This window comes from Rhamphochromis longiceps, linkage group LG2 (assembly GCF_057381845.1).
Source record: "Rhamphochromis longiceps isolate RC_006_pf linkage group LG2, R_longiceps_female_GT1.1, whole genome shotgun sequence".
Lineage (NCBI taxonomy): Eukaryota > Metazoa > Chordata > Actinopteri > Cichliformes > Cichlidae > Rhamphochromis > Rhamphochromis longiceps.
In genome coordinates this window covers 9278192-9335713 of record NC_140558.1, presented here as the reverse complement: position 1 = coordinate 9335713, position 57522 = coordinate 9278192, and the positions used below count along the sequence as shown (strand labels likewise).

Below are 57522 nucleotides of genomic sequence, written 5' to 3'. Positions count from 1 at the left end.
TGTACACACGGGTGTTCACTATTAGACACAAACCACACCTTTCTTGGCTGCTACCTCAAATCACATTGTGCGCTGTCGGTCCTGCGTGCTGCACAACAACATTCAGTATTTACTTTTATTTACACTTAGCTAGATTAATGCAATGGTGTTGTGTTTATTATGCGGCTCTCTCTCTCTCTTTTTTTTTTTGCTTGTTCTCTCTCTTTTTTTTTCTCAACAGGTGATCCGGGAGATTTTCTTTCTGTTTAAGTGCCCTTTCTCACTGTCCCCCTTCCCCTTTATTTTTCTGTTCTTTCATCTTTTTCCCCTCCCTTTTCTATCCCCCAGCCATGTCTCTCTTGTCTGTAACAGCTGAAAAAAATAATTAATTAATTAATTAATAATAACAACAAAGGTCGATCGAACGGACCAATACGGCAAAGCCGTGATGATCCACTTGGCAAAGTAAATCCGTTAGGTGTCTTTGTTGGTGTAGCAGCACGAGGTGAGAATAAAGTAAATACTCTTCACAGTTTAAAAGACAACGCCACCCTGGGAATTTCACCCAGATAATACTGGAAGTAACACTAATCACCAAGAAGGCAGTTAGGTTTGTTATACTCAGTATAGAGACGAGGTTCAATGATAAAACACACACTCACACTAATAAACTAAGAAAGGCAGGTGTGTACACTCAAAGGATCCCACCACCAAGGCACCCATAGTCTCCTCCACGTCGACACTCCGCATCTGAATAAAAGAAACAAAGAAAATTTTAATATATTACAACAAAACTAATATTCACACGCTGGGGATAGCCCAACTGCAGGAACACACTGGTGATCCGCATCTAGAAAAAGGGCCTCCCACCAGTGGCGTAACAAAAACCCAAACTACAAATCAAACAACGGAAAAAAGAACAAACATACAGCCTAAATAAAACTTTAAAATATGGGGCAGACGGAATTGGTATTGCTCCAACTTGCCGTCTGCCCGACTATAAGTTAATCTTCTAATCAATATGCACGCCAGCCGACTCGCGTAGCATATGGCCGTTGTCCACGCCGAAGTCCACTTTAAAGGCTGGCAGCAGTAGGAAAAGAAACCTCGCAACAGGAACAGACAGTAAAAGCAAAGCAGCAGCACTTCACTTAGCGTAGCTTTGCATAAAACTAAGGCCCACACTTCCTGCAAAGCATAATATGTATAAAAGAACAATAAAAGACAACAACAAAATTGAATTACCGAGTAAACCGAGTAAACCGCGTCATGAAACATGAGCAGAGTGGCTCATAGGAGGCTTCTACAGCTACGACCTAAAAACAACATCTGTTTACCACCAAGTAAGGTAAATTACACACTACAATGAGTAAACACCTACCAGCCGCGATGGAGGCTTCAGAAGGGTAACCCGCAAATGATCTCTGCAACCTGTCATGAAATCAATATCCTTAGTATCCTTATTTTCCTATTATATTGTTTTATGTACTTTAATAATGAAGGCTTGTAGAGCAAGGCCACTTTTGACTCACAAACTAAGTGCTCAGCCAGACTGAAAAACAGGGAGTTTTAGTGCACAGGCATATTAATAGATAAGACACAGAAAAGAGGAACTTTGCCATATAAGCAATGTTTGAGAAATAACACCATATAAGACATATATGGAGCTAAAAATGTTAGAGCTCTTGCAACTGGCGTTTGGGCTGTGCAGGGGTCTCTCTCTTCCGGAAGATGATTGAATAAAAAGAAATATAAATGTTTTAACACACTATGAGTCGGTTTTCTCTGTTCTATCACGGGGACAAAAGAATCGGGGTTAATAAACCCCAAGGGAAGTCAGCCAGGTGACCAAAAAGGAGATCACAGGTAAGCGATCCAGGACTGCTCAAATGGCCACTATTTACTAGCGCCCCCCTAATGCGCCAGGCCGAAAGTGGGTTGAACTGAGGAATAACATTCATCCTGCCACAATGGCATCAGACAACAGTTATGATGGCTGAAGAACCAAGTGGGACAGGCGCAACCCCCCCCCCAACAAAAACAAAAAACAAAGGGGAGGAGAAAGTACACTAGCAGAGAATAGGGAGATACTGCAGCAGCAAGACATTTTTTTTTTTACAGATATACAGGGGTAGTGTTGACAGACGTTAAGGAAGAGAAAAACACAGAATATAGAGATGAGACCAGTCTGGTTGCAGGTGTTAACATGTTTCAGGTATTTATTTGTAAATAACTGTTGAAGGTGTATGTGAGATTACTAACATGTGTGGAGGTATCCATCAAAAAGAGAAGGAACAGCAGTCGGAAAATAGCTGTTTATACAGAAATTAAAGCATGTGTACTTTATTTGCCAAGATACTTGTAGAACAAAAGTGCACATTATAGAAAACGAAACATGCAAAATGCAACTCCACCAGAGGGAGCGAGAGGACAACATCCTGGAGGCTGCTAAGCTCCTCAACATCCCGACTGGAGGCTTCAGCTTTCAGCCGAACGGACCTGGCCAGGCTGCCCGGGTCTCTTCTGAGCAGTAGCAGCCTCTGAATCGCTTCTCTCGGGGAAGGCTGGGTCCGAGAAAGTGACGCTCATGTATATTCGGTCAGCTGTGTGTTCGCGGGCATAAGGACGGGAAGACCCAGCGATGTCTGCGCCCGGTTTCACTAACCTGAACAGCTCCGTCAGCTACAGCCAGAACTCTGCAGCGAACGGCGGAGCAGCGCCACCCTATCAGAATGGTTCGTTAGCATGCTAACACCCCATTGGCGGGCTATTTGTCGGTCCTTCGCTTTGCTTTTTGCATTTTATACACTGGAACTGTCATTTACTGTCAGTCGCGATGCTGGCATTAGCTGTAAATTATGGGCATGAATTATTAAAAGACTGACGATTTTAGCTGAAGCTAAGCACTTGCTAAAGGTAGCTAACTTAAAAGCTAACGTGGGTATTGAAAACGGATGGTAACGGTAGCTAACTGTTAGCATGAAAATAGCTGTTTGACAGATTGCGCACCACCTCTCCATAGCCTCTTGTTTTTATTAAATCTCCAATAGCTAACGACTTAATAGAAGTTGCGTTAAAACAATTTACTTTCTATTAATAGAAGGCTGCTTATTTCAACTGAGAGCTAGCCTTTCAAGGAAGGCTGCTCAAGCGTGTTTACAGTAAATGATAACCTGTGATCAGATTTTCATATTTAACATATATTCGTGCACGTGTATTAAGCTTCACAAGAATATCTAAACACATGTGAACAAACTAATTTGTGGAGGGTAAAGTAGGAAAGACAATCGTCTCTAATAAATGGTTCAGTTTTCAGGACAGAGCTTCGCAAAAATATTTATCTCAAAAGAGAAGGAATACAACCAACTAATTTCCTTCTTAAGTAAACAAATAAGAGGGGATAAAATCTTAAAATCAGGCTGCAGTTTGGCTCAAAATAAAGCGTGTTTTGTACTTTGTGGTCCATTATTTCTAATTTGTCGTATGTATGAAGTAGACATTAGCCAATATTCATTTTGCATATTGGAAAAGTGTGTGTGTATGTCGTAGGCTTTATACTGCATTTTTAAATAGAGATAATAGAGCTTAATTCTATTTTTGCATGTGTATTTATGTATTAAAGATGGTGGGGACAATGGGCGTGTTCTTAGAGATCATTTCTATTTTTTTTAATTAATTAATTTATTTTTTTACATTTTAGTCGTCTTTAAAGTTGAATGTTCAAAAATGTGTGATAATGCATTCATTCTGTAGCTAAATATGAATGTGAGGTGCGGTTCTGGAAGCTGTCTTTCTTTCTAGAGCCCACACTTTAATTTGTTAAATTACTACAGAGGGAGATAATTCAGTAGTTTTGTGTTTCTGAGATATTCCCTATATTCGTTCAAACTGTGATTGTGGAAGTTCAGGGGTTTGGTGCCCCAAACCTTTTTAGCCATTGAAAACAAATGTCAGAGAGAAGTTAGAATCCTCGTGGTCTTGTAGTTGACTCTTCTGCCTTGTCTTTGAAATGCCAACTTTCTGGGAGGCTTAGATCTAAAATGGTGTTTTGTGACATTAAAACCACACAATCCTGTTCTAGTTGGCCCTTCAAAATAAAAGTATGATTCTGAGTCAGATGTCAATATTTTAAAAAGCGCTGCCTGGTGAGCAAATTGGAAATGTTTCACTCGGCAAGAAGAACTCTAAAACTTAAAAACTTAAATAGAGTTGTTCTTGTTTCTGTTTATTTTTACTCTGTAATTGGAGTGTAATAGTGAGAGTCGACATTTATGCTTATTAACCATGTGCTTTGCTATCCTGCCCCGCCTCCTTCCAGGTCCGGTACAGAGCTACCCTTCCATGTATCCAATTACAGGCTACTATGGAGCTCCAGCTCAACAGCAACAGAGCTACTCCACCATCCCGTCCCAAGCTACCCCAGTTTCCAGCAAAGCACCCATCACGAACAGTGCCCACAGTGCTAACTACTACCAGAACAACCATCCACAGCAGCTGCAACAGCACCACCTCCCTCAGCATCATGTAGCACCTTACAGTGCTCCACTGAGCTCTGCCCCTCCTTCTCAGCCATATGCCACACATCCTTCTTCAGCACCTCCACCGTCAAATGCCCAGTACAACCTACAGCCATTCCAGCAGCAGCAGCATCCACCCTACACCACTCCGGCATCCTACTATGGACCACAGTCATACCATGCTTCTCCAGCACAGCAGTCTCAGCAGCAGCAACAACAACCCAGTTTGGTCCCAATGGCGGCGAGTGGGCCTGGAGGTCCTCTCTACCCCATTGTTTCATACCCGTCTGCTCCAGGAAGCAGCCAGTATGGCACTCTGAGTTCCTCCCAGAGCACCACCCAGATGGGCGCACCTTTACATCAGTACGGTGCTGAGCCTCCAGCCTCCTCAGCATCAGGGCATTCTGGGTATGGCATGGCTCCTCCCAGCCAAGTGGCACCAACAGTGAATGGTCAAGGAAGCACAGGTACCCAGTGAAGTCACATTTTAATGCTGCTAGACTCTGCAATTGTGAATTCTCTGAAAATGCAGGTGGAGTTTTATAGGCTAAGAAAATCTGGTGGATGTTGGCGGAAAATGCTTTGTTTTGTTTTTTTTGTCAGTGTTTGGTGGGCAAATTAAATTTTTTCTGCAAAATTTTTTCTGCTTAGTTTTTTTTGTTGCTGTAAGTTTCCAAAATAAAGCATATTTTGACTGTTTGTGCATTGTATGCATTTTTATGTTTAAAGAAGGAAATAAATTAACATGTTTGCATTTTTGAACCCAAAGCTATCCCTCAGTATCCTTAGAAAGCACTGTCCTTGTGCTGTTTCAGTGGCTGTTTGTGTTTTTTTTTTTTTTCACTGCAGCCCAAAACGCAGTCCATTCCCACTACAGCCAAACCAATCAGGCTTCTCTGAGCTACAACTCCTATGGTGGGGTCACTCAAAGCAGTGGTGGTGCTGAGGCAGACAGACCACCCTCAGGAACCCCTTCCGCTTCAGTCCATTCCTCACCGGGCCACCGTCAAGGTAAGAATGAGAGTAAATCTTCATTATGTATTGTAAACATGAAGATTTTTATGTTTGTGTACCATATTTTTCGCACTATAAGGCGCACTTAAAATCCTTTAATTTTCTCAAAAATCGACAGTGTGCCTTATAATCTGGTGTGCCTTATGTATGAAAACAGACCAGCTCATCGACAGTGCGCCTTATGTTCCGAAAAATATGTTATGTGTGGAAGCTGAAAACTGAAAATCTGTGCCTGTGCAGATAACCTGCCAAAAAATAAGATGAAAGCGTTTTGTAGTTTGAAAGTCTGCATGAAATCAGTTTCCTGTTTATTTTTTCGCTGCTCGGAGAAGTACCACACTGTGTACCTTACATTAAAACTGTGTTCTTTAAAATGTTTTGGGGTTTTTTTTATGATTGGAGACCTATTTTCTCCACCTGCTGCATTCGACGTTTGAACAACATTCTTATCTTGGTTTTTTCTGTACTATAGTGACTGTTTTTGTGTCTTCTGATGCAGCTTGTTTAGACGCACACTGCACGTGAATGGGTTACAGCTGCACTTTGGGAATATAGCACACATAATTAGCTGCAAACACACACACGCTTTCCGATGTGCAGGTGTGGGTCTGTATACAAATTTGGGGGTTTCAGGTTTGCTTTTAGCAACGTGCTGCTGGTTTATTTTTCCTGTGAATGTTTTTCACTCTTAACTTTAGTGGCTGGTCAGGATAATTAGACTCTTTCCTGTAATGTTGATTTGGGTTGCAAAAATTTGACTCTTACTTCGACAGAATAAATTGATATAATTTTGATCCAAACACTTTTTCAACTGAGCCATGTTTAAAGATTTACAATGCATTTAGACCAAATACACAGCATTTCAAAGAGTTGCTTTCTAGAGTGAATATAGTCAATGGAGACATGTTTTATTTTTGGTTTTCAATCAGTTAACTGGTATTAAAACAAGTACATATTTTTGATTGCACGCTTTTGTGGTCAGTTACAACCTCTGGCAAAATTACGGCATCATCTTACCTGCTTGAGATTTTAAAATGAAAGCACACAGTTAGACCATGGAATACATTAAGGCAAAGGAAATGCTCTCCAGTTGTCGATGGATTCTATGAGAACATTGTAGCGGAAAGGCTTTAGCAATACAGCAAGCATCAAGCTAACTTTTGACGAAGGTTCAGTTGTTTTTAATTGGCTTGAATGTGCCTTTACCCCTGCAAGTTTACTTTCTGCCCTGAACTGTGACGCCTAGTTGCGTTTTTTTTTAGTTTTAAATTTCTAGGGACTCGTTAATTTCAAAGTAGACATTCTTCCACTGAAGGAACTTTGGGCAAGCACAATGTGGTGTGAACCTTTACTGGAAGTTTCCCCTAATCATCAGCCCTTTCTCTCTGCTTCCAGTGCAGTGTAGGTGAACTCAAGATCCACAGAGAGACTTGAGCTGTTGTCACACATGAACCAAGGACAGTGTCAGGTGAAACAATTGAAGATGAAGGATGGGGGTGACCAGTCGACTAGACGTTTAAAAGACCTTTCCTTGATCATATCAGAAATATTATTCTGTTAAACAAATTATTCCTATTTTATTAAAGTACAGCATCAGACGGTAACCTGATAGTTCAAAAGGTTAATATGAGTAAATGAACGAGGTGAAAGGTAAACACTTGGTCTAAAACAGATGGTACTTAATGGAAAAATGAGCGTTTCTGCTAACTAATCAAACATTGCATTTGTGCGGTATTATACACCTCACAACCAGTCACACATTTTAACAACATTAAGTTTGATCATCAGTGAATGAATTTAACAGTTTCATATTGCTTTTAATTACACACACACACACACACACACACACACACACACACACACACACACACACACACACACACACACACACACACACACACACACACAGAGTGTTTTGATGGCTTAGTGTTTCGTTTCAGAAAATAGTCAAAAACTGCACTCAGTTTTGACTATTTTCTGCCTTTTAGACTATTCAGACTTCTGTAATTTGGACATTGTCCAAGGTTGACCTTTCTTTCCTGCTGCTGCATGCAGCAACAGATGCATTTCTCACTATTGGGAACTGTGAATTCACCAGACAGTTCCCTGCTCTATTCCTGGATGGTCAGTCAAATATGTCCAACTGCGTAGTAGTTTCACTTATGTCTGTCTCTAATGCATCAAAACTGTTTACATTATCTAACCAAAACCCTAAAAAACTCCCCTGAAAACAGTTCGATGAGGCCATAATATTGGATGCTGGTTCCTCCGGTGGAGAAAGGCTAAATGTATATGTTAAATTCCATCTAAACAAAATTCCTTCTTTGACTTTCACCTTTGTAATCATTGGCTTTAAATTTTTATCATCCTGACCTATTTTCCTGTGTGTAGTATTAATTGTTTTTCCTGACAAAATATGCGGCCAGCCATCAGCAACTCTGTTCTTTGCTTAAACCCGTATCACATGACTGGAAGCCAGCCGCCTGATTACCACAGCCCTGTCTGATGACATGCATCTCATCCTGACAGTTCTCTTATGTACCTTTCCCACTCCACCCCCTTCCAACAGGCATGCAGTATGGATATGTTGCTAATAGTGGCGCTAGCTCTTCCTCTGCCAACACCTCAGGCCCAGCAGCAGCAGCCCCCTCATCATCCAGCTCTGATGATGACGATGAGGAGGAGGAGGAGGATGAGGAAGCAGGTCTGCTCTAGCTTTTACCTCCCCCATAACCTTTTTGCTACTACCTTATCCACTCCTTATTTTTTTAGTAATCTTAAACCTAAAGTGTACACGTCTCTTTAGACACCTCTACTGTCCCGCCTATCCGGTGTCACTTCTGATAACCGCCATTTTCCTCTTCCCTGTCTGGCTACCATCTGTCACGTCTACTCTACCTGCCAACGCTTGTAATCAGTTCACTGCTCATCATCAGCACCATCTCCTTTCTAATAGGCTAATCATATTTCTCCCTGTTGGTCCTTGTCACCAGCCTTGCAGAGTTCACCCGCTGCGCGCAACATTTCCCCCCCTCGCATTCATCAGTCCTCTTTCAAAATATTGATTTCATCTCCTCAGTGTGTGTGCACACTGTTCTGTTCTTCCATCACTGAAAGCTAACATGAAATTTTTTTCCCTCAGAAAGGTGGCAGGTAAGTAGTGCTCGTTGTCATATACAGGACGACGTCCTCTTTGCCTGCTGTCTAGCTCTGAGCAGCGCTCTTGCTGTCTCTCAGTAATGTTCAGGGTGTGATCGTCCAGCTGTAGTGGACCCTCCACTTATCAGCAGTTATCCATGCTGATGGAAAAAAAAATCAATATTTTGTGTTTTTCTTTCCACTCTGTTCACGGCTCTTGATAGTAAACTGGATAGCCTCGGGAATGAGTTTGAATTAGATGTGGTCATGAGTCCTAGATGTAAGATGAGCACTTATGACATAAAAATGTATTGAGAGGAAATATTAATATAATCGAATATCTTTGGGTTTAAAAATTGGAAAAAGGTATGAAGGTTTTAAATAATCTAAGTGAATTTAAATATATTTTCTAACATAAATGTCAAGAGTTTTCTTTCATTCTCTAGTAAAGGGAAAGCATTAAGATGTAGGGGGGATTGGTTTATGTACTGCATGTTTTAGATTTGTTTTTGTATTTAATTCAGGTGAGTTTTGGGACTTTTAAATCATTTAGAAGCAAATAAGTAAAAAAAATGATTCCAGTGTACTTTGTTCATGCAAGGGGGTCTGTTACGAAGTAACTTTTCAGTATTGCTGATGAACAGAAATGTGTTTCATGCGTGAGTAGATTAAACGTCATTATAGGTTTATTTAAAAAAAAATTTTTTTTATCACATGCCTGGTAATTTTGTTTTGTTTTGCAGGGGGAAGTTTTTACAAGGAGAAAAAAGATTGGTTTATTACGGAGAAGTTAGCTGTTTGTACACTGTTTGATTTTTTTGACAAGTTTATTTGTCCATGGGGCTACTGATTGACCCTCACGCTTGAATCTTGAATCTCACTGTACTAAAAAACCTTGCATCGTATTAAAAAGGCTAAAATGCTTGGTGTAACTTTTTTTTGAAATAAATTATTTTACATTTAATAATTTAAATGTCAGGTCAGCATGATACTGATTGTTGTCATGCACCTGTGTGATGTCTCTCTCAGATGTTCTGCTTTAAAGATCCTCTGAGACGTGTGTCATCAGCCAGAGGTTAACAGATGTTTAAATATAACCACTCCCCTGCCGATAGGTCCCGCTGTCTATGCATGCGTTTGCTGACTCTCCTGCTTCTCACAAGAGAGCATTGTTAGCACTGCTACAACTCATTAGCGCACTGCCTAATAAAATGAGGAGCTTGGTTTAGCTTTCTGTTTATCCCTCGTGCTCTCATCAATTCCCCACAGTGTTGCTGTCTTACAGGTTGTCTGTTGCAGCAAAATAGCACTTGTTGATTCAAGGAAGCCACGCTTACCAGAATCATGATATTGAAAATAACAAAATGGGTTCAGAGTCACAAGTAAAGCAGAAAACAACCAGTGCATTTTAGACTTTTGTAGGACAAAGCTTGCAAGTTATTAGTTGAAAAATAGTTTAAATACATTTTAAAATGAACATTATAAGCAAACCTGATTAAACTAATTTATAACACAAATCTAACAGCAGACGTATGTTATCAGGATGAATCAATTCATCACCTGTCACATTTTGATAATACTGCCATCACCTACTATCAACAACAGCAGTCGCCAACCAAAATAACCGACTATAACACCAGCAGCAACAACCAGCCTCGCAGCTAATGGCAACCACAGCCAACAGCAACACTAATATTTCTAATAGCAGTAGTAGTTCTGAATTTTAATCTTGGATTGCCTCATATTTATTTAGTTACAGCTGTTTTATTTCAGATTTGTGTATGGCCATTCATTTTTGTTATCTGTATACACACGACAAGTTTTTCTTATTGATTATATGCCAAAATGTTTTGATCAATTTATCTTTATTTTGTAACTGTTCACATAACAAAAGTTATCCACGACTAGAGTTTAAGGCGTTACTCAGTTGGCTGTTTGTTTGTTCACTAATTAAGTCTGTCTGGAGTCAGGGACGGCGTTTTGGTTTCTTTGGTTTGTGTTGCTGTGTCATCTCTGTTGTTGTCATGGTCTTACTGCTGAGTGTGAATCAAGTATTCAAATACATGCAAGGTTTGTCCTGGTTTGAAATAGGCCTTAGTCGGCTCAGTAACCATTAAGTTACACATGTACGGGTGCAGTAATAGAATATAAATGTATGTGGAGTCCAAACTGGGCTCATATTAAAACTTTTAAGATCAACTGCAAATCAACACTGGCTACAATGAGCTCTATATAGTCTTGGTAGTATCCATTTTCTTGAAGGAGGAGGAGAAGGCTTGGCTCTCCTGGTGTCCTCGTCATCCCTAGTGCTTAATCCAGTAGTCTGCTGGTCCGATTTAGTCTGAGATAATTGGATCTTGCCCTGTCCAATGAGCTCTGTCCCTGAGGCCTGTCACATCTTGGTTTGCTGCTGTTGATCCCTCCTTTTGGCACACATGGATTAGTGGATCCATTCAAATATTACTGCCCATGTAATCCTTTGGGAAAACCTATTCATTACATGACATGCAAGGAATAAACAGACAAAAACGAAAAGATCCTTTTGCTTGCTGTTGTTTTTTTTATTAAGATTATTTTGTGGATATTTTACCTCATAGGCACTGAAGCAAATTAGAAAAGCGATATGATGGAGTTGGATAACATGCAACCAATGTTGGATTTGAACCGGGAGTGTTGCAGTGCACTAAATGAGTCCACACGCTATTTTGACTGCAGCATTAATTCTTGAAAGGTTATGGCAGCTTGCTGAGGGATTTGAAAAATAATTTTAAAAGCCTTCATGCTTTTTTTTTTTTTTTTTAAATAACGTAACGTGAAGCTTTCGAGTTAGAGGAGGGTAAGGCTGGCAGCTATGTCCATGAGCGGTGGATAGAGACGAAAAGAATGACATCATAAACACAAGAAATGAGTTTCCCTAGATTGGGTGAGAAGCTCGGTCATTTGGGTGGAGCTCAGAGTTGAGCCGTGACACGAGCCAGCCGAGGTGGCTCGGACCTCTGAGGAAAAATGTGTCCTGGACACTTCCTAGGTGGGGTGATTTGGGCATGCCTAGTGTTTGATCACTGAAACAGTTAAACTGAAAATGATGATGGCAGTAGTAGTAGTAGTCAAAGGAGCTTGCAAAGAAAAGCGTCTGGACTTCTTTAAGTTGCTTGAAGACGTTTCACCTCTCATCCGAGAAGCTTCTTCAGTTCTAAGGTCAAATGGTGGAGAGTCCCAGATATAAACCTAGTGGGTCCCTCTGTGGGGGGTTTCTCCCACTAGGTTTATATCTGGGACTCTCCACCATTTGACCTTAGAACTGAAGAAGCTTCTCGGATGAGAGGTGAAACGTCTTCAAGCAACTTAAAGAAGTCCAGACGCTTTTCTTTGCAAGCTCCTTTGACTACGATGACCTGGATGACTGAGAACCTTCACAGACGTAGTAGTAGTAGTAGTAGTAGTGATTTTTTTTTTCAGATACTTTGACATAGTCACAAAGTGCTTTAAGAGAACACAGATTAGTTTATGACAAAAAGTAGTCAGTCACAAGATAACATTTTAAAAAGGGCATAAAACTAAATGAGTACTGTACTACAAAATAAATAAAATGGGCAGTAATAAAATGAAAAGTTTAGAAAAGATATAGAAATTGTAAAAAGGAATAAAAACTTGGTTACTAGGGGGAAAAAAGCAAGTTCAGAGTTTTGATGATGGTGATAAACTTGTTCCAGGTGTTAAATATAAATGACTCGGCTATTAATTTAATGCATTTCTTTAGTTTTGCTGGCTGAACAGAGGAATCTGAGGCATGTGTTGTCTAACCCGCCTGTTTGTGAGGACACTGGGAGCCTTTTTGTCAGAAAGCTAAATTCAGATGGTAGATGTTAATATAAAAGTTCTCCAAAAAAGAATTTATTTAATTTTGGTTTTTAGATTACAAAAAAGATAAGGCTTGACTAATCCACATCTGGTAAACCACCTTTCTCTGATCAGGGCACCACCCTGTAGCTTCCAGTGGTTTGTCCTCACTAATGGCCTGTAGCTAACTGGTTTTATTGAACATGCTGAAAATGTCTTTCATTCTGTGCCCATCGCACACACTCATATCTTCTTTCCCCCCCCTCAGTTCTCTACACATGTCCTGTCCTCAGACGTCCCCACACAGCAACTTGCATATACTCAAAACTTAAGTGCTTCCTTTTTATGTTTTCTTTCCATCTTTCAGTCTGCCTCTTCTCTTTCGTTTTCTTTCTGTGAGGCCAAAGGGAGTCCATGCACGACCAAACCAGAAAATCTGCTTTTATTCACTTTAATGTTGTCTTTCATTTTTATCCCAACACTCTGTCCTTCCTCCCCGTTTCACTTCATTTGTCTTTAGATTTTTTTTATTGTGCCATTATTTATTTGAACAGAGTAATATTTGCAAGCTGTCTTTTCCTTCATAATAACAGTTTTTAATGCCTTTTGAGTTTCATTTTTTCCCCTCTCTGCCTCTCGCAGGCGGTGACACATCCTCTTCTTCTACTGGCAGTGCCTCTCCGGTGCCCAACAGCTACGATTCCCTCGAAGGTGGCAGCTATCCAGGTACGTGTTCATCACAGACAGACTGCACCTCATGCACCTGAGCAACTCTCAGTAAAATCACAGCTTTGTCTAAACTGTAAATCAACTTTTCTTTGACAATATGTACAGTGCACAATATTTTTATAACTTGGCATTTGCATAAAATGAAATCTGTTATAAAACCTTAATCAATTGTTAAAGCTGAATTTTAGGGTCTTAGGTCAGTGCTGGAAAACAGATGTGAGAATGACCGGATGAAAATATTCTTGAATATAAAGAAAGTAGAGCAGGGCGATATGGCCAAAAATATTTATCACGATATATATTTGAAAATTTGCGATAACGATATAACCGACGATATAATTGATGCGAGACAAAATACAACTCCACAACATTACTAGCGCAAAAAGACAACCTTCCATTTATTTTCACTTAAACAAGAAGCTGGTTTTTATGTACATTAAAGCTTTATAAAAATGTAACAGTGCAAATGCAAATTCCTTGCTGAAAGTTTAACCAAAAGGCATTTCCAGTAGAAATGGGCTGACATATCCTGAGCATAACCATGTATAATATCCACTGAAGTTAAAAAGAGGTGCTTTGCAACATTAAACTGCAGTGTGCAGTACGCATTTTTCGGACCATAAGGTGCACGGGATTATAACGCACATTAAGCGAAACAAAGCAGTCAGATAAATCAAACTTTATTAAACTCATTCTTCTTGCTTCCTCCACTTCTGTACCATTGATTCATTAATGTTGAATTCTCTGGCAGCTGCTCTATTCCCATGTTGTTGCAGTATATTAATGACTAACCTCGTATTGTGGATGGATTATCTCAGTTGTTCTCCTGACTGAAGTTTGGTCCGTTTACAGCATCCTGCCATGCGATTGCATTTGTCTCTAACCATGAAGAACCTTAACGTTAACTTTTATAAGTGGAAAAGTGTTAGTGTTCGTCCTCCAGCTTCACTGTTTATGTTATGCTAATATAGCTGTGTCGCTAGCGATCACGTAGCACATCATTATATACCAGCTAGCCCAACTTCAGTAACCCTACAAACGTCACTGCTGTTTAGTTTCCTGTCTTCATTTATGTTGGAAGTGATAGCAGAGCTGTACGTTTGATTTTTTTCAGAAATCTCTCAGTCAGAACATGCAATATCATGCTTAGGTAACTAGCAAAACTAGCGAGCTAACTTCCGCTAGCTTCCTGCTAACTTCTAACTCCGTTAAATGTAATAAATTTTGTTTTAATGGATGCCTGGAAGTTAAATTTTATAGTTACACCTGGTAAAGCAGCAATGCTGATCGTTTTATTAAAGATGAAAGAATTTAGACAGTTTTTAACGCTCAGTGATGCTGCAGTGTTGTTTGACCTGAAGAATTAAGGAGTTTAGGACCCAGATTACTCCCAGATTTAAGAGCATCTTAGTCCGACAAATACGACAATAACGACGGCCGCTTGCATGTTCTGCAAAAAAATGTGCTTTGTTGTGTATCTGACGGACAAACACCAAACCAGTTCCACATCACGGAAGTTGCACCATTTTTACAAACCAATTCTGGTTCATCTGTTTCACTCAACAATCGGCCATGTGCGTATGAAAACAAAGGCACTGCGCATGCGCGTTTTACTCCCATTCTATCGCGATATTTCATTTTCCTATTGTTGCCTAACATTATACCGGTATTACCGTGAACGGTATAATATGGCCCAGCCCTAAAAGAAAGTGCTGCCTCCTAAGCAGGGACTCTTAGAGGATAAAATAATTCTCCGTGAACTGAATTTAGATCCTTTTCCTTATCCCTGAGGAAGGTTCCTGCAGTGTTAACACAGCTATATTTGCTGACAGCTGATGTGGCAAAAAAGACTTGGGTCTTCTGTTATCTAGTGACAACTTTTCACAGCAGAGAGAGGAAAAACGGGCTTTAAGACAATCCACATATTCCCTTTGATGCGACCCAGCTTTTCTAAGCAGAAGACAGCAGTGTCATTCACAACGCTTTAAATGTGATTGTTGTTAGTTTGTTACTGGTACAGTGTTCCTGATGTTTATACTACCGTCTCATCTCTTATGGCTCTTTATTCATCTAATCTGATAACAATATTGTGTAGTTTGACCAAAGCTAATGGAGACAGCAAAGGGGACTGCAAATGCTACTTGAAAAGGCTTTTTTTTTGTTGTTTAGGGATAATTTGGCACTTATTCTAACTTATTCTAAAATCAACATTAACACAGTGATCTTATTTTTCTGGTCATGTTAAAACACCTTAAAAATGTTCTGTCTTCTTAACATCACACTACTGTACTCCTGCACTGTCTCTCTTTCCAGAATCCATGCCACCATCCAGCAATGTGACCAACCAGGCTCAGCCCTACGGTAGTTACGGTTACCCTGGCATGCAGTCAGGTTATCGGCAGGGACCGGCGTCCCACACTGACGCCTCCCCCTCCGACGACCTGTATGGCCAGTCAAACTACCAGCAGTACTCACAGGTGAGCCTGCAACAGAAATGTTGATTAATATTTTGCACATCTATGGATTGTTTGAAAGTTTTTTTCAGGCTATTTTCTCAGATTTTATATTAAATTGTCTAATTTTTCGTGTGTAAAAAGTTTGGATAAAGGCAAACCCAACCTGCGTTTGATACCCATCACTTAGAGCGACTGTCTGTTGCCCCCACTAGATTTTAAGTAAGCATATGTAGGCTTTTAAATTTCACCTATGCTTTGACCAATTCTGGTGATAGGCTCTAGTTTTATGAGCTGGCTTATAACAGAGTCAGAGACCTGTTCAGGATTCTGACCCTGGACTTTGCCAGACTTCTAGACTTGATCATAATCCACAACTGACTGACTGGTCAGACTTAATAAATAAATGTTTAAGGTGTCACTACACAGACATTATTTTATAAAATAGCCCACCTGATGAATTTTGGCTGTAAGCTGAGCTGTTTGTTTGTTCGCGGTGTGGAAACCATCCGTCCCTCTCTGCAGCCCTTCCCTAGTCTCTCTGAGCTGTCCGCAGCCCTCGGCGGGCTGAGTGGTGTGCCAGAGCTGGAGGTCGAGGCCCTGAGGCCAATCAACCTGCTGCAGGAGAGAAACTTGCTGCCCCCCAGACCTTTGGAAGCTCCAGAACCCAACCTCAGCCCCGACCTTAAGAAAGTCAACTGCAGTCCACAGTAAGTCTGGTGTAGGGAAATTTTGAGTGGCAGCTGAGTCCTTAAATTTAGCCATTTACTTTCAGTGTATCACAGAAACTTTAGAGTAGTAAAATAAATAAATTCTTAAAATAGTACAACAGTAGTATACAATTACGGGTTGTTGTTTTTTTTTTTTTCAACTTCTAAGCTCATGGTTTTTGTTTTCTTACTGCATTATTTCAACCTTTTTTCATTTCGTATATTTTTATCTGTGAGTATATTTTGTCATTCGTTTGTCTTTTTTTTCTTCTTTTTTTTAAAATCAGGACATTCAGGTGTACTCTGACCAGCATTCCCCAGACCCAGGCTTTACTCAACAAAGCCAGACTCCCTCTGGGCCTCCTCCTCCACCCCTTCAGAGATCTACAGGTACATCAAAATTCCCCTCAAAGAACATTTTTCTCAGATTTTGGTATTATGGAGTTAAGATGTCGGCAAATGTTTAGTTCTGTTTTTAAGCAGTGTGTGGTCTTTTTTTTCTTTCCATTGCCTTCTCAAGCACTGCATGAAGCTGTTCTGCTATTTATTTATTGAACATACAAAAGCTTTGTTTAGGGCACAAACGCTGCTGTACCTTTTAGCAGACAATAGTTTGAGTTTCTTCATCAAGAGTCATTTTATTCTGATACTTTTTTGTTAAAGCAAACAGATGTGATCAATTCATTCTGTGAAATGCAAAATATGTTGTGCAGAGCAGGGTGTTTTTTCCCTGACAGAGGTATTTCACATTAGTCGACACAGTTTTACATTAAAGAAAGGTGGAACATAGTGTTTAAATACTATCTGGGTCCTTTGTAGCTGTCTTTTTCCACTCGTGACCAGTCAGCAGGAGGAGCAGAATGACAACGATGAAGAGGTGCAGGAAAGATAAGGGAGGGTATTTATAGAGCTGTGAGGTGAAGACGTGTCAGTAGATGTGAAGTGACAAACAATAGGAAAGTGCTTGAAAGACAGGCTGGCACTGACTTCCTGGACTAACGGTTAAATAACTGAATGTTTGACAGAGCGTCAGTTGTTGGCTCGTCGTTTTTGTGAGTGTGTATTTCAAAAGGATATCTCAGAATTGCCCAGGCTGTGTTGCTTTTACAGTAGATGACTGCAGAGGTGTGGATCCTGTGGACGTGTGAAACAGACATTCATGCTCCTCTGCAGTTTCTGCCTACAGCTTTAATTTTGGCAACTCTGATAGTTTAAGGATATGTTATGAAAATGTATTTTTGGAATCATATGCTACACCTACACAGTATTTCCTGATTTTGAATGTAATTTGGTGTTTCCTCTGAGTCAGTCAAGTCTACAGTGTCTCAGTAAACAGCTGTGAGCTGTTTGGTGTAGTCTGGAGTGAGCCTGCAGTTTGGTGTCAGATACGTCAGAGCATCCTGACTGTCAACGGATAGTTTTAAAGAATTTTTCTTCTTGGAGGTGGTTTAGTGAGGCTTTATGATGCATTTAAATCTTCAGCTTGTGACATTGTTTGTGGTCTCTGAGGAGACTCTGTATTACATCGAGGTCCTCCCTTCTTATGCAGCCCAAATATGGGTGTATGCCCCATCATGAGGAACTTCATGTCCCTCGTCTTCTCTGATCTCCCAAGGATACTGTGGTATCGTCTAGTTTAATAGTCTAACCAACTAGTAGAAATTGTTCTTTCCCCAAAGGCTGTCTGCGCTCTGACATTAACATTCATTGCCTGTTTTGAAAAGCACCACCTAGACGAAGTGGGAGAAGCGGGGATGGTTTGGGCATCTCTTCTTAGACTGATGTCTCTTTGCATGGATCCAGATATGAGAAGAAAGAAAGGGAGGATGTATTTGATCATGATGGAAAATGGCACAAGAAAAATGAAGCTACATTTAAATTTTTTGCACTACAGCAGCAGCATTGGCACCCATTTACTCGAATACCCAGAGAGGTGGAAATTCTTAGTTTTTGCTTAACCTTACAGCTGAACCAGCAAACAGAGGTGATTAAGATATTTTGGTTTCACTACTGAGGCGTTTTTCTCGACATCTGTGTTTACTTCGCCTGTGAAAGTAACACATTACTGTTGCGATCCAACCAAAGTGTGAAATTACAAGTTTTCAAAATCTTTTCTATCAGTGTCATGTTTTATTTAATTACTGCAGCTCAACTCAACTGTTTATCAACATAGATGTCAATTATTTTATAGTTATGTTAGCATTTGATCTGATAATAATTTTTAGCTGTTTTTAGTAAATTGCAGAGAAAGAAAGTAGTCCCAAAACCTCCGTTGTGGCCTTCAGGTGTACCCGAGGATAAACAGACTTTGTTCTAAGGAAAAGGTGGAGAAATTTTGGGTGACTCTGGTGCTTCAGCGGAAGTCATGACACCAAAAAAAAGAGGAGAAAAGAACTGCAGTTTTGTTTTGTTTTTTTTTCCAACCACACTCACAGAAAAGGAAACAAAGTGCTATTCAGCCATCTGCTGAGATATAAATAGAAGATTGTTTTGAAAGGGTCATGGGATGGAGAAAGAAAGTGGAGGCCAAAAAATTGAGGCATGACAGATGAAAAGTTCATAAACATGTCTTTTGTATTTTTTATTTTTTTATTGGAAGTTAGTCCATCTTTCTCTAAGCCTTTTTCCCCCGTTTGCCTCTCTGCAGCAGTTACCGGTGATCACATCAAACACGATCGTGCGCTGTCGCTCCTGCCGCACCTACATCAATCCGTTCGTCACCTTTCTGGACCAGCGCAGGTGGAAGTGCAACCTGTGTTACCGGGTCAATGATGGTACAAGTCCAGTCAAGCTATTTATATATTGTCCCTGCAATTTCTTTACTGCTGAATCATGTTTTGCAGCCTTAATGTTTTATGCCATTTTAATTCTTGTTCAGTACCAGATGAGTTCATGTACAATCCAGTCACAAGGTCATACGGTGAACCACACAAGAGGCCAGAGGTCCAGAATTCCACTGTGGAGTTCATCGCCTCCTCAGACTACATGGTAAACACGCCTCTTATTCATATTACACGTACTTTGCTTCTCTGTCCACTAGAGGGCAGTGTTGTGTTTAGTAAACAGAGGGGAAAAAAAGAAGGCTCATGCATAAGAAGTGACACCTGCAAAGGTCATATAAAAACTTATTATTATTATTATTATTTTTTTTTTCAAACCTTCAGGGATCTTTGATGTTTTTGTTCCTTTTCAGTTGCGACCTCCTCAGCCGGCGGCCTACCTGTTTGTACTCGACGTGTCTCACAATGCTGTGGAAGCAGGATACCTGAAGTACTTCTGTGAATCACTTCTTGGGAACTTGGATAAGTGAGTCCTGATGTTGCTGCTTCATGAGTTTGTCAGTTAGCTATTTAATCAAGCTGATTATTAGCGTCTGTCACAGGCAGAAACCAGGCTGACACAATGTTTCCTGCTGCAGGTTGCCTGGGGACTCGCGTACCAGAGTGGGCTTCCTCACCTTTGATAGCACCATCCACTTTTACAATCTCCAGGAGGGGCTGTCCCAGCCACAGATGCTGGTGGTGTCAGACATCGATGGTAAATATAAGTTACTTCAAAATGACACATGAGAGCTGTGGCAGTGACCCACGATCAAAAGTTGTTGCCACACAGTTAAGACCAGAGGTGGTGGTCTATTAGAGTGACTAATGACCCTTTCTAGTGTATTTGATAGAAATGTGTCATCTATAGCCGCATTAATAGTCTTTCCTGCTTTCTTTGCAGATGTCTTCATACCATCTCATGACAGCTTGATGGTGAATCTAAAGGAGAGCAACGAGGTAGAGCGTGCTGCTTTGTTCCCTTGCATCTCTTCTGTCATGTTCGTGCCTGCTTCATGATGTTTCTGAAACGGTTTTCTTTTTAATTTTCTCATGTATTGTTTCTCCATCCTCCAGCTGGTGAAGGACTTGCTGAAGTCACTGCCGGCGCTGTTCAGCCAGAGCAGAGAGACCCACAGCGCCCTCGGTCCTGCCTTACAGGCCGCTTTCAAGCTCATGTCACCCACCGGAGGCCGCATCACGGTGTTCCAGACTCAGCTGCCGACGCTGGGAGCCGGGAAGCTGCAGTCGAGAGAAGACCCCAATCAGCGTTCGAGCTCAAAGGTAATTATATTTTCTTTTATTTGTGATTATAATGAGAAAAACAACTATCCAGAGAAAGTGGGAGCAAGAGCAGATGCAGGATTTTATCATATCTTCCTTATTTGGAGTTAAACAGCATCCTTTTTCTTATTTCTGTCTTTATTTGGATGTTAACAGTGAAAAGTTTGGACACAGCAAGCCGTCGAATGTTTAATGAACAGATTGTTTTAGTGTAAAGTGGGCTGCTGTGCTTCATCTGTAACAGCTAATAATCACCACCCTGAACTGCCAGATCCTTATTTTATTATATATTTATTTTATTTATTTAGATATTTATTGATAAGTAAGACATAAATAAAAACATCCTTATTTCCTACCTCTGTGCGGTATGTTCATGGTGTTTGTTTTTCATGCGTATTTTTTGAATTTGTCTCATGATCATGAAGTTGGAGTGCCTGCGGGTGCCCTGTTTTAATTTTTATATTTTTCACATCAAATGGGAGTTTTAAATCATGGCTGCATTGTGACTTGTGAAGCTTAAATTGAACCATATGACAGATGAAGTACAGCCAAAGATTAGTACTTTGTGTCCTGGCATTTTCACAGCTGAGTTGTATTTATACTTTCCTGCAACAGCTCACTTTTCTTACCTGTCCCAACGTTGTCTCACATTTCATCTCAGATTAAACACCACTGTTATTGTCATCCCAGGATTGTGATTTATTCAAGTTTAGCATCTTCTTTTTTAATTCTGAATAAACTGCCAACAAGTCATGATAAGAGTTTCCAAAAAGAAAATGACAAATAACAGATGTGCTTGTTTGCTCGGGGGAAAAAGATATTATATTGTCTTTTTTTGCTGTCAGGAAGGTCCCCATTCCCTCAGTCCTGTGATCAAAATGAGGAGTTGCTGGTAATAACTCTCATATCTTTCAGGGAGCCCACCACCTCGGTCCTGCCACTGACTTCTACAAGAAACTTGCACTGGATTGCTCAGGACAACAGATAGGAGTGGATCTCTTCCTCCTCAGCTCCCAGTACGCCGACCTCGCCTCATTAGGTGAGAGCATGATTGAGTCAGCTGTTGGCATCTTTCATGTTGTCCATGTATCCAAAGTGTCAACATTTTTGCTTATGTTATGAATGCTAATGAGCAAATCGGCTCCCAGTATTCTTTATATTCTATATTTCTTTTATTCTATTTTTTTTTTTAATAATATATTTCCTTTTTTGTGCAGATTTGCAAACGTAGACTTTAAATCAGATCGCTTTAAAATAACCCTGTAGGAGCATTTTGTGGTTTGGTTTCTGAGTGTGTACTGCTGCTGCACTCAGGTTCTTCAGCTTATCATCATCAGAGCTTGTTGTTTTGCTGTTGCTGTAGTAGTAGTAGCAGCTAACATGTGATTCAGGAGACTGGAAATAATTTGCCTCGAAGAAAATGTCCTGCAGAAGCTCAGGCCTCGGCTCAAGTGATAACATCCAGAAAGTGTGTTACCAGTGTTATCAACCTTGTTTTATCTGTTAAACCACACACCAGGTCATCTGTTGACACGGATACCAAATCTCCTAACAGCTTATTTCTGGCTAATAAAGGAGAAACCTATTCTAAACTGCTTTCTCGCCATCATCGACCTATTTGCTTTCTTCATCTTTATGTCATATTTAATATTATATTATCTGTGTTTTGAATTATTTAATCTTTAATTCAGTCCAGTGTGGGATTAAGGCATTATTTACAAATCACACACATCATAATGATGTATTTGAACTCTTCTTCCCAGTCTTCACAGACTGAAGATAATCACATGTAATTCTCTTAATGTCGATCCTCTCATGTTTTTCTTATTTCTCAGCATGTATCTCCAGGTATTCAGCAGGCAGCGTCTTTTACTATCCCTCCTTTCATTACATCCACAACCCGGCCCAGCTGGAAAAGTTCCAGAGAGACCTCGAGCGCTACCTCACCAGGAAGATCGGCTTTGAGGCGGTCATGAGAATAAGATGCACTAAAGGTAATCAGATTAGATGCAGCTTCATGCACGTTTTAATGTTTCTGTGTCAAACACAAGTTTTGTCCCTGCCTTTTTCCTCTTCAGGTTTATCCATCCACACGTTTCACGGTAACTTCTTTGTGCGCTCCACTGACCTGCTGTCCCTGGCCAATGTGAACCCAGACTCTGCCTTCGCTGTCCAGATGTCAGTCGAAGACTCTCTGGCAGACTCGTCTCTGGCCTGCTTCCAGGCTGCTCTGCTCTACACGTCGAGTAAAGGTATACACAAGAATGACTCATTTTCATGGTAACACATTTAGGTTGAAATTCTTTAAAGATCTTGAAAACGGGACTGTTATTAATTCATCTGTAGGAAAGAGACGTATCAGGGTCCACACTCTGTGTCTGCCGGTGGTCAGTCAGCTGAGTGATGTGTATGCCGGTGCTGACGTCCAAGCCATCACTTGTCTGTTAGCCAACATGGGTAAGTGTTTAGCTTAAATCCTTGGCTTTCACGCCTTTTCATGTGCAGTACTTTTAACCTAAGACTTTTTACACATTTATGACAGTTGGCCTCTAGCCTCCCCGTGGTTGACACAAATCCAATAACATGTTAAAAATATTAGAGTGATAAAGTGATATTGTCAGTGTTTTTTTTCCAGAAAAGTTGGCAGAAAAAAATGCATCAAAATGTATCGAATAAGTTTCCATAGGGTTTCATAAAACACGCAGTCAGTTGGAATTAAATACCAACCCTGGGTGGAAATGTAGCGATACCTGTGTGGTGGTATATAACCCACAGAGAGCTTTTTGTAAGCCAGGTCTTTCCTGTTTCAAGAGTCACATTCGTATACATTTGCATTTTATATTAATGATTAAAAGGTTTTATTCAGTCTGTGCAGAGTGGCTTTATGGGTCATGTTGACCACCGCTGTTTCCCTAGAGGTTGTGCATTGGAGCTGAAGAGTGCAAAGTTTGCCTGTCCCACAGACACACAATGTCCACATAAATATGAAAATGTTTGCAATAGGGCTGTGCGATATGACCAAAATCTCATATCCCAATATGAGACATTTCTCATCCCGATAACGAGATATCTCGCAAAATTTTTACGTTTTCGAACTCGGGCAACTCGACTTGTGTGAAATGTTTTCAGCTTGGCGTCGTGTACCTGGAGTTGAGTGTTTTGACCCATGCATAAAACTATGTATTTTTAGATAGAAGTTGCAACAGCCGCCATTTTCTTTGAGTATTTATTACACAGCGTGCTGCGGGGAAAAGCCTGTTCTAACGTTTGAGTCTAAGGTTTATTTTGTGCACCTGTCGGCTCCGTTTTGCTTCTCATCTGCAAACTCTCTCCACACTCTTTCACGTGGTTATTGTGTAGGTGGTAGAAGAGGTTTGTTGTGTTTGAGTCTGTGGTGGGGACTGGTTTGCGCCATAATTTGCATGGTACAATTTTCTAGTCCGTGTCAGACTTTCCTTAACCAAACCATGTCCATGCTACAGAGGTAGAACCTCGTTTAGGAATAAGGTCCTGGATTTGTTTTGACTGGTCCTTCTGTTTGGAGCTACCTGGTTCTGCCTCATCTTCACTGGCAATGCTGGTATTCTCTGTGCCACAATGAAAAACAGCGTAGTTTGCGCCACCACGAAACAAACGATAGCAAATAATTTGAAACGATGTTTTCATTTTGTCATGTGATATATTTCATCATATCGCACAGCCCTAGTTTGTAAACATGTCTCATCAGGACGTACTCTGGGCTTTTGTTAACTTAACTTTGTGTTCAGAACTGATTAAAATGCTGTCTTGGAGGTAAACTAGTCTTCATTTGGTCTTTTCAATCCAGCCATCGATCGATCGATATCATCCAGCCTGTCGGACGCCCGGGACGCACTGGTGAATGCGGTGGTGGACTTGGGGAGCGCCTACAAGAGCAACGTCTCCAACCTTCAGCAGTCTGGACTTGTCCTCCCTGCAGCCATGCATCTCTTCCCCCTCTACATCCTTGCTCTACTTAAACAGGTGCGGCTGCCTGACTGTCATCGGCACATGAACACACACGCGTCACACAGCATGACATACACTAAAAAGAAGGAGAAGAAAAGGCTGTGAATGTGTGTTTAAGCATGCAGCCCTCCACTTTTCCCTGTTAGCAGACTTCTTCTGGAAAGTTTTTATTTTTTAAATTCACTTTGAGGTAAAAGGAGAGAGTTTTGTTTTACTGACTAAACCTGCAAAACGTTATTACGCATTTTAAGATGTAGTTGAGTACAAACCCTAAAAACAAAACACCCTGTGACCAAATGTTACACAGTAGAAAAGTGTGAGCTCACAGTCACAATGCCTGGGTTAAAGACTATTAATCCACCCGGCATGTGTGCATTCATACATCCAGGGTGTGTCCATGTTCAGAAGCACATACACACCCTGTTTCTGAGACAAATCCTCCCTGTAGGTGTTTGTGGGACTCTAACAGTGTGTTCCTTTGATGAATCAGAGAATAAACTTCGGAAACATCACTGTTTAATTGAAAGAAGCACATTATGGCCTATTATTCCTGGTGATTAAAGGTTAAACTGTTACCACAATGTTTTTGTCTGAACTTGTTGCAGTTTAATTCTCCATTTTTAGCAAAAGGATTTGTTTTACTCTGCAAATGGGGCTAAAGCTTTACTCTGCATTTTTAATTTTTATAGATCTTTGAACTTATTCTTATTCTTGACGTAATAAATCAGAGAAATCAAATCCAACACTGCTGATGTGATGTGTGTTTGCTTTCAGAAAGCCCTGCGGACGGGCACCAGCACGAGGCTGGACGAGCGGGTCTTTGCCATGTGCGAATTCAAGACTCAGCCGCTGCAGCAGCTGATGCGAATGGTTCATCCTGACCTCTACCGACTGGACAACATCTCTGACCAGGTGGGATGCAGATGGCTTTTCTCATAACTCAGTGCACTAAAGAATAGTAGAGAGAGGGAAAAACAAAATGACTACTATTTAACCCATTAACATAACATCGTTAACATATATATCTCTGTATGCAGTGCAACTTTATTATTAAACCTGTGCTTAATGGCTTGACTCACTCTTTTAGGTTGTTTTTTATACCTGGCGAAGTGGTTAAATGTAACAGTGAGCTGATAAGATATTTTAGATAACTTAGATGTCTTGCCTAAAAACACTGGAATCCCAGCATCTGGTAAGGTGTCACATCAAAGCCTTAATCCTGAACATTATGATGACTAAGAGCAAAGCCAGTCTGCTTTTTTTCTCTGGAAATTCACAGAAAGTTTGGTGAAAATTGGTTTGGGATCATTGGGATTGCTTTTGCTAGTTAAAACAGATGACTTGAAATGTTTATGAGGAAACTGTGTTTTTAAGCTTGTGGTATCTTTTAGAACAACAAGGATTTAACTCAATGACAGAAATGTCATAATAAACGTGATTAAAACTTTTATTTTAGTGTTTATTTTTTAGTTTGCATTATATGCATCAGCTTTTTTTTCACTGAACGTTTCTTTTAAAGTTGTATTTAAAAATGTGAAAATAGTCTCACGTGTAACATTTACTTTTAAACACTTGTAATAACAAGAATTATGAAGATTATATTATAGTGGAGACATATTTTAAATGAGGTAATATCAGACTTTAATGTTTGTATGCTCTCTGTTTGAAGCTTTGGGAGCTTTACCTGTGACACTATGTAATTATTATGTATATGTTGTCTGCACATGTATATAGTAAAGCTGTTTTTATACTCTGCTCACAAGTTGTCTGACCTGCAGGGGGCGCTTCATCTGAACGATACCGTAGTCCCTCAGCCTCATCTGCTCCACCTGTCTGCTGAGAGGCTGAGCAGAGATGGAGCTTTCCTCATGGACTGTGGCAACGTAAGCTCCGAGAAGTCTTTATTTCACCTCGTTTATATTTTTCACGTCTCTGTCTTCTCACCATCTAGTCCTTTAATAAAATGCAATAAACCTTAGGTCATAATTTAGAGCAAATCAAAGAGAAGTTGTCTTTGCCTGAAATAATATGTGATGGCTTGAGGACTGGAGTTGGGATTTATCGTCTCATTATTTGCCTCGGAGTAACATCAGCAGCAGCACTGGAGCCCAGTTTTCATTAAGTTTAATGTCACATAATTTAATTTAAAGGGATTTTCCACTGGAGCAAATTAAATACAGAAAGAAACCGAAACACTCCAATCTTCAGACTATCACTGGAAAGTATCAGTAATAAATGGAGGGTAGTTAGATGTTTGAAGTTTAAACTTGGTACCAAATCTAATTTCTGAGTGAACTTCTCACTAGTGCAATGGTGTATTTGGTGGCAATAAAGATTTTTTTTAAAAAGGTGGGAGGGTTTTAATATTACAAAAAACAAACAAACAAGGCAAAACATAAAGCCACACATTTATTGAAAATAAAAAAACTTACAAGAAAAAACTCAAAGTTAAGAGAAAGAATTATAAATTTCTAATCTATGAGGAAAAAACATTTATGAGAAAAACAGTCAAATTTATGGGAGGATGCATACGAAGGGGGGAATTGATAAGAAATAGAAATTTATGGGAAAAACCCTAGAAAAAACTAAAAGAGAAAATTATTGTTATAATTGTTTTGTTATTATTTTTTCTTCCTCACTGTCATAGTTTAGAGTGGTGATATTAATAACATTGGCCCTGCTGGCTCTTTAGTTATGGCAGATTAAGACGCACACATGTCAGAGTGTGTAGAAAGTATACTGTGCGGTAATGCTCCTCTTCTCTTCTGCCTGTCCAGGTGTTTTATCTGTGGATTGGCAAATGCTGCAACGAAATGTTCATCCGAGATGTTTTGGGCTGCCCGAACTACGCTTCAATTCCCCCCAACATGGTCAGTAAGACTCATTTGAGTAGAAGTACACATGCAAACAGTTCAAAGAGACAATTAATCTTTTGAAGTACAATGAAGCTTTTATTTTCCCTCTACATCCAGCACATCAGGACGTTACAGAGAAGTGTGATTAGGGAAATGTCTGTACTGACACACACACACGCGTGTGTGCGCCGCCCAGTCGCTGGCTGAATGATGCAATGCGACATTTTGTTTCCCCTGAAAATGACTCACAGTTGAGCTCCACAGTGAAGGAGCTGTGTTTCTGTTCACTTAGTTAGAAAAAAACAACTTGTCCAGCAGAACAGACTTGCTGATGTAGCTTTTCTGCTTTTTTAACAAACTGTGCAGCCACCTAGAAAGTTCTGTCATTACCACGCCGAGGGCGTGATGGCAACACCCAGAGCAAACGGCGAGTCAGCACTTGTTTATGCTTATTTTATCTTTCTAGCAAGGGGTCAGTGCCTCATAGATCCACCTACAAGCCCACACTCCCCACCACAGGCATGTTCCCGTTAACCACATTGTATGGCTGGGGTTGACTGTGTGAATCTGCGCTATCTGAAACACTCCACTAACAACAGCGTTGTTGTTTTGTTTCCCCTCTTGTCCTCTTTGGTTCCTAGAGTCACATTCCGGAGCTGGAGACTCCTCTCTCTGAGAGGGTGCGAGCTTTCCTCGACTGGCTCCACGACAACCGAGCGTTCAGCTCCACGATACATGTCGTCAAGTAAGCACTGCCGCACATCTGGACTCATATCTGACTGTTTGCAAACACACTGGAAACTGTGCTTCTTCTTCAGGGCAGTCACAGATATACATAGACAGCTTGTTTTGTTCTTTTTTTTTTAATTGCGTGAAATGGATCTCACATATTGCTTTAATACAAAATCTGAGGTCACTGAAGGAAAAAGTGTTGAGTTGCTCTGTCGCCAAAGACGGAACTGCAGAAAACTGAGGTTTGAAGTGTAAAGCAGGGATTGTGCTCTGTTGGGAACACAGAGAGTTGCTGACCCCAAGCGAGCAGTCATTTGTGTTTTACTTGTTTAAAGTCGCCTCAGGGCCTCACATGTCATAAAAGATTGCAGGCACACAGCCTATCGTGGCATCAACCACTGGTTTTGGACTCATTTTGAAGGTTCAGCATTAGTGTTTTGGCCACCGCCATGTTAGCCTGAACCTGTGTTTTTAAACTGTACACAAAGACACCTGGTAATGAGTGCGAACTAACAGACTGACGAAATCCTAAAACTTCACTTAAACTGGAGCACAGGCTCTGTGGATGCTGTGTCAGGACAGCTGCACAGTGAGCCGTTACTACTGGACACTGAGCTGGCTTATTACTGACAGAAAAAAGTAGGCAATAATTTTTGGAAGTAATAAACTTCAAATTAAAAAGAATCATCTCTCATTCCTGTGAACCTCCGGGTTCAGCGTTAAGTTTAATGTTCCAGTCATGTGATAGGTGCCTTTTTATATCTATCGGCTACTTGGCCAAATTAAATCTGGTATTCTGTTGAGGCTCATGAGGAAATAAAGCAAATAAAGAACATTACGATTGTCTGATACTGCACATCCTCTCCGAGTTCGCCCTTCTGCTTCGTCACCTCCCTGGAATCTCGTAACTCCAGATAGTGAGCTGCTCTGATTGGCATTGAACAGAAACTAGGTGTGGACAGTTTCATATAGCAGAGATCGGCACGAGGTTGACGGAAAAGTATTTCCGAAGTGTAAACACAAAGACAAAGTGAGCATTGAGGTCACAGATTGACAGCGGCGGTAAAGTCATCCGCAGGGAACGCATTGTTTCGGTTTCCTCTCTCTCCTCCTCTTGGTGGTACGGCATTGTTGCTTAGCCACATGTTTACATGACATGTTAGTAAAAATGCACTGAGTGGTATTTGAACAGATGTTTGCGTGATGACAGGACTTAATGATCTGAAATGACAGGAACTACGAGAGAGATTTGACAAAAGAATTAAAAACGGCTCTTAAAGTGGTTTCAAGTTCTCTGTGACTTCGAACCTCTCAGTTGTTGATGTGTTTGTTTGTTTTTTTAATGATATTAAAAGTGCAAGAACTTTAAAGAGTGGCTAAAATATTCAAGGAAGCAATGTTCGAATATTTGAAAAAGCGGATGGGCACCTGACAGAGAAGCCAATGGACGTGTAGTTAAAGGGATCTATTCTCTTCATTTCCACCTCAGTGTTTGGACTTGATCTCTGCTAGAGTAGCTCTGCATGAGTCATAGTTCACAATAATCCACCCTTCTTCATGAAATGATGGCTTGCAGTTCTATCAGATTGTACTTCAACATTTCAGAAGTGTCCCAGAAGCAGCTCTCAACTCGACATCATTCAGAATGATGTGGACAGGAAGTCGGACACTAGAATGGCATAAAAAATACGTCACTTTTCAGATTAAAAGCCTTAAGAATTAACACCATGTTTCTGAAAGACTCCTGGTGTTATTTGATGCTCCGTGAAGGAAGGGACAAAGCATTTAAAGCCTTCATCTCATGGACATGCACCCAGTTTATTCCCAGGGGGACACAAGCTGTTTAAGGTTTTCTCCCTTTAAGCCAGTTTTTTTCTGACTGGCCAGAGCTTTGCCTGAGGTGACTGTGTTAGCCAATCCTGCTCTCTGTGAGATCATACAGAGCAAAGAGTAGAAGAAAACAGCTTTTAGGGTCGTTTGCAACCTGAACTTTTGGCTCAGAGAGATTACTACAGCATAAAAAGTACATTTAAAGCATCGACCCCTGTATTTCTGCGTATATGTACAAGTATGTCCTGGTTTGACTGAGCTCATGTTCTGCTCCGTCTGAGCCTTGTTGATGGTGTTTCCCCCTTTTTTGGTCCAGACATCAAAGCTGTGTGCCTGTTACTGCCAGAGCGCTTACGTGGCAGAATGACATTTACACGTAAGACCGTCATCTCTGTTTTTTTTAGACACACTGTAGGTATCAGTTAAACAATGAAGAGGTGCGCAATGAGCTGTTTATAAGCATAGCAACAAAGGGGCAAAAGAGGCAGACGGCTAAGCAGCAGAGAGCTACATCTTTATTGTTTATGCGGGACTTTCTAAAGCCTGTTAAATGTCAAATAAATAAAAATATCACACCACATTATCTCCAGAGCTCAAGGCGGCTCCTTAATAGCTCTTGTTTTGTCACTTTTATAACATTTCATTCTGGCAAATCTCAGTTTTGGGGTTTTTTTTGCATTGGGAATATATTTCTCAAAGTAAAGCCAAGGTCTGACTACAAGCAGTTGCGAGCTCTGAGAGAGAAACCAGACGTCAGATCAGACGTTCAGTTTCTGCTCTTGTAAGTCGGGTTAGAGAAGCCAGCAACGTCTCGCCCAGCCTGGGAACTCGTCCTTCATGGATGTCTTTTTGAAATTAAAGACAGACATTTAAAAAAAAAAAAAAAAAAAGAAGAAGATGAAAAAAACAGGCAGGGAGGGCTTTGGCTCTGACTGCTGAATAGGTGGTCCTGAGGAGGTGGCTCCGCAGACTCTTAGAGAAAAACTCTCATGCTGGGGATTTGTACGAACAGCTGTCAGTTCAGAGTCAGTGAGGTAGAAGATGCAGGAGAGTGTTGTGTTTAAGAGCTGACATGTCAGCAATGCTTCAAGTTATGTGGAATAGATTCCAACACTTCTTAGACTTACAGAGCATTAAAATGTACAAACCAGTTTCTTCTTTCCCTTTAATGCATTTTTTCCTTCTTTCCCGCAGAGATGATGCCTCTGCTAAAGCCACTTTGTTCCAGCACCTGGTGGAGGACCGGTCAGAGTGGGCTTCTTCCTATCATGAATTCCTGCAGCACATTCAGCAGCAAGTGTCCAAGTAGACTCCCATCACGCTGAGAAAAACTTTGACCACTAGATTCCTTAAACAAGAGCGTGAAAGGACTTGTAACCTGATAGAGTGAAAGCTAGTGTTAGCCAGCAATGGACACCCATCGCTGCGTCAGACCAGTTTTAGCGAGGCGAGTTTCCTCCCCTTCTTTTAAACGGTCTCATTCAAATCAAAGCTTGTTGGTCACCTGCGATTAGACCAGCAGAAGGGGAGGGAAGAGGTAGTTTTAGAAAAGAATAACGAGTTACCGAAAAGAATGAATGAACGAATGAAATTGCTAAAAAACAAACATCCTGCAGCGGCTCTTGCCGCCTCTTTAACCACTGTCAAACATTTTAACCTTCTCGTAAATCCATCGCTCCCGAGAGGAGGAGGAGAAAGTTGAGCCAAGAAGATGCCACTTCAACATCTTTTATTTCAGTTTGTTTTGTGAGCCTAAAATGTAGCTTGTGCTTTTTCTTTCTTTTTCTTTCCTTTTTTTTTTTTTTAAATTTCCCGATACATTCCCTTCCCTTTGTTTCATTTCAAGACTGTTTTGAAAACACTGGAGAACAGAAACAAAAATCGGGCATGTGCTTTGAACGGCGACACGCATGCCGCCTTTTTGTCCGCTGCTAGTCTGCTGATGAGCGACGGCTGCCGGGAACGTGATGGGACACCAGTCGGATGTTTAACCCTCCCGTCGGCTCCGTCTTCTCTGCTCCGCTTTATGAACTCCCGAGTTGTTGAGATCGCTCTCCATAAACTTTCCCCCACCCGCCGGCAGTCTTCTCTTCATTTGTTTTATCTTTTTTTCTCCAGGCGCTAACTAAGTTGCTACCCACTTTGTAACTACTGAAAGAATCTTTTATGTGTGATTATTTATGAACCAGCTTATTAAATAAAGACAAAAACAGAACTCTGCTTGTTTCGTGTGACGTGATTATTGATATTACCCCATCAGCCCAATGACTAAGCACTCGGTTTCTTCAAAAAGGGGATCCTTCAACATGAATTTCATTTAAGGGAAAAGGAAGAAGTCACCCAGTGACCTGATCTTGAAATGACACAAGGAGATGACCTTGAATAAGGAAGTGGCCTAATTCAAATTGGTCACTGTTTTAAAATTTAGATTTATTTTCTTGGCAGAGTTGCAAAGCCTTTTTGGACAGCATCTCATATCATTCCAGACTGGTTGTGCTGGTGTTGCCACAGCTTTCATCTAATTTTCTCAAGAAGTTGGGTGAAGTAACCCAGACCTTGTGGTCAAATGGAAATATTACAGCAGGGTTAGCCACAGAATTAGCCAGGTGAAGACTCCAATCTGGACCCCATAAATGTTGGACTTTATGTTTTCATAAGTTTTACAACTTTTGCTTTTTTTTTTTTTTTTTTTTTTTTTTTTTTCTTAAATGACATCAGAAACAGCAGTATGCAACATTACGTGATGGCAGAGCTTCAGTTCATCCTTTGTCATTTTTTTTTTTTTTTTTTTTTTTTTAATAAATAGGACAGGGGGAATGAATGAGAGAAAGAGGGGGAGAGAAAGAAAGAAAACCAAAGGGGAGAAGAGACGGTGAGAAGGGGGGGGAAGAGAGAGAAAAAAAAAAAAGAACTCCTGGGTCACCTGTATGGAGAAAAAAAAACAAACAAACAAAAAAAACAAACAGAGGAGACAGCAAACAACAAAGAGCAACATAATAATAGAGAAAACAAAGCACCATCACAATAAACTAGCTAGTCATAGATATCAATATTTACTAAATAATAAACGATATTGTGCAGCACGCAAGATAGACAGCGCACAGTGTGCTTTGAGGCAGCAGCCAAGAAAGCTTTAGTCCGCGTCTGTGAATACCCATGTGTGCATACCTGTGTGGATCAGCATGCTTGCATTCCAAAGGTTTCTCCATGTAATGATCTGCTAGGGAGTGTGGGGGGGCCACAGCCCCGTCCTCCAGGGTGTGAAGCGGGTATGGAGGAGATCAAAACTCCAGACATCCAGAGGCCCCCAGAACACAAGAGACCATGGAAGACCAACAGAGGGGCAGCCGCGCCACTGTTCCAGTAAGAGCTGAGGAGAGTCCCAGATGAGGGCTCGCCCAGCAGCCGCGGAGCAGAAGTCAGGGGGAGTTGCAGTGACGCGCCCGTGAGCTCCGCCGGCCCCCAGCTGTGCCTGAGTGACCGAGCCCCAGGCCGAGAGGCCGGGGGCACCCCACCTCCAAAGGGGCCCGAGCGAGCCCCAGGCCCCAGGCCCCGACAAGCGGCCGCCAAGGAGTGAGCCGGTGTGTACCCGGACGCCCACCCCCAGACACAAAGAACCACCAACACACCGACACCTGAGGGAGTCCGCCACCGGCAGGGGAAGTGGTGGTGGGTGGAGATAGGCCTCCAAACCTTGGAGGGCCTGAGGTGTCCCCAGAGAGGTGGCGTCTGATACCCAACCTGACATATAGACACAGACATACAGGCACACACAGACACAAACATCCATTCCCCCCCTCATGCTCTCATATGCACTCACTCCACACTCAACCAACGTGGAGACAGACATAAAGAGAGTTTTACAACTTTTGCTAATGATAAAGACTTCCCGGGCTTTTCAAAACAGGTAATTCTTTTTTTTTTACTTTTTTCTTTTAAATACTAAACTAGCCTAAAAGTGGAATAAAATAAAAGCTTTCTGAGATTTTATAATTGTTGCAAAGTCTGTGAAATTAGTTACCAGACCTAATTTTACACATTAATTTACTCACACTGAAGGATTTCTTTCATTTACTCTAGCAGCATGTCTTAATCATTTATAAATACTGCGATGTGCTTTTCTCACATTAAGATGTCTCGGTTAAACGTCTTCACACTGACAGGAAGTGGAATATCTTATGCTCAAAGCAGGCTGTATAATGTAAAGCGAGTTTAACCGTCCTTTGTGAATGCAGAGGAAATAATGTTGTCCCATAAATCGTGTGAAGAACTTAGATTTGTGTTCACTGTTATGTTTTTCACCAGAGGCTCTTATTAAAGTGATCTAAATGAAGCAACACAGTAAACACATATTTAACCAAACTGGGGTGAAATAAGATGCACCTTTTATTTCTGGGGTGAAGCTGAAGTGATTCGGAAACAAAGGAAGTAATATTTTGTCGTAGGTATCTAAAAAAAAAAAAAAAAAAAAAATGAGAGTGATAGTTATTTTCTTATGTGAACAAAATGGCCTCAATGGCCACAGACTGTTCTTTTTAGTTAATCACTTTGTGCTCGTCATGAAACGGATGATTGGTTTCAGGATCAGTGTGTTCTTGAGGCACGCTTGGTTTAGGCTGATGTGATATTTCTGAGGAAAAACTTCAGCAGGTAACCAGATAAAAGCTTTGCTTCTATGTTTTTGCTCTTACTGCATCTTCAACTTTTGAGTGTGTTAGATTTAAGCAGCAATGTTTTTGTAGGAAAAGTTATGAAAGGATTTCCTTCAGGACATTTGAACTTGTGGTTTACAGTCAATGTTTACTGTATGTGTCCAAGCTTGTATTTTAAAACAGTGTTGTTTGGAGGCAGGTTTTTGTATTTACTGATTTTACTCTTTTGCTACAAACACCGAGCAGCAGGGCATTTCCTCTCGTGTAAACATAAAATTGAATCATCTCTAAAAAAGAAAGCAAAAAACAGCAAGCTCTTAATACGTTTAGAGGCTATTTGTGGAAGTTTGGGGTTGACTTTGGCGTTGTCTTTCCTTTCTCACCATTCCCAACAGGATACAAATTTCCGTTTTGTGCTCTGATATAGAAACAGCCTGTGCTACAAATCCGCTTACGCTCGACTGTGTTTGCTTCCAAGTCTGTGTGATGGACATTTTAATCATTTTAATTTTGATTTCCTATAAGCTTTATTTGCAGCATCCTTCATCAAAATGCCCAGAGTGCCTAACACAGTGTAACTTTAGTTTTTATCTCTTCTCTGCATCATGCCGTGGACTCTGTTTCCTGAAACGCTGGGTGCAAAACAACAAATAAAATCAGAGAGGTGAAAAATGTGATTGCCTTTTAAATATCTGCTCAACAACGTGTTTATTTAAGAAAGAACAAGAAGATGGGTGCAAATTTATCAAAGTGTAACACTCTGTTGCAACATGAAAAACAGAGTGTTTCCCCATTCTTACTTGATGATTTCACCTGCTTCGCCGTTCCGGGCGTCCTCTCTTGGGTTTCCTCTTTGATTATGCTCCAGGTTTTTCTGGTAGGTGACGAGTCTGGAATGAAGACTGATCAGTTTAGTTCTAGATGTTCCTTTACTTTGAAGTCATGCTGTTGGAACAAGCGCACGATGCATTTTTGGCTTTGTCTTCCTGAAATAAGTAAGAAGCTGTCTGTTTGCCCAAAGCTTGTATACAACATTCAGTCTCCTTTACAGATGTGCAACCATCCAATCACAGATTGAGCATCTGTGATTTCTAGTTTTCTACTGTGTGAGTGGTTCAAGGAAGGTCGTAGAGTTTCTTGGTCTGAGTTTTGGCTCATGTGTCCAGAAACTTATCTGGAATTTCATGATCCTTTCTCTCTAATAAATCAGAATTCCGATCACACATCCAGGGTGTCGATCCTCATCTATGTGCACTTTAAGTAAACAAAAAACAGATTTTAGCTTCAGAGTGGGAGTAAAATTCATTTTTCTGCAGTTTTGAACAGAGATTTAATGTGTTTTTGAACCCTGAAAATTTCATGTGAATAGGTCTTGGACTAATAAACTAATGCTGAAGAAGAGCATTAATTTCACACCTCTGTACTCTTGAAACATAATTTTAATTATATAAATGTGAAATATTGCATTGCTTCATTAAATGTACAAAGTTATTATACATGAAGGACGTCATGCAAACAGCTGGCACTCAGTATTTCTAAATTTGACCATTTTCAGTCTTTTTGTATTTTCAGCACCAGGGTTGAAATTGGAGTAAATCCCATGAGATGTTAAAAACCTGCATTTAAATCAAGACTACGCCTGAATGGGCAAACACTGCTTTCCTTGTGCTGTTATTCTCCCGAGCTGGAAAATATCAAATCAGTTTTCACTTGTTTTTTTAGCCTCGTCAGTCCATTAAACACAGCCCCTGTGTGAGAATTTGTTTTCCGTAAGTGAGGTGCTTTTAGACGGAGCTGTGAAATGCTGGCAGCAAACACACAAACAGCCCGTGAACTATTCTCAAACAGATCTGGCTCCCATATGGTCTGACTGCTGCTGTTCTCATGGAAAACTGGACCCGGGAAATCTCAAATATTTTAAGACCAGAAGAAGTTGAAAAAGTTGTCTTAAGTGGCCTCACATTTTTGTTTTTGACTTTTAAAAACATAGTTCAGTCTAAGATATGAGAAAGCTTGTTGGGAAGAAGAAAAAAAGGCCACACCCGGCTGGAAAGGGGCGTTGGAAAGTCATGTAGAGCACTTCAAAGCAGCCGTATTTTATATAGGTTTTTTAATCAGTCTAAAAGCAGTTTGATTTGTGATGCCAGATGTTTGCTGTTTTGCGCCATGAACATTCAGAACTAGAGGTTTTTAAACCAGTCAACAACACAAACTGGTCCGTTTGGTGGCTGGGGGGGGAAAAAAGAGCCAAACAACAAGTGACTGCTGTTCTGATGCCTATATTTAAACTCCAGCTTTGACTGGTCCACCCTTTCACACGCCCACCTCCAAGTGTCCAACCCCACTCCCCTCTAAACCCTGCTTCAGCTCCATCCCACCTTTTTTACAACAGACCCTCTTTGATATATTCAAAACCATGAAGTCACAGTTTCCCCTCACAGCTGTACCTTTACTTTTGCTACAGTAGTTATTATCAGAAATGACACGTAGGGAGGTTAAAAAGCAATGACAGAATAATCCCTAACAATAATACGTTCTTTAAAAAAAAACAGGGTAAATGGACTGTTTCTTATATATGGCTTCTCTATTCTACCTGAGCACACAAAGCACATTAAACTACTCCCCTCATTCACTTTTATCTATGCTTTCTCTACATAAGTGCTTTCTGTGTAACCTTAACAGACATTCATACTCTGATCGATGCCTCAGAGAGCAACTTGGGTCTAGTATCTTGCTCAAGGATGTTCGACTTGCAGACTGGAGCAGACAGGAATTGAGCCACTAACCTTTCGATTAGTAGATGACCTGCTCTACCTCCTGAGCTACAGCCACTCTGATATCTTCAATGGTCACTTCATTAGCAACATCTTTCTGCTACTGGTTTGGTCCCCCTCCCCCACCCCCCCTTTTGCCTTCAGCGCTGCCTCAGTTCTTCATTGCAGAGATTTAACAACTTGCTGGAAACATTTCTCTGATTTTTGGACCATATTGACACGACAGCGTCTCAGACTTGCTGCACATCAATGATGGGAATCTCCCCATTTCACCAGATCTCGAAGGTGTTGAACTGAGATCTGTTGATTGTTGAGGTTGTTTGAGTACAGTGAACTCACTGTCACATTAAGGAAACATGAGGTGATTTGAGCTTTGTGACATGGATTATTCTGCTGGAAGCAGCGATCAACAGATGGGTACACTCTGATCATAAAGGGATGGAGATGGTCGGCAACATTACTCAGGTAATGCACGTTTAAACGATCCTCGGCGGTACTAAGTAGCCCAAAGTGTGCTGCCACAGCATTACACCACTGCCACCCTGAACTGTTAAGGTGGGATAAATACACCCTTTCATGTTTTTATGCCAATTCTGATATATCCCATGGTTGGCTTGAAACACTTATTAAAGATTTTAGGATCTCAAATCTGTGTTAAAGATTTTTCAAGGCCCAAAGATGACCTGTTTAAGGCTCACTGTCAGAGAGAAAGTCTAACCCGCTTTAACAGACTGTATTCATTTTCTCTTCAGTCGTTGTGCATGTGGTTCAAGTTGAGGATCCGTCTAAGGAGGAATGCTCATCATAATAAACTCAGCTGAACTCCTTTTTCTTCCCCCTGACAGCTAAGAAGCCTGACAGATAGCCTGCAGAGGGCTGGCACGGTGGTGTGTCAAGCTCCCGGAAAGCTGAGCAAACAGTGAGTGTTTGTGAGTCCCAAAGCGGCGTGGCCATAAAAAGACGCGTTGAAAGCCGAAAATATTGATGATGCTTTTACAGACAGGTGTAATGATAGCAGGCTTTTGTTGGTGGTTATTGGTAATATCCTCTGGCCTTCAACTGTGAAAAATGAACTCTTCTAAATAAATCGTTGGAAAATCAAACAGATCTGCCTCAAAAAGACTCAAAGTGCAGGCATATTTGAGCAAACCTCTGTTCTTAGCAGGAGACTGAAAACAAGGCATTTGAGGTCCTTATCAGGCCTTACACTCCAATGTTTTCCCTCACAGACTACAAAAAGAACTTTTCTCTCTATTTTGACTCCTGAATGAGTCTATCTGAACTATATCCGGTACCACAATACCCCATTGTTTGCTTACAGGACAACCACAGAAACTGCTTTTGAGTGAAGCCAAGACTGCACCCCCACAGAAAAGTCCCAGAGACTGCTGAGCCGCATATCACGGGCAGATAACCTCAGAGAACACCAGACCGGAGCTGCGCATGTGTCTGACTATCTCGTTTTGATTTCAAAGGGGGGAAAGGAAGACGTGAAGGAAGGCAGGCGGTGGTGCTAATCGTCTAACGGCTGGCTCAAACCCAAACTTAATACAAAAAACTCCCCCAGAAAACAGCTGTCGTAACAGATCATAATGTTGAAAGGAGGTATTGCTGGCACTTTTATTAAAGGTCCAGTGTTGTAAAGTGAAAGTGATGATATCCTGCTGCAGCCGCTGACTCACAATCAGCGTAATTAACAGTCATTAATTTATGAGCACACAGATGTTCTTTCTCTCTCTCACTGTTTTTTAAGGCAGCTCAGTAGGGCAGTGGTTACCAATGTTGTTATCCACCAGCCAGCAGGGGACTTCATATGTTCTCCCAATGCTTGCGTGCATTTTCACTGGAAACTCTGTGAGTTTAGGCTGGATGAGTCTAAACTGGCCGTAGGTGTGAATAACTGTCTGTCTCTGTTCCTTTCAGCACTGAGCAAATCTTCTGTTCCCAGAGGATTTGCACTTCCAAAACAGCCAAAATGAACAAAAAACCAGTTTAAAAGCTTTGAGTACAGTTGAGCTCTTCAATACTCAACCATAGAAAGTGGCAGTTCTTCAGTCTGCTCCTTTGGACTGTTGTATTTGGCCAAGGAAACCGGTTGGGTTTCAAACTCAACCCCTTCCCTAGAGTATTTACTTACTGAGGGCCCCCAGTGTTTGATGTAGAACATAAAAATCCACCCAGTTATGTAAGAAGCGCTTCTCTTATTCTGCCTGAAGTCCAGCTCCTCAAAGCCTTTTCCTTCCTCGGTAATGGTTGGATCTCCATTCTGCCTCAGGAAGTTGTTTCCTGCTGTCATGTCTTGGCTTCCCTTTCTGGCAGTTTGAAATGTCTTTAGCACTTCCTCTACAATGGCCCTGCACCAAACCAAAAATATCCTGATAGAAATCTCTCTGTCGCCGTCCATGTGCCTGTATGACTTCAACTTGATGCTCAACTTGGGACATGCTTCAGCAATCAAGTGCTAAAAATGTATCCACAACTTCTGTTGGAAACCAGCTCAGATAGGGAAGCAGGATCCACACAAAAACTAAAAGCTATGCGCTGAAAAAATAATCCATTTTATAAAGCCATGCTCACATCTGCAAGCAATGTTCCCTTAATAAATCACAGCTCACATGGAAATGTGAATCAGACTTTTATCCTTTATCCTGCTTTTGACATGCTCCCATTCAGCCATAAGTGGTCAATGCAAAGCAGCTAATGAGGGTTAATGCACAGACACGAGCTTGCTGATGGCTTTCATATGCACGGGTCACAATTTCTCTTATCAGTGTAGTTTATATAGATTCCAACTTTTGTATCAGAAGAGTTTCACCCTTCTTTTAGGCACTTGTTTTGGTTACAAACCTGTATTTAATTTAAGATTCAATTTAATATAATGTTGAAACTGGAAAATTCTGCTTTGTCTGGAAAAACATGAGTTAATTTTTGCAAATATGTTTATAGATGCCCTTCCTGTTGTCCCTACTGGGGACTGGCACTAGGCTTTTGACACCCTGAAGAAGAAGAAAGTAAAACTGCAAAAGAAATGGTTATTTCAGTCGTGGAAATCACTGTATGTGCTCAACAAAACTTACAGCACAGCTTGTTGCTACAAAACACAAATTGCAAGTTAAAATTCTCCATAGATTGCAAAATTCGATGGGATTACTACTTTCTCTGGGCCTAAGCTTTTTAAAGATAAGCTGGGTACTATATCCTCTGAGCTTTAAAGAAGAGGGACCATCCTGCTTGTTATCAGGCACTAATTCTAAAAAACATGTCCAGATTTTTTTTTAGCATGATGATCTCTTTCAGGGAAGGCCTTGTTAATCTTAGCAGGTTGATGCCGAATCACAGCTTTCCTCTTACCCAGGCCTGAAACCAGCCGCTAAAACATTTGGAGTGTTACTTTTGAAAAATGAAAAAGGAGGCCCTGAACTGTTAAACTGCTGAAATATTATGTTAAGCAACAATGGTAAACCATATCTCTTTCAACACAGAAACTGGTCTTCTCAGTTCCCTGAAGTTAGCAGAGAGCTGTTGAAAGAATAAGTGATGCAACACAGTGGCAAACGTGCCCGTGTTGCAACTTTTTATTTTTAAACATGTCCAATGGCATGAGATTCAAAACCAGCAATTTACATTCAAAAAGGTTTTTTAAAATGTGCTACTTTTAATTGAATTTAGGCTTTAGATGACTTGCAAGTAATCGCATTTTGTCTTTAATGACTATTTTAACAATCATGTTATGTTATTGATATTTGCTCTGTTGTGTCCTGAACCATCACACTGCATGTATGTCAGTGTTTTGTCAGTTGGGGTTAATGGTCTTCATAAATATTTGCTCCTCAGATAAATGTTTGTATCCCAAACTGTGCAATTTCCTGAAAATCATCAGTCAAGCCCCGTGTATCTAATGATCCATCGTCGGCACACGTGCCATGTTTCCGCCCCTCGCAGGTCAGCGTGAATTAGATTCTTTATTCCCAGATGTTTCTGTTTGATGAGGGAGCGAATGGGTGGGAGCTCAGACTTATGTAAGGGCCACGTGGCCTTACATACAAACGCTGTCTTCCAAGCATCCGTAATAACTCGCAGCCTCCCTTTAATGAAAACAACGCAGCGTGAATTACGAGGGCCAAAAGGTGAGGCTGGGACACGACATGACTGCTTAGAATACTGGCGAATCGGTTTCCCTGTTTCTCACAGGGTCCGAAGATTGATCCACGGCACATATCTGATTCTCTGTGGATTAACTGTCTTAAGATGAGGTTCCGTTTCTAAGTGTTTGTCCCTTTCCCCTTTCTTCACAGTGAACTAAACATCCTCCTTGTTGCTTAAAATTGACAGGGAAGCGAATTTAAAGTGTAAACAGTGCTACTATATGTACCCTGTTTCAGTATTCAATGAAAGAATCCATAGTTTAGATCTTCATTCAAATGTGGTTCCACAATAAAAACATTTGTTACATTTGTTGCATCTAATTAACCAGTGGTATCCACCAGTGTTAACCATATCATGATTTCAACACATTCATAAGTTTGACACTATGTGCACTTATATGATCTTAATTTCCTCCAGTCGTAATTCAATTAACACAAAGGTAATCCTTTCTTTATTGCACAGCATTTATAAAAGGTTCTATTTTTTTAAAGGTTTCATTTTCAGAATTCATCAGTATAGTCAGCATAATATATTTTTGCTGCCTTATTTGGCACACGGCCTTCTGTAACAACTCATAAACTGACACAATAAGCCTTCATCATCACTAACCTCGGTTACATCACAACAGGAAGCTTCTGGCTTTGCTGGGTTGCTCCCGATGTGTTCATCAATGTTGGTGTGTGAGTGTTGGATAGAAATCATTTAGACGTAGCAAGTTTATTTCCATAAATGATGATTATTCAACATTGGAGCTGTCACTTCCATCTAGAGCAGGTACGACAAACTCAGTTTACACGGTGGGCCACGTAGAGCCAACTTTGACCAGTGAAACTACGCTTTAAAGAACCTTAGCTACACATTGAATCCGTGAAATATTTTAATATAAGAAAAAGAAGTGCAATTTCAACAACACAGCTCAGTTTTTTCCATATGATAAAGAGATGTTCCTGTGGTAAATGAAAGATATCTGTCAGCATGACTCAGGGCTTAAATGGTTAAGAAATAAATGTATAAATAATACAGATAATCACAGTTGTTCATCTATATTCACCTTAGTGTTGTACGATGAGCAATTAATTAGAAAAATATAAAATGATAAATCAGTTTTTCAGTAGGAAAAGCCGTAAAACTTATAAAAACACATAAAAAGTCCAGAATTTATGCCCTCCTTCACATTTTCCAATGCAGTTCAGTTGACCGCATTGGAGTTTTTGGCAGGCCAATTATGGTCCCCAGGCCTTATGTTTGACACCACTGATATACTCCATTTCTCAGCTTTGAAAGTCTTTGTTTTGTTTTGCTTTATCAATTTTTTCCAATGCCCTCCATCATACTTTAATCAGTCGTCTGTCTTCTATGATGACATCATCCTGTGACTCAGCAGCAAACAGCTGTGAATATCAGTGTCTCATATCAGGGAGCTCTTTGATAAGCATTTGTTTTGGGACCTTGACACGTTTGACTCTAATTACAAGTGTCGAAGTTGTAAAAACAACACTTTACTGCATGTCTGTCTGATTCCGATGAGCCGTCTCACTGACAGAGTGGGAGGAGGTCGTCCCACATCTCGGTGCGGGAATGCCTCACCGGAGCGTCATGATTCAACTTTTGTCACGAGCACCATTACATCATGTTTGTTTTATTTTTCTAGTGCTAATCCCACTGTGAAGCAACAGGAAGCTTTAAACCCACACAAAACCAACTCCGATGTTCTTATATTGAGCTTTGTTATGCTACTCTGAAGCAGAGAAAGTTCCAGATACTAAATAACTCAGAACATTTCTTATCTGCAGGTGATGAGTGAAGCCTGGACTGTACAGAGCCTTATCTGGACAGTTAGTCAAGAAGACTTCTTTGCTCCAGCCTGCCACAGCTTTCTCAGTGCAAAGTAAACCAGCATTTGAATGTTGTTTAATTAGCTATGATTAATTTAATTCCTACCGCTACACCAGCAAACAGTCCCCGAAATGTCCATCCATTCGCTTCCGCTTATCCTTTTCAGGGTCGCGGGGGGCGCTGGAGCCTATCCCAGCTGTCATAGGGCGAGAGGCGGGGTACACCCTGGACAGGTCGCCAGTCTGTCGCAGGGCCAACACACAGGGACAGACAACCATTCACACCTAGTGGCAATTTGGATTATCCAATTAACCTATCCCCACAAGCTGCATGTCTTTGGACTGTGGGAGGAAGCCGGAGTACCCGGAGGGAACCCACGCAAACACGGGGAGAACATGCAAACTCCACACAGAAAGACCCCGGCCTGATGGTGGAATTGAACTCAGGACCTTCTTGCTGTGCGGCAACAGTGCTAACCACCGTGCCACCGTGCTGCCAAATCCCCGAAATGTTTCCACCCAATTTTTAAAAATAAACCTCCGAAACACTTCCTTAAAATTCTGTCTTTCTGTGAGTGTTTCTTTGTGAGTATATTTCACGGGATCATGTTCCTATTAGTCCTCTTTAGGGTTGTCTATGAACTCAATGATCCATTAAAGCTGTAGTTTCTCTTGGCGTCTTGATCTTATCATGTTGTCAATGACAAGTCTTCACTTTTTGACTGTTTCCAATATCTAAGCTCAAACAAATTCAGGGGTACATGATAGTAAATCTGTAAAACAGCTGACCACAGGTGTTATCCTTTTTACTATGCAAAAAGACTGAGTAAAATCTGAGTTTTGGTTTGGATATACCCTTCCTGACGCAGCCCCAAAGTGGATTTGTGTGTCTGGAATTGAACCAGCAACCTTTGGCTTGCCAAGTGAATGCATGTAATATTTTATGAAATACTCTTGATGTTTCTGCTCTTGGTTTTACAGCACCCGTTCATCCCTCATTAACAGCTACTGTCTGTCATCTGCACTGCCTCCAAATTAAAGCATGACAACCTGTGATATTTTTGCTTTGGCTGGTCTGATATCTGTTACAGACTCACAGCCACTCACTTTATCACAGTGTTGCTCTATTTTAAGCTCTTCGTAAGTCCTGTTATCCTACACCGTATTGTTTGCCCTCAGTAACTTTTTGGACATTTATTTGTAGGGGAATGAACTCCTGTGTGATCAAACAGTAACAACATAACAAAAATAATACGTTCTTTCACATTTATAGCTTTTATTAACATAGAAATATAAGTCATGATTCATGATGATGAGTATGTTCACTTTGGTGCAGTTAGAGTGGCTCAATTATTATTAATTGGCATATTACAGTTATTAACATTTGTTTGTCCAATTAACTCTTTCAAGATAATATAAGCTTGATATTATTAGATGCAGCTCTACAAAAGAAATATTTGAGTCTTTAAGTAATTTAATGCTGGATTTCCAAACAAAACTGTAATGCAGATAACATCATTAATAAAATAACTTTCAAGCCTTTCAAAATAAACATCCACAAATTCTCAGCATATTACCGCCTGATCATAAATTAATGATAAATAAACCATAAATTCACCATTAAAAAAAAAATTGTGCTAAATATTTCCAGATCTTTTAAATCTGCCCTTTTAATCAAATATATTTTAAATAGATACAGCCTGGTTCAAGTGTATTTGGACAATGATATTTTTTGTACACCATCGCTGTGGATTTTAAATCAAACAGTCAAGGTGTGTGAAGTAGAGACTTGCAACTTTAATTCAAGGAGTTTAACAAAAGTGTTATATGTAATGTTTTGGAATTACAGACATTTTCCCCAGAGTTTTCATTTTTGCATTATTATTGAACTTTGATTTTGATATTATTTATCATTTCTAGTCTTTTGGTTTCTTTGTTAGTGTTCCTTAGTTGCTCTGTCTCTCCTGTCTGCTGTATCCCCTTGTTAAGTCCGCGTCTCTGTGTTATGTTTCCTGTTTTACTTTGAAGTCCGTGTCTCGGGTTTTTGTATCAGGTTTTGCTTCCCCTGTCTCGTTAGCCCTGATTTGCCCCAGCTGTGCTTCCCTTCTGTCTCTCATTCACTGATTGCGCCCTCTGTGTATTTAAGCCCTGTGTTTTCCATTGTCTGTGTTGTGCTCTACCGTCATCCCATGCGTTGTCATCTGTCCAGCTGCCTGCCAGTTTAGTTTCTGTATTCCCAGTATTCTGTTTTTGTCATTTAGTAATGAATCTTTGTTTTTGAGTGCACTTTCAGGTCCATCATTCCTCCTATCCTGCCTGCACACAGCCGACACACGACAAGATGTGGTTTCAAACAAGTCATAGATACTATACACACGTTGCCATGTATAATTGCTTGAATTGATCACACTGGACAAAGGTTGTTATTTATAACTATTTGTACTGCTGCAGGTTATATCACTTTCAAACACAACCGAGGCAGGTGGTCACGTTTACAGGCACTCAGAGCGAACTTTGGACCTCTCTGCTGCCATTTTCTTTTCTTATCACTGAATACAACCTTCACTATCAATAGCAGCCAATCAGCTCTGACTATATAATGTACAGTGACATTTCAACACAACTGTATACTGTTTGTCCACCATAAACCTTGCTCGCAGGTTTATCATATGCTTTACTGTCAGGCAAGGATAACAATCAAGGATCATGCATCTGCTTCTTAAAAGGAATCTGACAGTTTCCACATGTGCCTGTCTCGTGCAGGAGATACTTCAGTGCTGCTTTGTGTTTATTCTGTAATGCTTTTGTTAAGATCTTTCATACATTTTTTTAAAATTCAAAGATCCAGTTCTCTGTTATTAGGCTGTCACTTGTATCTCACTATATGTTGTCCAGTATCAAAAGCTTTTCTTATTTTTTAGTGTTGTTTGATTTTGTTCAGCCCTATCTGCAGTTAAGTAAAGAGTAAAGTAATATCTGAGTAAAGCAAGCAAACAGGGTGGAGACAAGTATTCATGGTATGTTACTTATGAAACATGTCACTGGAATCAGTGACTGCTGCTCTGATTTTCCTCTTCATAGTCAGTAAATTTATTGGAAATACTTTTTACTCTAAAATGAAACCCTCTAATATTGACGTGGTTGTGAGCAGTTAAAATTATAAGCCATTTTCAGGCACACATTTCAGCATTTAGTAACCGTCGGTTGGCAGTGTTTTCCTGACATCTAGCCATGAATCTAAATTTGAAATGTTTGGTTGAAACTGTCTTCAGTAGATAGAGAAGATCAAGAGAGGAACAACAACCTTCATAGTGTTTCACTGTTTATTTTTCTATCAGTCATGGATTGGCTTCCCCAGAGCCCATACATTACATTAGCAGGGTGGGGTCCTGCTGATAGACATTAGAAAAAAAGACAGCCAACATCCAAAGATGAGCCTTGAATGTCTTCCAAGATGCATGAAGAACTATTCCCAAAAACCAGTTAAAGAAAGCTGGTTTAAAGAATAAAGGTAGTCATGCTAAATATTGATCTTTGAGCCCGTAGAATTGTACCATATATATGTCCAATTGGAAACTGACACAAGTTTTGTTTTGTTACCTGTTTAGTGAAATATATTCCAGTTATACATATATAATGGACATGGATATAAGGTGTAGACTCTGAGCTTTCATTTGAGGGTATCCACATTCAGACTGGAAAAAAGGGTTTAGGAGTTTCAGCTTTTTAACATGCGCCACCCTCTTAAAGTAATTAGACAATTGACTCAAAGGTTATTTCATGGGCTTCGTTATGTCATTATTAATTAGGCAGATAAAAGCAGAGCATTAAAAAAGAGGAAACCCAGCATCTGCTGATGACGAAGGGCTCAAGACTTCAGTTTGTCAGCAAAGGGTTTTCAGCCAAGTATTAGAAATGAACATTTTATTTTCAGTTATTTAATTTGTCCAACTAATTTTAAGTCCCTGAAATGAATCGATTGTGTTAAAAAATGCTTTAGTTCCTCATATTTTTTTTTGAACATGATTCATTGAGATACAGAATTCAGTTAAGCATTTTGGAGATTAGACTGTGGTGACCCATCATAACAGAGCAGATTCCCAGGGGTAATAGGAATTTGGAAAGTTGTACACTGGTGGTGGTGTAGATGAAGATGGAGGTTGGATGGAGCTCTGAGTGACCAGGATAAAGCAAAGATGGGGGAGGAGCTGGGTTGCATTAATGAGAATATGAAATGCAGAATGACAGATTCAAAGTACGCAGAGTGGAGGCCGATTGTCTCGGAGGACGGGGGCAACAACAAACTCGAAGTCAACACTGAGTCTGACAGCATGGGAAAGTGGAAGTGATTGAACTTGCACATAAGCTTCATTAATATTTTAGGATATAAACAGTGTGACAAATGTAAACAGTGTCAAGTAAAGCCTTGAATTCTTTGTGCATTTCCGGATATCTGTCTTTGAGCTGTTTAGTTCAAGGTGTATCCTCCTCTTTAAATACTCATTTGTGTCTTTTGATCATCTATAACTTGAGTCCCGATGATGCATCTGAAGATCAAAGTATCTCCATGCACAATGGTGTGTTTTGGTGTGAACCTGTTGTTAATGTCCAATATCTTTCATATCTTTAACCATATTTAAAGTACTGTTGGGAACCCATTAACAGAAAACAAACATCCCATTTTCTCTGCCAGCTCTACAGCCCTCATCTTATTGAGCTCCTCAACTAAGCGCCTAATTCAACTCCTATTCAGAAAGCAAGGCGAAATACAGTTTTGTTATTGTTTAAGATCAAAATTTGTTAGATAAATAGACGTTAGAGATATATAGCTGTTGACTGAAGGGTTAGCAAGGCAATTATTTTATTGTTAAGATGCATGGATGGAACATTCTTGTCTGTTTTCAATAAATAGTGCATTTAATCCATTTTAATTGCAAGTCAGACATGGAAGATTAGTGCTAATTGTACATAATCTGTTTTGAAGGCTGTTTTGGTTTGCATTAGTGCCATCACCAAATACTTCCTCTGACTGGCATTATCTTGGCTTCCTGTAACACTGTGAGGAAACCCTGAAAGTTCCTTGACAAGCACAGCTGAAGTCAGTGCATGGACGCTCACTCCTAGACCTCATATCCTTCTTTGGAATCTGTATCTTATGGATACAAAGACAACAAAGAAACACCTTCTTTATTTCGCCTTTCTCAGCCTTTTAAGCCCAAGGGCCTGCAGGTTATCAGATATCTCCTTTGGTTTCTTCACGCAAGTTAAACATTGAACATTGGGGTCACTTCCTCTCTTTGGTTTAGATTATGTTTTCACAGTAATTTTTTTTCCCCTGTAGCCTCATTTTAAGTGAATCTGAGCCTCCGTATCTCCAAGCACATTGAACATGCCTGTAGATGTCCAGAAAGCTTAAATGAATACTGGATATATGTCTGTATTAAAGGATATATATAAACTCTTAGAGTCTAATGGGATCTGCTTTGCATGATTGCATGTATTTGTGCAGGAAAGTCACCCAGCAAGCTTTTCAGTGAGAGTACCACATAATTATGGGTCTAATCAAAATCCAAAAATAGAACCGCAAGAGACTCTGCGTGCTGTGTGTTGAGGATATGGGAGCATTTATCAGGCCTGAATTTACAGTTTCTATCATCTGAAATCAGGATGTTTTTACTTTGTAGGAAGATCGTCACAATAGCTGGTTTGCTAAATGAGTCAGTGTCTGCTCATTAGAGAACAGCAGTGCAGAGAAAAACATAATAATGACGCAGAAGGAAAGTTTTTTTCTGTTAGGAGTGCCTTGGTTTTAGTCATGCTTGGACAGATGCTTTCAAAGCAGTCAGTCACCATGTTCTGAAAAATGATAGCGGGAAAGCCTTGAGAAAATAACCATGCAGATTAAGCTGCAGTAGAGATGCAGAGGTGGGAATTATTCACTCTTTATTTTTCAGGATTTGGCATGAAAGCTCATCTTTATATTCGAAAAGTATTCATGTTGGGACACGAGCCATGTTTGCTGTGCTGGGTTAGCAGGTTTTAGTCAGCCCCCTGGTGCATTGTTTCCAGTTTTTCAAAGCTTCAATTGCATGTCAAGACTGTTAAGTGAGTGTTGAATGAAACAGCTTTTTAGTTGTCTGATTTTGGTAATCGTGTAGATATTTGAATATTATTGTGATACTACAGCGAGTTAAAAGTGAAGCAGAGGGATTTTTATAGATATATAGTGTGCTAATCCCATTCTCTCAAATGTCATTAACACAGTTGAACCCATACGCAATAATAAATATACATGTGACACAACCACTGTGATGTCCACCATGTTTCAAAAATGTACGCATTTTTGGTTGTCGCCAAAATGTTGCTCTAAAGCTCGCCTTCATGAGCGATGGGTCATCAGAACAGCTTTTATGGACGTCATAAATTAAGCAAAAAGTAGGGCCATGTTCTCGTAAACTTCAACACAATCTAATTTCTTTTTGCAGCCAGAGGAAGCTCAGTAAAAGCTGACGATGCTATTGCCCTATTATTTGATATTTGATATTAGTTTTGCAACTGAAGTGAAATGTTAAATGAGTCAAGCATGAAAAACGTTTGTGAAGGGTGCAGGCTGTGCATGAATGGGTTAAAAAGAGGGCTTTCACCCAGCAGGGAGAGCTCTCCTTCAGGACTTTCTGACTTCACACGGGTAAAGCTGTGAACAAACCGTGAGCTTTTCTTATTTCTAACCAAACCTAATAATAAAGTAAGTTAAGATTTTTTAAAAAAGCTTTTGGTTTTAGAAGGGACACAAGCTCTAGTCTCCAAAATGAAAGTCATGTGTTTGTCCACCTCAGTCTGCTTCATTTCTTGCCTGAAGATGGCACAAACAAAATGGGCATTTCCCCAAAGTCCTGTAGCATTGACTGACACTGCCTGGTGAGGAAGAGTCCATAAAGTATCAGCTGCTTCTAGTTTCCAGCAATAATCACTTATCAGTTATTTTATTTTATTAACCTTTATTTAACCAGGAAGATCCCATTGAGATTAAAAACCTCCTTTTCAAGGGAGACCTGGCCAAGATAGGCAGCAGCAGATGTCTCACAGTTACAGAAATTACTCAAACACAGGCAGCAACAACACACATGCAACAATAAGTGAAAGAATACAAATAAAATAAAAAATAAAATTCAAATAAAAATAAAAAAGTCAGTTAAAATGACAATCAATCTAATTGAAACAGTTGCATGTTATGGACTTGGCCTCAAGGATTCGTAGTTTAGATTTAAAAGCACTTAATGAAATGAATTCAGTCATTTCCCATTCCTTCTGCAGTTTGTTCCAGGCCAAGGGTACTAAATGGACAAAAGCTCTTTTACCAAGTTCAGTTCGGGCAAATGGAACAAAAAGCAACAAGTAGCCATGCGGACAAAGAGAATACCGACCAGCATGTTTCATTATAAGCAGGGAACATATATAAGAAGGCAGCAACCCAAGTATCACCTTATATATAAAACTGTATAAATGAGAGTTCCTCCGACTTACCAAAGCAGGCCATCCTACCTGAGAGTATAACTCACAGTGGTGAGTCTGAAATTTACAGTTAGTGATGAACCTCAGAGAAGCATGATACACAGAATCAACCATTCGAAGACATTGAGCAGAAGCATTCATATATAGAATATCACCATAATCCAGCACAGGCAAGAATGTTGCAGCAACAAGCCGCTTCTTTGTATTAAAAGAGAAACACAACTTATTTTGAAAGTAAAATCTCAGTTTTAACTTCAGGTTTTTCACAAGATTCTCTACATGTGGTTTGAAGGTAAGCGAGTCATCAATTAAGATTCCCAGATATTTATAGGTGTGAACCAACTCTATTTTATTACCTTCAAGAGTGGTTACTGATGGGATTGTTTGGGCTCGTCTCCTTGATTTAGAAAACAACATGAGCTTTGTTTTGTCTGCGTTGAGAACAAGTTTAAGCTGAAGTAATGAGTGCTGGACAGCAGAAAAGGCTTTCTGCAAGGAGTCAATGGCTTGGACAAGAGTTGAACCACAGCTGTAAATAACTGTATCATCAGCATAGAAGTGCAAGTTTGCATCTGGCACATGTAGACTAAGATTGTTTACGTAAATGATAAATAGAAGGGGACCTAATACAGAACCCTGTGGCACTCCGTTGTGCACTGTAACAAAGTCAGAACATAGACCGTCAGATTTAATGCACTGAGTCCTGTTACTGAGGTAGTTTGAGAACCATGCCACTGCTCTCTCAGAGAGTCCTGACTGGAAGAGTCTAAGTTTTAAAATACAGTGATCAACAGTGTCAAATGCTTTTGACAAATCAATAAAAAGGGATGCACAGTGTTGTTTTTTATCAAGTGCAATAGTAATATTGCATTACCACTCCAAAGCCCCAGTAATATTACCACTCTAATTGCAGCTGTGATAGTACTGTGATTCTTCCTAAAGCCTGATTGATATTCAGATAAAATGGCATTGGTGTGTAAAAACTCCTTTAACTGCTCACACACAAGAGCTTCAAGAACTTTGGCCAGCACAGATAGATTAGATATTGGTCTGTAATTAGTTAACACTGCTGGGTCGCCCCCTTTTAATAGAGGAACAACAAAAGCTGATTTCCATACTGAGGGAATTTTATTCATATCCAGTGTGAGGTTGAAAAGTGTTGTGAGAGGCTCTGCGACAAAATCAGCTGCCAGTTTCAAGAAGTAAGGATCTAGTAAGTCTGGCCCTGGAGATTTTCTAGGATCTAACAGTTTAAGAGCTTTACAGACCTCCTGCACAGAGAAAGGAACAAAGTTAAATGGCTGACCAGTGTACACCGGAAGGTTTGTGCCAGATTTTACAGAGACTGGATTCAGAGAGTCAAACAAAGAGCCAGAAGATATAAAGTGCTTGTTAAAGCAATTCATAATCTCCTTCCTATCATAAACAGGAACAGAATCCTTAAAAACATAGGTGGGTAAAGCGTGGGAGCTTTTACTCACTGAAAGAGACTTAATGATTTTCCAGAACTTCTGTGGATTATTTAGGTTCTCAGTGGTGACAGACAGATAATATTCTGTTTTAGCTTTCTTAATAGAGGAAGTACATCTGTTTCTTAGTTGTCTGAAAAGAAGCCAATCACTGGGGTAGCCAGTTTTCCTCGCTTTGGCCCAAGCCAGGTTACACTCATGAATGATATCTGCCAGCTCTTGGGAGAACCAGGGGTTTTCACGACCTTTTATCCTATATCTTCTTAATGGAGCATGTTTATTCACAATTTGCATAAACCCATCCCTAAAGAATGCCCACGCTAATTCTACATCAGGGATCAATCCTATTTTCTTCCAGTCATAGTTTGACAAATCATGATAAAATGCTTGCTCATTAAAATGTTTAACAGTTCTTTTAAAAATAATACGATGTTGTGACTTGGCCACTTTAGTATTTCTAATAGCAGCAACAACACAGTGGTCACTTAAGTCGTTACAAAGGACACCCAAAGATGAAAATTTATGAGGAACATTTGTCAAAATCAAGTCAATCAAGGTAGACTTTTCGGGGCTTTTGAGATTTGGCCGAGTGGGTAAATTGACCAGCTGGGTAAGACTGATAGAATCACAAAAAGATTTAAAATCATCTGAAACTGTTTTGAGCCAATCCCAGTTAAAGTCACCAGCTAGAACAAGCTCCCCATAATTTAGTCTGGACAGCAAAAGGTTTAAAGAACGCAGAGCTTCTGTGGAGGCAGAAGGGGGTCGATAGCAACAAGCAACTGTTATGCAAAGACCCTTTGCAACATTCACATTCAGAGCCAAAAATTCCAATTGTTTGCAAATTGATTCTGATAGAACTATTGTAGCATCAAATTTTGACTTAACATAAGCAGCAACACCACCACCTTTCTTAAGCCTATCGGTGCGATAGATATTGTAGCCAGCCATGCTAACATGTTCATCAGATATATATTTAGACAACCAAGTTTCAGAAATGAGGACAATATCTGCATCTGTTGATTGAACCCAGATCTTGATCATATCCATCTTGGGTAACAAACTGCGCACATTAAGATGAACTATCTTCAACCCAGGTGAGGATTTAAATTCAGATGGTGTCTGGCTACATTGCAGCTCAGGGCCTGGGTTAGGTTGCACATTACCAGATAAGAGCAGTAGTAAGACGATCAGAAGTCTCTGCTTTGTACTTATTGATTTTGACGTGTGAAATGTTGACACAAAGCAGGATTTTTTTGTAACTAATTTTGTAATTGTACAAAGCAAGAAGGTTTTGAAGATGAGGTAAATCTTTCTGTAGTTCAAAATGATTAATGTCCTGTTCCAAATACATTGGAAATTGTACAGGATGTATAGCAGCAGTGACGCATGTAGATCTGGGAACCATGTCTCGCAGAATGGTGTTAAATGTTCTCATCTTAGAAAAATTGAGTGTCCAAAAGTCCCCCACGGCCAATAAGCAAAGCAAAGTTATTAAAAAAGCCATTATCCAATACACTATGATTGTTGATGCTGAATTAAATAGGCTGCACAAACCATGTGGTGTAGAAGGCTTCAATCAACAGCACAGCGCCCGATGTATTGCAGATAAGCTTTTCGAGCAGCACAGGCCTTGGTGTGGTGCTGATGTCTTCCACTAGCAACACAGATGCAGTTTGTTCATTGAGGATTGATATTGAGTCAGTGAGTCTCTGTCTTTATCATATACAGGAAGTGATGATGTACTCAACGCCTTCCAGCACATACTGGTGTTGCTTCTCATCCTCTGACAAGATCTGGTTGGTTCTGGTTCTGGATGATCCCACTCATGCAGCTCAGCAGTGCAGTGGAGTCTCCATGTTCTCCCTCTGCGTGCCTGGGTTCTACCCGACAACTTTGACGTCCTCCTGCAGACCAGAGACACTCATGTTGACTTAACTGATGATGCTAAATTAGATTTGAATGTGAACATGCATGAAGGGCTGTCAGTTTCTCAGTTTTAGCCTTACAACAATGCAGTTGGGGCCAAACATCACAGATCTGACACAGTCATGGCAGATACTGCTTATTGGTTGAGAATAGAATAGAATAGAATAATCCTTTAATTGTCCCACAAGGGGAAATTTGGGTGTAACAGCAGCAAGAAAGACACATATACAAACAAACAGTACACAAGACACAACAGAAACATACACAATTTTTACATATTTACATGAAGGACAATGGTTACCAAAAACTGAGTACCATACTGTTATCAAATTAAATAAAATTAAATACAGATAAGAGGCAACCCTGGTTATAGTGTGAATCGGTTGATAAAATAGTGCAAGTTACAGCGCTGATGTAAACATCTACAGGGAGTGCAGAATTATTAGGCAAATGAGTATTTTGTCCACATCATCCTCTTCGTGCATGTTGTCTTACTCCAAGCTGTATAGGCTCGAAAGCCTACTACCAATTAAGCATATTAGGTGATGTGCATCTCTGTAATGAGAAGGGGTGTGGTCTAATGACATCAACACCCTATATCAGGTGTGCATAATTATTAGGCAACGTCCTTTCCTTTGGCAAAATGGGTCAAAAGAAGGACTTGACAGGCTCAGAAAAGTCAAAAATAGTGAGATATCTTGCAGAGGGATGCAGCAGTCTCAAAATTGCAAAGCTTCTGAAGCGTGATCATCGAACAATCAAGCGTTTCATTCAAAATAGTCAACAGGGTCGCAAGAAGCGTGTGGAAAAACCGAGGCGCAAAATAACTGCCCATGAACTGAGAAAAGTCAAGCGTGCAGCTGCCAAGATGCCACTTGCCACCAGTTTGGCCATATTTCAGAGCTGCAACATCACTGGAGTGCCCAAAAGCACAAGGTGTGCAATACTCAGAGACATGGCCAAAGTAAGAAAGGCTGAAAGACGACCACCACTGAACAAGACACACAAGCTGAAACGTCAAGACTGGGCCAAGAAATATCTCAAGACTGGTTTTTCTAAGGTTTTATGGACTGATGAAATGAGAGTGAGTCTTGATGGGCCAGATGGATGGGCCCGTGGCTGGATTGGTAAAGGGCAGAGAGCTCCAGTCCGACTCAGACGCCAGCAAGGTGGAGGTGGAGTACTGGTTTGGGCTGGTATCATCAAAGATGAGCTTGTGGGGCCTTTTCGGGTTGAGGATGGAGTCAAGCTCAACTCCCAGTCCTACTGCCAGTTTCTGGAAGACACCTTCTTCAAGCAGTGGTACAGGAAGAAGTCTGCATCCTGCAGGAAAAACATGATTTTCATGCAGGACAATGCTCCATCACACGCGTCCAAGTACTCCACAGCGTGGCTGGCAAGAAAGGGTATAAAAGAAGAAAAACTAATGACATGGCCTCCTTGTTCACCTGATCTGAACCCCATTGAGAACCTGTGGCCCATCATCAAATGTGAGATTTACAAGGAGGGAAAACAGTACACCTCTCTGAACAGTGTCTGGGAGGCTGTGATTGCTGCTGCACGCAATGTTGATGGTGAACAGATCAAAACACTGACAGAATCCATGGATGGCAGGCTTTTGAGTGTCCTTGCAAAGAAAGGTGGCTATATTGGTCGCTGATTTGTTTTTGAATGTCAGAAATGTAGATTTGTGAATGTGGAGATGTTATATTGGTTTCACTGGTAAAAATAAATAATTGAAATGGGTATATATTTGTTTTTTGTTAAGTTGCCTAATAATTATGCACAGTAATAGTCACCTGCACACACAGATATCCCCCTAAAATAGCTAAAACTAAAACATTCAGCTTTGATATTAATGAGTTTTTTGGGTTCATTGAGAACATGGTTGTTGTTCAATAATAAAATTATTCCTCAAAAATACAACTTGCCTAATAATTCTGCACTCCCTGTATGATTGTTGGGAGCAGTTCTGATTGTACAGTCAGACAGTTGCAGGGAGGAAGGACCTGCCGAAACGCTCCTTCATGCATCGAGGATGCAGCAGTCTGTCACTGAAGGAGCTCTGCGGTTCAGCAGCAATCACATGCATGGGGTGGGAGACTCTGTCTATCAGAGATGTTATTTTGGCCAGGGAAGAGTTATAATCCAGAACTGTGTTGTTTGCACAATATTCTGAAAAAGCTTTTTGTTTTTCCTGGTGTTGACATGTTGCAAAGCCCATTCAGTGGGCCGGTAGGCGGGTTCTAGCCCGTGGGCCTCATGTTTGACACCCCTGGTGTAACATTTGTATTTCTCCGCCTCCCTTGTTCAGGGAAGGGCTCTGCTCTGTTGACAGTTGTAAACCCAGCGCTCACATACTCACACACCCACACTGCTCACAGACTCCCGCCGAGCTGTAAGTACGCGCTGCTTCATCTCTGCGTCCTCTGCGCGCACATCTGAGCTCCAAATCAGGACCGAAGCAAGAACCCGCCGGAACCACTGGCGAGCAGGAGGAGACTGGAATATGGGTTCTAACGCAATGGACAGTATGAACCTGTCTCAGGATCAGATTGCTATCCTGGAGGAGAATTTCAACAAAGTCAGCAAGCATCCGGACGGCACGACGCTCATGCTGATCGCGGCGGAGTGCGGACTGTCAGAGGAGGAAACACAAGTGAGTAAAACCGAAAAAACTCCCGCAGCCTCTCTTTACTGTCGTTGTGAGCGGGAATGCTTTAAAACAGTGTGGAGTTCAGTTTTCCCGATGTTACTGATCTGGGAGGCTTATCGATAAGGAGCTGTTTAAACGATAGTGTTGAGCAAACATAGGACACCTTTAAGTTATTATCTCCATGGAGATCACCGTGACAGGCCTGTGGAGACTGACAGTGGTGATTATTGTTATTCAAGCATTTAATAATAGTCATTATCTTATAACATAAACTGGAAACATTTTAATAGGAAAAAGTATAAAAAATACCTGCATTCCAACTTCTACTAAAAATGTACTTTTAATATTTAAATACTGTTCAAGGCTGAAAAACGCCTGTTGATAAAAAGCATTAGTCTTTTATCATAATACTTTTTCCTATAGTAGGAAGTACTTTGTTTCATTCTGAGATGTATTAAAGTCGTACTTTATTGAATGTACTTTCCGTTTGTGCGGTTTTCAGAAGTTTAACTTTACTCAGAGATGTTGAGTCTGTAAATCTGACTTCCTTTACAGCTTTACTAGTGTTTGAGTAAATCCTGTCAGAGGCTCAGTCAGGTGACCTTTGAGGAAATAATCATGCAGTGTCTAAGAAATAAGACTTTGAATTTGTGGGGCAGCTC

General features: G+C 40.5%; 2 protein-coding genes across 2 annotated transcripts in view; both read left to right on the top strand.

Moving 5' to 3' along the window:
• The first annotated feature begins 2415 nt into the window (after nt 1–2415).
• Nucleotides 2416–31789, top strand: sec24b (SEC24 homolog B, COPII coat complex component). The gene is made up of 24 exons (XM_085416983.1): nt 2416–2714; nt 4298–4963; nt 5346–5507; nt 8080–8214; nt 13131–13214; nt 15531–15694; nt 16196–16380; nt 16668–16770; nt 19028–19154; nt 19259–19368; nt 19574–19686; nt 19799–19917; nt 20104–20159; nt 20277–20483; nt 21399–21522; nt 22319–22477; nt 22562–22735; nt 22830–22940; nt 24310–24485; nt 25245–25382; nt 26249–26353; nt 27248–27340; nt 27967–28070; nt 31082–31789. The coding sequence occupies exons 1-24, from the start codon at nt 2621–2623 to the stop codon at nt 31194–31196; spliced, it is 3624 nt and encodes a 1207-aa protein (XP_085273109.1). The 5' UTR covers nt 2416–2620; the 3' UTR covers nt 31197–31789.
• Nucleotides 31790–56548: 24759 nt separating this feature from the next.
• The window catches only part of hopx (HOP homeobox), a 7029-nt gene continuing 6055 nt past the window's right edge, over nt 56549–57522 (top strand). The window contains exon 1 of the mRNA XM_085416972.1: nt 56549–56863. Coding sequence (XP_085273098.1) covers nt 56714–56863 — 150 coding nt within the window. The 5' untranslated portion in view covers nt 56549–56713. The remainder of the gene's footprint in view (nt 56864–57522) is intronic.

Bases quoted from the DNA above. Each gene is read 5' to 3' on its own strand.
- sec24b (XM_085416983.1), top strand. From the start codon at position 2,621: ATGTCTGCGCCCGGTTTCACTAACCTGAACAGCTCCGTCAGCTACAGC. The intron at 16,381-16,667 runs GTAAGTCTGGTG...TTTTAAAATCAG, and splicing joins AAAGTCAACTGCAGTCCACA to GACATTCAGGTGTACTCTGA. The intron at 19,155-19,258 runs GTACAAGTCCAG...ATTCTTGTTCAG, and splicing joins GTGTTACCGGGTCAATGATG to TACCAGATGAGTTCATGTAC.